The sequence below is a fragment of the Lathyrus oleraceus genome, chromosome 1, assembly GCF_024323335.1.
Source record: "Lathyrus oleraceus cultivar Zhongwan6 chromosome 1, CAAS_Psat_ZW6_1.0, whole genome shotgun sequence".
NCBI classification, from domain to species: domain Eukaryota; kingdom Viridiplantae; phylum Streptophyta; class Magnoliopsida; order Fabales; family Fabaceae; genus Lathyrus; species Lathyrus oleraceus.
In genome coordinates this window covers 391,430,018-391,502,106 of record NC_066579.1, presented here as the reverse complement: position 1 = coordinate 391,502,106, position 72,089 = coordinate 391,430,018, and the positions used below count along the sequence as shown (strand labels likewise).

The 72,089-nt window shown below is 36.8% G+C and overlaps 2 protein-coding genes and 1 non-coding gene across 3 annotated transcripts; 2 read left to right on the top strand and 1 right to left on the bottom strand.

The window, feature by feature from the left end:
* Positions 1 to 29,859: 29,859 nt before the first annotated feature.
* Positions 29,860 to 32,127, top strand: LOC127073849 (GTP-binding protein SAR1A). The gene is made up of 3 exons (XM_051015083.1): positions 29,860 to 30,191; positions 30,292 to 30,423; positions 31,566 to 32,127. Exons 1-3 carry the CDS (start codon positions 30,063 to 30,065, stop codon positions 31,884 to 31,886), a joined length of 582 nt encoding a protein of 193 aa, XP_050871040.1. The 5' UTR covers positions 29,860 to 30,062; the 3' UTR covers positions 31,887 to 32,127.
* Positions 31,321 to 31,442, top strand: LOC127116795 (small nucleolar RNA snoR83). The gene has a single exon (XR_007801582.1). It is a non-coding gene; the product is annotated as a small nucleolar RNA snoR83 (small nucleolar RNA).
* A 3,858-nt stretch (positions 32,128 to 35,985) lies between the features above and the next one.
* On the bottom strand, positions 35,986 to 42,145 carry LOC127073838 (calmodulin-binding transcription activator 5). Its single transcript, XM_051015072.1, has 14 exons — positions 41,977 to 42,145; positions 41,717 to 41,850; positions 40,829 to 40,954; positions 40,254 to 40,369; positions 39,971 to 40,059; positions 39,730 to 39,775; positions 39,169 to 39,340; positions 38,926 to 39,045; positions 38,773 to 38,831; positions 38,320 to 38,646; positions 37,535 to 38,232; positions 36,864 to 37,410; positions 36,472 to 36,780; positions 35,986 to 36,341 (listed from the first exon to the last, which is right to left on the bottom strand). The coding sequence occupies exons 2-14, from the start codon at positions 41,781 to 41,783 to the stop codon at positions 36,276 to 36,278; spliced, it is 2,742 nt and encodes a 913-aa protein (XP_050871029.1). The 5' UTR covers positions 41,784 to 41,850; positions 41,977 to 42,145; the 3' UTR covers positions 35,986 to 36,275.
* Positions 42,146 to 72,089: the final 29,944 nt, after the last annotated feature.

Here is a 72,089-nt window from a genome sequence, read left to right as displayed (position 1 = left end):
TAAGAGCCCATGGATAACCATGGATACAAAGGGTGCTAACACCTTCCCTTTGTATAATGTACCTCCCGAACCCAAAATCTATTAAGGTCTTTCCTGTTCTTTTCCACCTTTCCTTATTGGATAAAAGAAAAGTCGGTGGCGACTCTTGCTATCCGCGACATTGCGATTAAAAGCAAAACACCCCAAGTCAGTTCACCGTATGACAGTCTTCAAAAAGAAGACTGACATGGATGGTAAGGTACATACCTATAAGGCAAGACTGGTTGCAAAAGGATATAAACAAATTCATGAGGTTGACTATGATGAAACCTTTTCACCAGTTGCAATGCTTAAATCTGTTCGGATTTTACTTGCTATCGCTACATATCATGATTATGAAATATGGCAGATGGATGTCAAAACTGCTTTCCTTAATGGGAATCTTCTTGAGGATGTGTACATGACACAACCTGAAGGATTTGACATACCAGAAGAAGCCCAAAAGATATGCAAGTTACAGAGATCAATCTATGGATTGAAGCAAGCTTCCAGAAGCTGGAATCTTTGTTTTGATGAAATAGTAAAATAATATGGATTCATCAAGAACGAAAATGAGCTTTGTGTCTACAAGAAGGTTAGTGGGAGCATGATCATTTTCCTGGTATTATATGTAGATGACATATTACTCATTGGAAACGATGTCCCTACCCTGCAACAAGTAAAGTCTTGGTTGGGGAAATGCTTTTCTATGAAGGACCTAGGTGAAGCAGCCTATATATTAGAAATCAGAATCTATAGAGATAGATCACAAAAACTGCTTGGCCTAAGTCAGAGTACGTACATAGACAAAATGCTGAGACGCTTTAATATGCATGATTCCAAGAAAGGATTCATACCTATGCAACATGGCCTGTGTCCATCAAAAACACAATCCCCTTCAACAAAGGAAGAAAGGGATCGCATGAATAAGATTCCATATGCATCTTCAATAGGATCTATCATGTATGGTATGTTATATACTCGACCAGATGTCTCGTATGCTTTAAGTGCAACGAGTAGGTACCAATATGATCCTGGTGATGCTCATTGGGTAGCTGTCAAGAATATCCTTAAGTATTTGAGAAGGACTAAGGACTCATTCTTGATATATGGATGTCAGGAAGAGCTGGTTGTAATTGGATACACCGATGCTAGCTTCCAGACAGATAAGGATGACTTTAGATCGCAATTTGGTTGTGTGTTTTGCTTAAACGGTGGCGCTGTGAGTTGGAAAAGTTCAAAGCAAGATACAGTTGTTGATTCTACAACCGAGGCCGAGTATATTGCTGCCTCAAGTGCAACAAAGGAAGTTGTTTGATCAAAAAGTTCATTAGTGAACTTGGCATAGTTCCTAGCATTGTGGATCTCATTGGTCTCTATTGTGATAACAATGGTGCTATCGCACAAGCTAAGGAACCTAGATCTCACCAACGATCCAAACACATACTTAGGCGTTATCACCTCATTTGAGAGATAATAGATAGAGGAGATGTGAAAATATGCATGGTACCTACACTTGACAATATTGCTGACCCACTGACAAAGCCTCTTGCGCAGCAGAAGCATGATGGCCATACTAGATCTATGGGCATTAGGGGTATGCCTGATTGGCTCTAGTGCTAGTGGGAAATTGTTGGTGTAAGCCCTAGAGGCCAATACTTTTGGTACTTATATCGAATTATTTATTAATAATAAAAGACTTCTTCTTTATTATGTTTGTCTAATAAAGTCCCTAGAATAGATAGTCCATTTAATGTATCAAGTGTGACTTAATCATGAGATCACATTAAACATAAGGACATTATTCTTAAAGTATCCATAGTCGAGCATTATTGTGAAGTGGGATAACATTAAAGCATTAAGAATATTATGTATATAGACTGATGATCACATCTCATGGATCATGGATAAGGAGTTATCAAGTCTTAAACATAGGTATGAATATTAAGAGTAATATTTATACTGGATTGACCCGCTATGAGAATACTATATAGAATGTTATGCAAAGTGTCATAAGTTATTCTCATGGTGATAATGGTGTATACCACCCTTCGACCTGAAACCACTATGGACCCTAGATGTAGAGTCGAGTGCCTTATTACTGATCAAACATTGTCCGTAATTAGATGACCACAAAGACAGTTGATGGGTACTCCACGAAGCATGCTAAGGGACATGCGTGGCCTAGATGGAATTTGCCCATCTTACGTAACAGGATAAATGTCTATGGGCCCAATATTGAACTGGACAAGGATGACACGGTCTATGCCTTGTGTTCAATATAGACATAAGGGTAAAAGGGTAATTGTACACATAAGTATTATCACAAAAAGGATTTGTCAGATCACATGACATTTTCGTGTCTTGGGTAGCAGTGATGTGTTGCTAGATACCGCTTACTATTTATTATGTTAAATATGTGATTTAATATAATTGCCAATGCCGCGAAAACCTACAGGGTCACACACAAAAGAACGGATTGATGAGAGATAGAGTAACTAAGGAATACCGTAATGTACGGTGCCTTTAAGTGAATTGTAGAACATCGTAAGGTACGGTGTACGTAGAATATGAAATATGGTAAGGTACCACGTGCTTAAGTGATTTTGGCATATTATAAGATATGAGCCACATACAGTTGAGTGGGCTTTTTAGCTTGTAGCCCACACAAGTGGTTCTATAAATAGAACCCTTGTGTAGAAGCATTTGTGCAGTTGCAATTTATTTTCTCTCTCTCTCTCTCTCTCTCACACACACACACACACACACACTCTCTCTCTCTCTCTCTCTCTCTCTCTATCTCTATCTCTCTCTCTCACACACACACACACACACACTCAAAGCCTTCATTCGAAGCAGCTAGCACTGAGATTGAAGGAATCCGTTCGTGTGGACTAAGTAGAGGCGTTGTCATCGGTCAACTTTCGTGACCGCTCCGTAGATCTGCATCAAAGGTTACAATCGCCACAAGAGGTAACGATTCTATCACTGATCATGCCCATTCGTAAGGATCACTAAAGGAGAAATTTTAAATTCCGCTGCGTTTTGGATCGCTCTTCTCCTTCAGTTAAATATATGTTTGTTAGTCACGAACATTCTGGTTGCAATTGTATTAAGTTGTATATTACTCTTCAACCAAGTATACCATGTCAGCAATCTCAAATAGCTAATCAGGATAAATCTGATGAATTTGATTCACAATACTCAGATGACGTCGACCCAGAAGCAGAAACAGAAGTCAACGTCGTTGATGAAGAAAAAGAAGAGACTGAGACACAGGTCGATCATATGTTGAACAACAACATTGAAGATGATGATCAACCATCGCCATTACCTCCAAGTCATATATACAATCCGCCTCAACTTATGACAAACAGGGATCTGCATGACGATGAAACATCCAACAGTGTTTTATATAACCCGTATCCATGATCAGAAGGCGAGTTAAAGGTGGGGGACATGTTCCGCACTAAAGAAGAATGTGTGCGGGCTATCAAAAAATTTCACATGAATAACTTTGGTGATTTCACAGTGAAACGCACTGATTCGAGAAGGTATGCCATTGAATGTCGTAACATCCTTTATAAGTTTCGCTTGGTTGCGTCTCACAAAAAGAAAAGTGACTCTTGGGAGATAGCTTCAATAGACCCACCTCACAGTTGCATTGCAACTAACGTTGAACAAGATCACTGTAAATTAAGCGTTGCATTGATATGTCAAGACATTTTGCTGCTTGTTAACAAAGACCCATCAGTGAAGGTGAGTATAATAATATCTCATATCATAATAAGATATAATTATACTCCATCTTACAAGAAAGTGTGGATTGCAAGAACAAAGGCTGTTGAACAGGTATTCGGTAACTGGGAGGATTCATACAAAGAATTGCCACGGTTTTTATGGGCACTAAAAACATACGTACCAGGAACTATTGCAATTATGGATACATTGCCAGCATTTACGCCAGACGGAACTTGTGTTGCTGGAAATAGAATTTTTCACCGTCTCTTTTGGGCATTTGACTCGTGCATTAAAGGTTTTGCATTATGCAAACCTATTATTCAAATTGATGGAACATGGTTATATGACAAATACAAGGGTATTTTGCTTATGGAGGTTGCACAAGACGGCAACAACAATGTCTTTCCCATTGCCTTTGCTCTGGTTGAAGGTGAAAGTGTTGGTGGTTGAGGTTTCTTTCTTCGACATCTCAAAACACATGTGGCTCCACAAGCCAATCTCTGTTTGATTTTTGATAGACATGCTGCCACTGAGAGTGCTTACAATAACCATGACAACGGATGGCATGATCCTCCTTCTACCCATGTCTATTGCATTAGACATATCGCACAAAACTTCATGCGTGCAATCAAAGATAAGAACCTTCGCAAAAAAAGTGGTGAATGTTGGGTATGCTCTAACTCAGTCGTCATTTCAATATTATCGTGATGAAATTAGAGTATCTAATGAAGATGCGGGAAGATGGATGGATAACATACCAGTAGAGCAGTGGACAAGGGAATTTGATGGAGGCTGTCGATGGGGCCACATGACAACAAACCTTGTGGAATGCATGAACGACGTATTCAAAGGCATTAGAAATCTACCAATAACCGCCTTGGTCAGATCAACCTATTATAGGTTGGCTTCTACCTTCGCAACCAGAGGTGAAAGATAAAGTGTGGTGTTAATGTCTGGGCAAATATTCAGTGAGTGTTGTATGAAAGTGATGAAAGAGGAGAGCATCAAAGCTAGCACACACGCGGTAACAGTCTTTGACCGTCATAGGCAAAATTTCAGCCTACAGGAAATAATGGATCACAATAAGGGGAGACCAAATTTATCCTATGCTGTCAAACTAAACAGAAGTTGGTACGACTATGGAAAGTTCCAGGCCTTCCGCATTCCCTGCTCTTATGTCATTGCAGTATGCGAGCATACTCGCCAGGACGCTTACAGCCATCTATCTGATGTTTACAAGGCCATTACCGTCATGAATGTGTATAACAAAAGCTTCTCAGTGTTACTAATGGAGGAATACTGGCCTCCATATGAAGGTGACATAGTTTGGCACAACGACAAGATGCGAAGAAAGAAAAAAGGACGGCCAAACAGCACGCGTATTAGAACAGAAATGGATACGACTGATAAAATGATAAGACTATGTACTATATGTCGTCAACCAGGACACAATAAGAACAACTGTCCCAATCAAGAAGTAACATCTGCATCATAATCTTTTTGTAACCTTGGATTTTTGTAACCTTCGATTTTTATATATCATTCACTTTTTGTTACAACAAGGTTAACAATAAACATCACTACAACATAAGCAAACTTAAAACATAATATTTCTAACTAATTACAATAATCAAACTGATGTCATCTCGTCCAAACATAATTTCTCTAGCATCCTTATCAGTTTTGATTCGCACCTCTCAATACTTATAATTTTTTCCCTTCTGGAATTTTTCCATCTAACCAACGAACCAACTCCATCTACAGTTGATCGAAACTAGTGATGTTCCAGAAGAGCATCAACATTTGAGGTTTGTCTCTCGAATAAATCACCTTTCCATAGCGGCGACGAACACCAAACATGTTTGGAAAATGATGAAATGAGATGTGGAAAAATAATTCACACAACACCTCTATTTATAACCAAAAAAATTGCACTTTACACTGAGGCGCCAGACCAATTGGCGCCTCTTCTCAAAAGTAACACATGGGCGCCAATTGGATTGGCAGTACCGTGTGCCCTAGCCAATCCAATCCAATTGGCGCCTCCTCTATAACTTTAAGAGCTGACGCCAATTGGTTTGACGCCTCCTCTTAAAAATGGGGTAGTTTGAGATTTTTTTTGAAATCAGGGTTATTTTGGGATTTATTTTGAAAATTAGGGGTATTTGGGTAAATAATTCTTACTTTACCTGTGATTATAAAAAAAAATCAAACTCCTCAAACAAATCAATGGTTGTAATTAACTGACAGTGTAAAATATCTTTACACTATCAGTGCATTTCAATTAAATTCTTATTAACTTTTTTATTAATTTGAATATCGAGTACTCTCAAAATCGAATATATAACACAAACACATACCCAAGTATTATGATGGCAATTGTAAAATAAATAAAATAATAATAAATATTTTTAGGCTTAAATACACTTTTGTCTTCCTAATTCATGGGTTTTAAATAATTGATCCCCCTATTATAAAAAATCAGCTACTAACATTTTAATTGATCCCCCTGTTATAAATAATTCATCCCCCAACAAAATGGGCTTTAAGGCCTTGAATGCTTTCTAATATTTTTATTTATTTATTAAATAATAATTTAAATTATTAATTATATAAAAAGTAAAAAAAATTATTGACTTAAATGCAATTTTAATCCTTCTATTTAGTTATTTTTAAATTTTTACTTCCCTTTGAAAAAAAATTAACTTTTTGATCCTTCTGTAAAACTTTTCCTAATTTTCTTTTGATTCCCTCCACTTTTGTGGTATATGGCACCTCAAAATAATGACGTGGACGATATTAAATGTGCTTATATGAAAATATCTAAATTAAAAAAAATATTATTTTGTTTTGTAATTATTTCTTTATTCTTATATGTGTTTTGAAATTAAATTAAACTAGAATTAATCAATGTATTATTAATTTAATCAATTATTATAAGAGTTTAATTGAAATGCACTGACAGTGTAAAGAAATTTTACACTGTCAGTTAATCACAACCATTGATTTTTTAGAGAAGTTTGACTTTTTCTATAATCACATGTAAAGTAACCCAAACGAATGATTGTGATGTATTGATAGTGTAAATTTTTTTAGACTGACAGTGCATAACAATTAATCTCTTATTATAAAACCGTTAAAGCATAGGGGCGAACCCTGAACCTTGGATGTATTAAGCATTAATAAGCCTATGATACAACCAAACATAAATGAGATGTCGTTACTTATGCATGATGTGATACAACACAACACAACAAAACGGAAGCGTGATACATTAGAGAAAATGGGTGATGCACTTACACTGTCAATCAATGACGACCATGCATCCCGCCAAGTCAGACTGAAAATTTTAAAATATTTGTATGATATGGCGAAATGATATATTCTTATTGGATGGCAGTATAAAATTATTTTACAATGTCATAGCATCACCATTAAAGCCTTTAATTAATTTTGAAAATTTATAATAATTGATTAATTTAATAAGACATTAATTAATTCTGAATTTAATTTAATATAAAAATATATATTTAGAATTACAAGAAATAATTAAAAAACAAAATAATATTTTTTTAATTTATATATTTTCAGGTAAGCATATTTAATGATTTGGTGCCACGAAGGTAACATCAATATTTTGAGGTGCCACATACATAAAAGTGAAGGAAGATTAAAAAAACCTAAATAATATTTAATTGAGGGATAAAAAAATTGATTTTTGTCGATTCATCACCATTATCCGTTTGCATTATTTTATAGGTTTTTAAAATAAAAATCAAATTTGTTTCAATATCCAATGGTCATGATTAACTGACGGTGTAAAATTCTTTTACACTGTCAGTGTACTTCAATTAAATTCTTTTTTTAAAGAGGGATTAAAAATTTAAAAATAATTAAATAAATATATTAAAAATGTATTTAAACCTAAATTATTCTAGTTAGTGATTTAACATAATTAAAAATAATTTTTAAATCATAGTCGTCACTATCCATTTACACAAAAATGGAGGAGACCATAAAAATTCAAAGACCATCAAAATTAAGGAAACAAAATAGTTGATTTTATAATAGGGAGATCAATTATTTAAAATGCTCAAACTAGATAGATCTAAAGTGCATTTAAGTCATATTCTTATTAATATTAGAAAAATGATACCGTTGATTTGTAAAAAATTGACCTAATCTTTTTTCCACATTATAAAGAAATTAACATCTCCCTCTATCTTCAAAGAAATAATTAGCAAAGTAGTTACTAAAAAAACATAATAAAGTATATTAATGATAATAAGCATGATAATAATAATAATATATAATATAGACACATGCAAAATAGGAGTAGTAGAAAAAAATAAGTAAAATAAAAATCTGTTATACGTAATGTAAATTGAATTGCTCCAAAAATAAATACCGAATGAAATTTGAATTAAACTCTGAAATTCTGATGACAATAGGATTACGATGAAAATGACTCAAATATTGTTTGGAAAGTTGTAGAAACTTAAGCTAAGATGCAGTTATTTCTCAGTGTGAGAAGATAATTGCTTTACAAATACTGAATTTTTGCCTAAATTAAAATTCTAATAACTTGGATCATGAGAACTGAATTCTAAAGACCTATTTATAGGATAAATATTTATACTAGGGTGTCCTATAACATATAGAAAGTAGTGGAAAAATCTGGCCAAGTATGGAACGTGCTAAGAAAATATGAGCTGCAAAGTCCATGACGGACATTATGGTCATGACGTCCTTGGTAGTCACAAGTGGGAAGTCATGACAGGTGTCATGGCCATAACGACCATACCCATCATGGTGTTAAAACTTGACTTTTCTGGTTTTGTCCTCTAATGGTGACGACTCCCCCTTTGTCACGTCATGACGAGCGTCATGACAGTGCAGAACTTGGTTTTTGTTCCCATTTTCTCCGTTTCACACCATTTCTCTGCACGATCATTCTTGCAATCAGAACATTTGAAACAGATGACAAGTACAAACATAAAACTATAGAAAGGAGGAGAAAAAGACTCAAATTTGCATGCATATCGAGTCAGAAATGCGATACTTTTTCGAGTTATTAGAAATCATAAAAGACAAAGAAGAATATAGAAATAAATCTACCACAAAGTATATGCATCCCCAAAAGAGGTTCCCAAAGTTTCTATCTTTCTTCCTAATTGTTCATATCACTGCTTTGACTCCAAAAGGAAATCTTGATACGATTTCACCATGACTTACACTCGAAATAAATGATTGAGAGTTCTGACTTTGTGGATTTGACCCATTGGTACCGTATAAAGCCATTGATGGAGAAGAGAGAAGAAATGGTGAAGAAGCACTACGCCAAAAACTGGAATAGACAGCGCACCTTAGAGGGCGCTTTATTACAAAAGCGCCCTCTAAAGTGAAGCGAAAAATAAGGAGCAATAGACAACGCACTTTAGAGGGCGCTTTTGTAATAAAGCGCCCTCTAAGGTGAAGCGAAAAAATAAGGAGGAGATAGAGGGACAACAATACATGGCGCTTCTTAGAAAGCGCACTCTAAGGTTACCCTTAGAGGGCGCTTTTAATAAAGCGCTGTTATAAGTCCATGTGCATTTCCAGCTTATAAAGCGCTTCTGGAAAGCCTTAGAGAGCGCTTTCATAAGCGCCCTCTTAGGCCCCCTTTAGAGGGCGCTTTGTTTCCACAAGCGCCCTCTAAGGTGAAACGAAAAAATAAGGAGGAGATAGAGGGACAACAATACATGGCGCTTTTTAGAAAGCGCCCTCTAAGGTTACCCTTAGAGGGCGCTTTTAATAAAGCGCTGTTATAAGTCCACGTGCATTTCCAGCTTATAAAGCGCTTCTGGAAAGCCTTAGTGAGCGCTTTCATAAGCGCCCTCTTAGGCCCCCTTTAGAGGGCGCTTTTTTTCCACAAGCGCCCTCTAATGTCCCCTTTAGTAAACATTAAAATTATAACATACTGCGCGTTTTGTTATTTCACTATCGTTTATTAGCGTTCTTTTTCACGTTAGGGTTCTGAGGCGTTTTCCTTCCACCTCTGTTAGATCTACATGCGCGTTTCCTCCTTCTACCAATCAAAGGTACACGCTTTTCCCAATTTCTGTTTTATGTTATTGCTTTGTTTTAGCTTTGCCCAATTTCTGTTTTACCTTATTACTGCGCGTTTCCTCCTTCTACGTTTGTTTCGACCATGATAGCGGATGCAATAGGAAATTGACGGTTGGTTTTTAGTGACCATGATAGCGGATGCAATGGGTTATACGACCTATGAACATATGATTTTGTGTCAACACCAGTATCATTAGAAACCTAGGTCCGAATGTGTTTGAACTCTTCTGAAATTGTTTTTTGTTTATTCTAATTAGTAATGGATAATACATGGATGTCTTCCAATCGATTGTCGAGAGAGTACGAGAATGGGGTATCAGAATTCGTTAAGTTTGCCGTTGCGCACGCCGAAGACCCCAGTAGAATGATATGTCCTTGCTTGGGTTGTTGTTATGGGAAACGGGTTGACGCAGTTCAGTTGACATCGCATCTAATGAGGCATGGAATTGATCGAAGTTATACATGTTGGAATTTGCATGGTGAGAAAAGTAACGAGAATGTTGAACCGGGGGATAGTACGACCTATGCCTCAAACTATAGTGGCGCAGATACATACGATTGTGATCGAGTTGAAGAGATTGCAGAAGCACTTGAAGGAGATCTTAAGGATTGTCCCGAAATGTTTGAGAGGTTGGTAAGTGATGCAGAGAAACCTTTGTATGATGGTTGCACTAAATTCACAAGATTGTCTGCGGTATTAAAGTTGTACAACTTAAAGGCGGGCAATGGGTGGTCGGATAAAAGTTTCACAGAGTTATTAGCCCTTTTGAAAGATATGCTTCCTGAGGATAATGTTCTTCCCAATCGAACATATGAGACCAAAAAGATGTTGTGCTCTATTGGCATGAGCTATGATAAGATACATGCATGTCCAAACGATTGCGTTTTGTTTCGAAATGAGTATGCATCGTTAAATGAGTGTCCTAAATGCGGTGTCTCGCGATATAAGAACAAGTTGTCTCCAGCAAAGGTCTTGTGGTATTTTCCTGTTATTCCGAGATTTAGACGCATGTTTCGTAGTGAAACCGATTCAAGACACTTGACCTGGCATGCAGATGAAAGAATTATAGATGGAAAGTATCGACATCCGGCAGATTCACCACAGTGGTTGAAAATTGATAATGATTATCCTGAATTTGGAGAAGAATCAAGAAACCTTCGCTTGGCATTATCTACTGATGGAATGAACCCACACGGTATCCAGAGTATCTCACACAGTACATGGCCTGTGATTATTATGATTTATAACCTACCTCCATGGCTATGTATGAAGCGTAAGTACATGATGTTGTCTATGTTGATTTCTGGACCTAAACAACCAGGGAATGACATAGACGTGTACTTGAAGCCCTTAATCGAAGATTTAAAGATTTTGTGGGAGACCAGTGTGGAGGTTTATGATGGATATAGGAAAGAAAGTTTCAACTTGAGGGCGATGTTGTTTGGCACAATTAATGATTTTCCAGCATACGGAAATCTATCAGGGTATAGCATAAAAGGTCAATGTGCGTGTCCTATTTGTGAAGATAAAACAGATTGGAAGCGCTTGGAGTTTGGTCAGAAGAATGTCTTTCTCGGTCATCGGAGATTCTTAAATTCAAATCATCACTACCGTGGATGGAGAAAGGCGTTCAATGGAGAGACAGAACAAGGCAGAGCTCCACCTATATTGACGGGTGATCAAATTTTTGAAAAGGTGAAAGATTTGGATACTCAGTTTGGCAAGCCTTTTGCCGACACACTTGTCAAAAGTGGGTGGAAGAAGAGGTCAGTTTTTTTTGAATTGCCGTATTGGAAGTCCTTGTATGTGAGACATTTTCTTGATGTTATGCATATTGAAAAAAATGTATTTGAAAGTGTTATTGGCACGTTACTCAATATACAAGGAAAGTCTAAGGATGGCCTTAAGGCAAGAAAGGACTTGATAGCGATGGGAATAAGAACTGAATTAGGACCCTTGAAGAAAGGAAAACGAACATATCTACCGCCTGCTGCTTATACTCTATCTAGAAAGGAGAAAAAAACATTGTGTAAGTTTCTAAGTGAAGTTAAAGTTCCAGAAGGGTACTCTTCAGATATTAGAAGACTTGTGTCTATGAAAGACCTCAAGTTAAAGAGTTTAAAGACCCATGATTGCCATGTTATAATGGAACATTTTCTCCCAATAGGTATACGTTCTATTCTTCCAGAAAAAGTAAGAAGCTCTATAACTAAGTTGTGTTCTTTCTTCAAGTCAATTTGCAGTAAGGTGATCAATCCTACGATCTTACCAATGTTGCAAAAAGAAATCGTTATTACTTTGTGTGAGCTTGAAATGTTTTTTCCTCCATCATTTTTTGACATAATGGTACATCTAGTTGTTCATCTTGTGAAAGAGACACAATTGTGTGGACCAGCTTATATGAGATGGATGTACCCTGTTGAACGTTATATGAAAATATTAAAAGGGTACGTGAAGAACCGAAGTCGACCAGAAGGTTGTATGGTTGAAAGATACATTGTTGAAGAAGCGATTGAGTTTTGTACTGAATATTTGTCTAATGTTCAGTCAATCGGACTCCCCAAGTCTCAGCTTGTCAAAAAGAAAGAAGGAAAAAATCTAATTGGAAATAAAATCGTGGCAGTATCAAGGGTCGAACGGGATCAAGTGCATTTGTATGTTCTGCACAATGAGAATGAGGTTGAGCCGTATGTTGAAATTCACAAGGATGTTCTCCGAGGTTTAAATTCCAATAGAAATGAAAATTGGATAGTACGAGAGCACAATCGATGTTTTATACCTTGGTTTAAGGATCATATTTATTCAAAGTATTATTAAGATCCCGCTTCAATAACAGAAAGGTTGAGATGCTTAGCATATGGTCCAAGTTTCCATGTTTTTTCTTATAGCGCATACGCGATTAATGGATACACATTTTATACCAAAGAACAAGATGATAAAAGTACTATGCAGAATAGTGGTGTCACCGTGGTAGCTGAAGCAATGCACATATCAAGTGTGAAGGACTTAAACCCCAAATTTGCAAATCTGTCGTATTTTGGTGTTATCGAGCGCATTTGGGTGTTTGATTATGAGAAGTTTCAGATTCTTATATTTGGTTGCAAGTGGGTTGAAAATAATAACGGCATTCGAATGGATAAGTCAGGATTTTTGCAAGTGGATCTTAATAGGGTGGGATACAAAGATGAGTCTTTTATTCTAGCCTCTCAAGCTAGACAAGTGTTCTATGTCAATGATCCGAAAAGTACGAAATGGTCTATAGTTCTTTTTTCCAACAAAGTAATTGATGAAAACACTGGAGATCAAGGTGATATTGATGTTGAGATTGAATCGTTTACCAGAAATGATCAAGATGAGAATATTATATCAAATGATTCATATATTAGAAATGATCATAATGAGGGTATTTGGATCAATCCAACCGTCCGTGTTGTTAAGAGACATGTAGAATGTAACACCCTTCTAAAATACCCCAATAATTAATTAATTCAACAAATATAAATCAGAGTAGATATGCAATTTAAGGGTGTCACACTTGACACTTCACACCATTCACCATAATAACTTGTCATGCTCAATTATTAATCAAAATAAAACATTGCATAATTCGCAGCGGATAAAGATCTAATCAATCATGCAAACCATGTAACACATTACATGTAAAGTTGTTCAACAACCAAAATGAAACAAAGTAAAACATCCCGTCCCGATGTTACATCTACCAGAGCATGACCCACTAATGAACTACACTAGACTCCAAGCACTAGCTTCTACTCAATCACTGCTCGTTACCTGAAACATAGTTGTAAGGGTGAGTTCCTCAATCGATATAATAAGCATTATAAAATATCATGTAATGCTAAGTAAATTAACACATTTCATCACCCAAATCAGATCACACATTCAGCAACGGCAACATCAACTCAAAATCATAATCATACTCAACCCAACACAAAACACACGTATAATATTGGAATACATCCATTCATATTATACGCCATACATACATTATGCAATGAGACTCCATGCATGCGGTACCGACTATTCGTGAACACATAGTTCAACCTCACCGATCAAATCCAGATACGGCTACCAAGCTCACTAGTCCCACTCATTTGAGACCTAGTGACTCACTCACTAATTCCTCACCATGGGAATTAGCTACCACCCCAAGGGCTATGCTATGCACGCTAAATCACCTAGCATGCAAACATCAACAACAATCCACAATAACTCACTCACTAATTCCTCACCGTGGGAATTAGCTACCACCATAAAGGCCATACTATGCACGCTAAATCACCTAGCATGCAACCATCAACAACAATCCACAATGGACATATGCTCACACTCTAAGCCGTAAACAGTCCATCCACAATTGCATACATAATAGATATATTCACAGCATTATGCATACCATCATACATCAATCAGCATATTTATCACAAAAGCATATCATGTCATGCCAAATAATAAATCACAGTATTAGCACACTCTACTAATACCTATACTGCTCAAAACAACGGGAAATGATCCCTACTATATCCTACACCAATATAGGCCAATCATCAAATATGTCCACAATATTTAAATATCAATTTTTCACTTTTCCAACAGCGTTAACCCGTTAACGCCCTGGGTTAACCCGTTAACGCAAGACAAAATACAATTTTTCAGTTTTTCAACAGTGTTAACCGGTTAACGCCCTGGGTTAACCTGTTAACGCAAGACAGAATACAAATTTAACAATTTTTCAACAGTGTTAACCGGTTAACGCCCTGGGTTAACCTGTTAACGCAAGACAGAATGCAATTCTAACAGTATTTCAACAGCGTTAACCTGTTAACGCCCTGGGTTAACCCGTTAACGCAAGACAGAATGCAATTCTAACAGTATTTCAACAGCGTTAACCTGTTAACGCCCTGGGTTAACCCGTTAACGCAAGACAGAAATTAATTTTTTTAATTATCATAACAGTGTTAACCGGTTAACGCCCTGGGTTAACCGGTTAACGCAAGACAGAAAGCTGTTCCTGCGCTAACAACGAACAGAATGCAGAATTACCCGCATTTTTCACCGTTGGAGGACTTCCGGACCTCCGATTTCGATTCCGTAAAAAGCTACACGTCCAGAAAATTACGACTCATCCAAATATAGATTCATTCACAGTTTTAACGTAATTTATTCATCACAATTCAAAGGTATTCATCAAAACCTAATTAGAGTCGATTCAATGGCTTATTACTACCCATTACATGTTAATCCATAATACCCATTAAACGACGATAAACCCCCCTTACCTGAGTTAATCCGGCAAATCCTTCTTTGACCTTCCACAATCGTGAATTCTCCTCTGAGCCCTAGCCTCTTCTTCTCCCTTTCTCAGTTTCTTCTCTTTTCTCCCAAATGTTACGTGTTCTCTGTTTTCACGTACCGATAGAAAACTCTCTCTAGCCTTTCCACTTCCTTCTTATAATAACAAAATTCTTAAATTGGATTTCTCTCTTCTACCCTCGGTTATTCATAAAATTTCCAACTTTATTATTCCAATAATAATAATCCAATAATAATATTCCAATTATTTAATTAAATTAATAAATATACTATTAAACTTAAATTAAATAATTATCATATTTTTATCGGGGTGTTACAACTCTCCCCCACTAAAAGAGTTTTCGTCCTCGAAAACATACCTCAAGCGAATAACTCTGGATAAGACTCCTTCATCTGACTCTCAAGTTCCCAAGTCACATTGCCACCTGCTGGTCCTCCCCAAGCTACCTTTACCAAAGCAATCTCTTTACCCCGCAACTGCTTCAACTCTCGATCCTCGATCCTCATAGGTGATGTTTCAACAGTCAGGTTATCTCTCACCTGTACATCATCTACTTGGACCACATGCGACGGATCAGGAATGTACCTCCTCAACTGAGACACATGAAAACCTCATGCAAATTCGCAAGTGACGGCGGTAAAGCGATACGATAGGCTACCTCCCCTATCCTCTCCAAAATCTGACAAGGACCAATAAATCGAGGTGTCAACTTCTTCGACTACAAAGCTCGACCAACCCCAGTTATCGGAGTAACACGAAGAAACACATGATCTCCCTCTTGAAACTCAAGTGACTTCCTCCTCTTGTCGTGATAACTCTTCTGACGACTCTGAGCAATCCTCATCTTCTCCTGAATCATCTTAATCTTTTCCGTAGTTTGTTGAACAATCTCCGGTCCAACCACAGCACTCTCACCGGACTCATACCAACATAAAGGTGTCCGACATCTCCTACCATACAAAGCTTCAAACGGTGCCATACCAATGCTCGAATGAAAACTATTGTTGTAGGTAAACTCAATCAAAGGTAAATAACAATCCCAAGCACCTCCCTTTTCCAAAACACAAGCCCTCAAAAGATCCTCCAGTGACTGAATTGTCCTCTCAGTCTGACCATCAGTCTGCAGATGATATGCAGAACTCAATCTCAGCTTAGTTCCCAAAGCCCTCTGCAAACCTTCCCAGAACTTCGATGTAAATCTAGGATCTCTGTTCGAAACAATACTCGACGGAATACCATGCAAACTTACAATTTTCTCAATATACAACTCAGCTAATCTCTCTAACGGATAATCCATTTTGATCGGAATGAAATAAGCCGATTTTGTCAGTCTGTCAACAATCACCCAAATAGCTTCAAAATTCTTAATTGTCCTCGGTAAACCAGAAACAAAATCCATACTGATACTATCCCACTTCCACTCTGGAATAGCCAACGGTTGCATTAGCCCAGACGGCTTCTGATGCTCAATCTTTGACTTCTGACAAGTCAAACAAGAATAAACAAAACTCGCAATTTCTCTTTTCATTCCCGGCCACCAAAATAACTTTTTCAAATCATGATACATCTTCGTAGCCCCAGGATGAATACTCAGGCCACTACGATGTCCTTCCTCAAGAATACTCTTCTTAAGTTCGGTAACATCCGGAATACACACCCGATTACCAAATTTCAAAACACCATTCTCATCAACTCTGAATTCACCACCTTGATCTTGATTCACTAGAGTCACTTATCAACCAAAAGCACATCGGATTTCTGACCCTCTCTAATCTCATCCAGAATACCACTCGTTAACGGTAACGCCAACTTAGAAAATCCCTCAATGAATTTCCTATAATAACCTGCAAGTCCAAGAAAACTCCTTATCTCAGAAACTGACTTCGGAGCTTCCCACTTAGATACCGCTTCTATCTTAGAAGGATCAACAACAACACCACCTCTTGAAACCACATGACCAAGAAAACTAACCTCTTCTAACCAAAATTCACACTTAGACAGTTTAGTAAATAACTTCTTTTCTCGTAGAACTTCTAAAACCACTCTCAAATGTTCAGCATGCTCTTCTTCAGATTTCGAATACACCAAAATATCGTCAATAAACACCACAACAAACTTGTCTAGGTACGGATGGAAAATCCTATTCATATACTCCATAAATACCCCAGGCGCATTAGTCGCACCAAAAGGCATTACAGAATACTCGTAATGTCCATACCTTGTTCTGAAAGCAGTCTTCTGAATATCCTCCGTTTTCACACGTATCTGATGATACCCCGATCTCAAATCTATTTTGCTGAACACACTCGCACCAACCAACTGATCCATCAAATCATCAATCCTCGGCAAAGGATACCGATTCTTGATCGTCACTTTATTCAGTTGCCTGTAGTCCACACACAACTTCATAGTACCTTCTTTCTTCTTAACCAATAACACTGGTGCGCCCCACGGTGACACACTCAGACGAATAAATTTCTTATCCAACAGATCTTCCAGCTGACTCTTCAATTCAGTTAACTCAACAGCAGACATACGGTACGGAGCCATCGATATCGGCCTAGTACCAGGTACCAAATCAATCGAGAACTCAACTTCACGCTCTGGCGGTACTTCATTCACTTCTTCAGGAAACACATCAGGAAAATCACACACCACGGCCAGATCGCAAATCACCAGTTTATCTTTAGCCTCTAAAGTCGCTAACAGCATAAACAGCTCTGCCCCGTCTGCTACTACCTCATCATAGGGAGTGTAATACTTCGACAGCTTTGTGAACTTAGCAGCATACTCAGTAACAGATCGGTTGCCCTGCTTCAATTCTAAGAACTCTATCTCTTTCTTTCCTCTGACATCCTCTGGAAAGTACTTCCTCAGGAATCTCTCTCTGAACACCGCCCAAGTGATCTCAACACTCCCAGCAGCTTCCAACTCAGTGCGGGCAGCAACCCACCAATCATCTGCTTCCTCTGACAGCATGTGCGTACCGAACCTGACCTTCTGGTTATCGGCACACTCAGTCACTCGGAAGATCCTCTCGATCTCCTTCAACCACTTCTGAGCACCATCTGGATCGTATGCTCCCTTGAACATTGGAGGATTGTTCTTCTGGAACTCACTCAGTTGACGAGCAGCTCCCAGTCCCACAACATTCGGATTCCCTCCAAGTACTCCAGCTAGCATACCCAGAGCCTCAGCAATCGCAGCATCGTCTCTACCTCTTCCAGCCATCTCTATTCTGAGAACCCAACAAGCTAAAACAATAAGTACTGATAGGGTTACACAACACCTATCACGTACAGGGAAACAGAATAATTACGACTCGACTCGACCGACTATGCTCTGATACCACTAATGTAACACCCTTCTAAAATACCCCAATAATTAATTAATTCAACAAATATAAATCAGAGTAGATATGCAATTTAAGGGTGTCACACTTGACACTTCACACCATTCACCATAATAACTTGTCATGCTCAATTATTAATCAAAATAAAACATTGCATAATTCGCAGCGGATAGAGATCTAATCAATCATGCAAACCATGTAACACATTACATGTAAAGTTGTTCAACAACCAAAATGAAACAAAGTAAAACATCCCGTCCCGATGTTACATCTACCAGAGCATGACCCACTAATGAACTACACTAGACTCCAAGCACTAGCTTCTACTCAATCACTGCTCGTTACCTGAAACATAGTTGTAAGGGTGAGTTCCTCAATCGATATAATAAGCATTATAAAATATCATGTAATGCTAAGTAAATTAACACATTTCATCACCCAAATCAGATCACACATTCAGCAACGGCAACATCAACTCAAAATCATAATCATACTCAACCCAACACAAAACACACGTATAATATTGGAATACATCCATTCATATTATACGCCATACATACATTATGCAATGAGACTCCATGCATGCGGTACCGACTATTCGTGAACACATAGTTCAACCTCACCGATCAAATCCAGATACGGCTACCAAGCTCACTAGTCCCACTCATTTGAGACCTAGTGACTCACTCACTAATTCCTCACCATGGGAATTAGCTACCACCCCAAGGGCTATGCTATGCACGCTAAATCACCTAGCATGCAAACATCAACAACAATCCACAATAACTCACTCACTAATTCCTCACCGTGGGAATTAGCTACCACCATAAAGGCCATACTATGCACGCTAAATCACCTAGCATGCAACCATCAACAACAATCCACAATGGACATATGCTCACACTCTAAGCCGTAAACAGTCCATCCACAATTGCATACATAATAGATATATTCACAGCATTATGCATACCATCATACATCAATCAGCATATTTATCACAAAAGCATATCATGTCATGCCAAATAATAAATCACAGTATTAGCACACTCTACTAATACCTATACTGCTCAAAACAACGGGAAATGATCCCTACTATATCCTACACCAATATAGGCCAATCATCAAATATGTCCACAATATTTAAATATCAATTTTTCACTTTTCCAACAGCGTTAACCCGTTAACGCCCTGGGTTAACCCGTTAACGCAAGACAAAATACAATTTTTCAGTTTTTCAACAGTGTTAACCGGTTAACGCCCTGGGTTAACCTGTTAACGCAAGACAGAATACAAATTTAACAATTTTTCAACAGTGTTAACCGGTTAACGCCCTGGGTTAACCTGTTAACGCAAGACAGAATGCAATTCTAACAGTATTTCAACAGCGTTAACCTGTTAACGCCCTGGGTTAACCCGTTAACGCAAGACAGAATGCAATTCTAACAGTATTTCAACAGCGTTAACCTGTTAACGCCCTGGGTTAACCCGTTAACGCAAGACAGAAATTAATTTTTTTAATTATCATAACAGTGTTAACCGGTTAACGCCCTGGGTTAACCGGTTAACGCAAGACAGAAAGCTGTTCCTGCGCTAACAACGAACAGAATGCAGAATTACCCGCATTTTTCACCGTTGGAGGACTTCCGGACCTCCGATTTCGATTCCGTAAAAAGCTACACGTCCAGAAAATTACGACTCATCCAAATATAGATTCATTCACAGTTTTAACGTAATTTATTCATCACAATTCAAAGGTATTCATCAAAACCTAATTAGAGTCGATTCAATGGCTTATTACTACCCATTACATGTTAATCCATAATACCCATTAAACGACGATAAACCCCCCTTACCTGAGTTAATCCGGCAAATCCTTCTTTGACCTTCCACAATCGTGAATTCTCCTCTGAGCCCTAGCCTCTTCTTCTCCCTTTCTCAGTTTCTTCTCTTTTCTCCCAAATGTTACGTGTTCTCTGTTTTCACGTACCGATAGAAAACTCTCTCTAGCCTTTCCACTTCCTTCTTATAATAACAAAATTCTTAAATTGGATTTCTCTCTTCTACCCTCGGTTATTCATAAAATTTCCAACTTTATTATTCCAATAATAATAATCCAATAATAATATTCCAATTATTTAATTAAATTAATAAATATACTATTAAACTTAAATTAAATAATTATCATATTTTTATCGGGGTGTTACATAGAACATATTCCAACCAAGAAAAGAAAGAGAACTTAGTGAAAAAGGTACAGGTCAAATGATTTTAATTGTTTTCTTTATTACAGGTAAAATGACTTTTATGATTTTAATTGTTTTTACATTTGTCATCTGATTTTAATTGTTTTCTTTTTTACAGGTAAAATGATGATGCTGGATATTTGTTTAGATGGAGATGCTCTATTGTCGTCAAGCCTCATTCGCGTAGATGATGATGCTGGATATTTGAAAGTATCCCTCTACGACAATGGAACATGTCCATCTAAACATATATCAATTCTATCTTCAAAAGATAAGGGTTCAATGTTGGCAAGTTACATTGGTTTCCTTGTTCGACAACATATTCCGATTACATGTGATAATTGGAGAAGTCCGGACTTGAAGGTTGGCAAAGAAAAAATATGGTCGGAGATACAGGTACTTACCATATATTGTTATATGTTTTTTGTTGCATCAACTTTGCAGCTCTGTATTGTAGGCAGAATTTAGGACTTCTCAAAGTTGATTTCTTGTTACTTTGTCGTTCATAAAATACACCACTAAATTCTCTGCGTTTAATTTTTAATTTTTTTTCATCAGGCTTGTGTCTCAATAGAGGATGGGTATCTACCTAAAGTTACTTTTGTAGTGGTCCAAAAGAGACATCACACCCGTCTCTTTCCTGTCAACCCCAAAGAGACCGATAGAAGTGGAAATATTATGCCAGGTTTTTTCAATATATTTCTCAATGCAGCTGGTATATATTATCATTTGAATTTATCACTTTTTGCTGATTTTGTTGTTCTAAATTGTCAAAGGAACCGTGGTAGACACCAGCATTTGTCACCCTAGGGAATTTGATTTTTACCTTAACAGCCATGCAGGAATTCAGGTAATATTAGCTATGTCATTTAACTTTATGCCATTGTTTACTATTTGTTGCCCAATCGCCTTTTGACAGTTCTGTGTTATTTGCATTTGGACGTGTTCTTTTTGCAGGGGACTACTTATGCTGCCATCTGTTGTTTTGGTTGAGCCTTATTTTGTATGGATGTGCGATAGAACTACTAGACAGCTTTTGGATATACAGAACATGTTTGCCACCATGGGTGGATGGGCGTTTTTGTTTAGTATTGGTTAGAACTACTAGACAACTTTTGGATACAGTGGTCACTGGGTGTTGGTTGCTATGTTTTATTCTCTTAATTGTAGTACTTTGAGAATATGTTGTTGTATATTGTTGATCAAAGAATCATATATTAATGTTGTATATATGGAGGATTAATGTTGTATATAAATGGATTCATGTTGTATATATCAATGGATTAATGGTGTATAACATTGGATTAAAGGATGAAATCAATATGAATTCTACACTTTTGCAGCATGCGAACAGGTTACCAATTAAATATATATCCACTGTTTTTCAAACAAATTTTTTTAAAATAACTAACACTTTAGAGGGCGCTTTGTCCAGAAAGCGCCCTCTAAACACTTTACATTGACAACTTTAGAGGGCGCTTTTTCCTGAAAGCGCCCTCTAAACACTTTACATTGACAACTTTAGAGGGCGCTTTTTCCTGAAAGCGCCCTCTAAACACTTTACATTGACAATTTTAGAGGGCGCTTTTTCCTGAAAGCGCCCTCTAAACACTTTACATTGACAACTTTAGAGGGCGCTTTTTCCAGAAAGCGCCCTCTAAGGTGTCCCTTTATGGACCACTCCAGAGGGCGCTTTTGTCTTAAAGCGCACTATAATGTGACCACTTTAGACAACGCTTTCTCCAGGAAAACAAAGCGCTGTCTTTACCTATGCCAGCGCCAGATTAGAGGGCGCTTAAAAGCGCTGTTATAGGCCAAAATAAGCGCCCTCTTTTCCCTTATTTGGCGTAGTGAAGGGATTTGATATGAATTTTTCATTAAACGGATAAGAAAGATGTTTTTTAGTGATTAGTTAAACATAAAAAAAAAATATAAAATTCCAAGCCATCATCGTTACTCACACCTCACTCACGTTAATGCCACATATTCATTTTTGGAACATAATTTTTATAAAAAGGTTAACGGTACATACATTTGATAACTTAAAGGACCATCTTGTAACAAAAAAAAACTTAAAAGACCAATTTATTACAATAAAATAACTTAAATGATCACTCGTGTAATTTTGCATATTTATTTTTATAAATTGATTTCTTTTTATATGCTCAAATAATATGTAAATAAAAAATTAATCTTATGAGTATATTTGAAATCTTATTATTTTTAGAGTTTTATTTTTATAGTTATGCAATAATTCTTAATTTATATAATCATAATCTCACTTATCGTGGATATAATATATATATATATATATATATATATATATATATATATATATATATATATATATATATATTTTTTTTTTTTATTTTGAATAAAATATAATTTTTATTAATTTGCATAATTGTATAAATTTTGTTTAGTAAAACAATTAAATTTATTTTAATTATAGTAAATTTTATATTGATAATAGTTATAGCCTATCGGTACACTATTATTAATATAATATATTCATATTCAATGTACTTGTGATTAAGAATATGTAGATTATGGTTGTTAGATTTTTTTTAATGTTTTGTGACATAATATTTGTATATAGTTATATTTTTTATTTAATTTTGTTGAAACTATTATTTGAGAAATAAGAAATTATTTTAAAAATATGTAATACTTTATAATATCCAATAATTTATTTTCAATAATTTTTATTAAATTGAAATCCAATTCTCTTTGTATTATGTAAGTGATGGACATACCCTAACGGACATTGTTTGACATGATCATTGTGTGATATATAAAATAATTGAATATTTGTTTAACTATTTTTCAAAACTTTTAATCTTAGTTCAACTATTATTCTCTATTAAGTGGGAGAATTTACATGTCAATTTTATAAAATGAGAATCAAATGTTATTTAGTTAATATAATATTATTTCATGGAGACTTGTATGGAGGATATTATAGTCTTATATTATTGATGAAAATTTACGACTACTTGTGTTATATACATAATATTAGTTAAATTAAAGTCTCGTATTTTTTCACTGCATATAATATAATATTTTTCTCAAATGTGTGTAATTTAAAAGTGCAAGAAACACGAGAAAAGCAAGTTTGAATTGGATTTCTGGATTTAAAAACTTTTGCAACCCAATGTCACACACAACAAAGATAATGATAAAAATAAGAACACAAATATTTTTATTCTAGTTCGCTGTTAATGAAGTTACGTCCAGTCCACCCACCTGAGTGATTTTGTCTTCTTAATAAGGACTTAATCCAATAATTAAACTGATTATTACAACTCATAGATCAATTGTCTAAGACTTCTTGAGAATTCTGACTATACCTCAGTCTCTCAAGCAATTACAACTCAAAGACTAATTATTAATGACTTCTTAAGAATTTTGACTAAAGTCAGTCTCTCAAGGAAATAAACAGCTGTTAATAAAATTGATTGTGTTTACAATAGTGCTTCGTAACAAATGGATTACACACAATGTAACTCAGTTTATACACTAGAGAATAGTTGAAATAATACTCAGTGTTTCTTCAAATGATTTTATTTCTTGATGATGATCACCCTTAAGGACTTCTTCGTATTTATTCTTGTTCTTCTGCCACGACTCATCGGGGAGTTTCCTCGTCCATGATTAAGGTTTATTGTCCATGACCTCTCATCTTGCTCCAGGGTGATATGGGTTTCGCGTAGGGATTAATATATGTCTCAACTTTTAAGGTGAGGATTCCTAAATAAGGATCCATCACGTTCAAAATCCTTGAAGGTGACAAAGATTCCCACATAAGAATCCAACATGTTTAATAGCCTTAAAAGGCGACAAAGACTCCCAAATAGGTATCCAACATGTTTAATAGTCTTAAGAGCCACCAAGGGCTCCCGCACAGGGATCCAACATTTTCAATAGCCTTAAGATGCGATAAGGACGCCCGCATAGGGATCCATCATGTTCAATAGCCTTAAGAGGTGACAAGGACTCCCGTATAGGGATTCATCATGTTTAATAGCTTTAAAAGGCGTCAAGGATTTCCATATATGAATCTAACATGTTTAAGAGCCTTAAAAGGCAACAAGGGCTCACACATATGGATTTAACATGTTTAATAGCCTCAAAAGGTGGATAGGACTCCCACACATGGATCTAACATGTTTAATAACCTTAAGAGGCAATCTCGACCGTATTCCTTTGCTCCTTGATATTTTGCAAGTAAACTAGTGACAATTTATAACTTATATAAATAATGTGAGGAACTCATTAAAAATCAAGTGCTAGTTTAACAACACGTGAAAACAATGCCCCCACACAGACACGTCATTATCCATATAAACATGGCCAAGAATATAACTCGCCTAAACAAAATAAACATTAAACAAACTAAAATAATAAGTCCTCTCGCCCTAACAGTCATCTCTCCCCATCTGCAGACTTCATGTTCTCTTCGTTTGGATTGGTTATGCCTTCCTTAGTGGAAACATTCTCGGGTGGCTTTATCACTACTTTCATATTCACGGTGTTCACGCCTACTGCTCTGACCCTTTTTAACTTCAAGCTTTCCACATAGCATTTTTTGGCGATCTCCTGGTTCCCTTGGATAACACTGACCCTCCCATTTGAGAGAGGGTACTTCATGCATAGATCTAAGGTATATAGAGCATCCCATAACTGGTTAAATACAGACCATCATATGATCAATGACTAGATATCTTACTTTGACCTGCCTGACGTTTTCCCATGCTCCAAAGGTAGTCGTCAATGTTATGTAGTCCTTCGCCTTTACCGACTCACCCGAGAAATCCACTAAAGATCCCTATAAGGTTTTTAGGTCATCCACATTCAGGCGGATCCTCTCAAATGCATCTCAAAAGAGGATGTCCACATAGCTCCCCTAGTCAATCAATACTATTTTGATATCCCAATCGTCACATCGAACGACGATAACCATGGGTTCATCGTTGTGAATGTCAGTGGCATCCTTCTTAGAAAAGGTAATATTGGCCTATAGAGCTTTTGGCTCGCCTGCCTCTAAATCAATGGGCGAGCCATCAATGATTAGGACCTGTAAAGCTTGTTCCTTGCAGGCGGGACCGAAAATCCTACACTCAATAAATCCTCTCGCGATGGTGTTAAGGGCATGGAAAATGAATTTGTTCTTACCTCCTTTAGTTGGTTCATTACCCTTCCTGGATCCTGGAATGTTTGATGAGTCTCGCTTCTTAGATATGGGTTCGCACTGGCCTCTAGCGGTGTTGTCCTTGATATATTTCTTCATATGACCTTCTTGGATAAGGCGCTTTATCTCATTTTTAAGTTGGTAACAATTTTTCGTTTGATATCTTTTAACCTTATGGAACTTGCACTAACTGTGAGGATCAGGTCCCTTGACATCCGTCTTAGGAGATAACAGTTGGGGGATATTATGGATATGTAAGACCTATCGCCATACATGCTCTCGATAGGCATTTAGAGGAGTGAAAATTTTGGCGGACTTTCCACTTTGTTTGAACGCCGCTTTGTCTCTCATGGGCGACATGTACTAGTTCCTTCGTGAGTTGTCTGTGTTGGGAGTGCACTTTTTTGTGTCATGAGCCTTCTTATCAGGATTACTCTCCTTGACCTTGATATAACATTTTGCTCATGTCAGTACTTCAATTAAAGACAATGTTGGTCTTTAGGTGAGGGATTCATTGAAGTGTCCCGCCTTGAGCCGCTTCTGAATTGCTCATTCAAAAAATTTCCTAGTTTGGGTGAACTACATTGATTCGTTGAAGTGTCCTTCTCTGAGGTTGATATGTGTGATGAATAGAATGGTAGCAGTCAACTTTCGGTGTCTACTTGAAATGAATTAATGGACTAACTTCCTTACTAGGTCTTGAAAGCTTGTGATAGAGAGCCTATAGAGGCCCATACACCATCTCAGGGTTGCGTCCCTAAACGTTCTGGTCAAGTGCTTGCACTTTAAGTATTTGTGTGCCCCAATGATGACCATCTGAGTGTTGATGGAGTACACATACTCATACGGGTCGCTGCGTCCATCAAACTTAGCATACGATGTCAGTTTAAAGTTCTCTAAGACGGGCGCCTCCCATATCTTGTCTGATAAGGGTTGGGGATCTAATACCTCAAGTTCATCCACCATATATGATTCTTAATGGCATTATTGGATATGAAGAGCGTTATCCTCCAAGATTTGGTTATGGTGATGAAGGTCGTCCATGGCAACACACATCTCGGCTCTGACACTTTCCTCACCGTCAGATTCCTAACTTGTCATCGTGTTGTCTTTTTGTTCACCATGATGAAGCATGATCGCAAAGACAATACTCCGGTTGAATGTTGTGATGATGGCCCTGGTCAGTTTTACCGGAGCCCCACGGTAGGTGCCAATAGTACTCACTAAAAGTACACACGTGTAACAACCCCTAATGGATAAGGGCCATCAGAGGTTTTAGGGTTGTTGTGGTATTGAGAGTTAGCTCACGCGAGGTGAAAAACTATTGTATATGCGTATTTTCTTTTGTTGTTAGTTAGGTAAATTTGTAATGATATCGAGGTATTTATAATCCCCTGGGCATGTATCTCAGTCTCTTTAGGATATCGTAACCACTTCGAAAATGGGTGGTTGATTCCCTGAAACTTAGAGAGCATAGTTAAATCCCATGATCCATAATGTCATATTCGTTGACCTGATACACTTTCTATGCACGATTGTGCGTTATGGACGGGGACTCCCGGGTCACGGGCGACATATATGGGAAAAGGTGTTCAATCTGAAATGGGGGCATTTAACCAATGAAATTGTGACTTTGGGAAAGACGATGGACTAAGCGTAAGCATTCACCATGCTCCCAAGATCTTTTCTGATTATACCACTACACCATTTAGCAATGTAGGTCAGAGGCTCCTATAGAGAGCCCCTAATTTGTCGGACCATCATAATAGTCACACATATTAGACTGATTAGGCTCTTCTGCATGCTTCTCTAACTCAACATAATCAATCACATAAGCCATTGCTTCCTTATCGCCATCTTTAGAGCGACCAACTCTACCTCATCTACGTCAGAGAGTACATGGTCGGAAAAAGTCTTTGATCCTCCTACAGTGAGAACGTGTGGGAGTTACTCTAATAATCCTAGTGCGCAAATGACGGTACCCATAATCTCTGACGTCTTTATTAGAGCTCTCTGCAACATCCCTAACAGGTTTGTCGTTCAATCTCGATATGATGCTACCGTCTCTTCCTCTTATCGTCACTAAAAAACAAAAAAACTAAGCAATTAAAAAAACAACATATCAATGTCATCCCTAACCAAATTTACCGAATTTTCTAAATATTCAGTTGTATATGAGTTTTCATTAGGTTAAAAAAATGGTATAATACATATGAATTTTACCAAAATTTTGAAAAAGATCCGAATAACCTATGAATTTACACGAAATGTTTTTAAATATATAGTAAAACAAAAAAATGTGATATCGATGTTTTTAAAATCCAATATAAATACATGCAGATATACCAGATTTTTCATGAGTATTATAATAATTTAATAAAACAAAAAAAAAAGACATAGTTACTTGTGAATATCCCATAAATTTCTAAATAATTCAAAATCTTACTATGTATTTTGAAAATTTTTAAATAATCAGTAGTCCTTCTATTGAATATTTGTAGTTGTTTTTTGTCCCCTTCAGATTTGTAGATGTGGCAGTGATGTGGAAATGCTACTTGACGACGTCACACATTTTTGCCAGGTCACATTAAAAAATTAATTAATTTAAAAATATAATTACTATGTGGCACATGTCAATATATAATTGGACAATAATATTAAACAACCAAATTTTTTTTGAAACCAATGAATTTATGACTCATATACTTATAGTGCGTTTTCTATTTGAATGTCCGTAAATGCATTTGCTTTATAAACATTAAATTTGTTTCTATACAAAACGATGTGAGACTAATCCATTAAAAAATACTCAAAGGAACATGTAAATGTCTGGCTTTTTTGGGGTATCTCACTAACATACCCTAAGATTTAAATTACTTAGTCAAATTAATTTGACAATCTGTGTTTAATAATTGATGCAAGTCACTGTATGACAGACTGTAGGTCACTTGTGATACATTAGAGTTCCCCATATTTGATGCACACACTCAATAATCAAGTCCAAGTTTTGTTTAAGTCTCTCACTCTCCCTCTGTTGTTGGTAAGCTAAATTGCAAATTTTATGCATGTGCAAATTTTACACAGTTTTAATTCTTTCTCTATGTATTATCAGATTTTTGAACTGCGAAAGCTCTTCCATCATATTTGACATATGACTTCAATATACATGTAAGCCCAAATCTCTAATGTACTAAAAGTCCAAACTTTGTGCAAGTCTTTCTAATCTTCCTATTATCATAGTTTTCGTCTATTGTGGCTAAATTTAACTAATGCACCCATCTCTGCATATAATGGATTTTCAACCTTGACTTCAATATAATGTTAAGGTAAACAGTTCAAGTGGGTGATGTTATTTGGATGGCATCATTCGTTCCATAATGATTAGCTACATAAAACTACATTGTTCACTCCTCCTCTAGTCTCCTTTAATCCGAGCATAAAAACACACTCCTAACTATATAACATTACATGTTACTTCCAAATCATCTTTGCAACATATGAACTCATACAATATAATGACAACATCGTGTAACATACATAAGTAAATACAACTTGTGGCTGAATGGTGGCAGGAAATAAAATGATCCGACACACATTGAATCATACCAAACTTTTTATATTTACAACATTTCAGTTTTGAACATTTTTTAATGGATTAGTCTTACATTGTTTTGTATAGAACCAAATTTAATGTTTATAAAATAAAGTATTTATGGACTTTCAAATAGAAAAGATATTACAAGGCCATTGGTTTCAAAAATTTTAAGGCTAAAAGATTAAAAAAATAAATTTAGGAGAATCAAAATACATTTAAGTATTTTTTATTTAAAAATTATTTTAGTCAAACCATCCCAAGTGGTGGCATGTTTAATTTTGGGGGTGTGAGGTTAAATTCACATGAGTTTTGCAAAGCTGAAGTAGCCAAGAGAACAGACAGAGCCTGAGACACGTGATCTCTCTGTGGGATCTGTTGCGGTTTCTTCCTCTTCATTCCTTCGATCCCCCATCTCAGATTTCAAACTAACCCATTCCTTCTCAAGTTTTGGGTTTAGATCTCTCTCTAATTACCAATTATGTTCTTCTTCGATTGGTTTTATGGCATTCTTGCTTCCCTTGGTCTCTGGCAAAAAGAAGCCAAGATCCTCTTCCTTGGTCTTGATAATGCCGGCAAAACTACCCTTCTTCACATGCTCAAAGATGAGGTTAATTAATCCTTTCCATCTTTAACCCTTCATCATCAAAATTCGATTTTTGAATAAAAATCTGATTTTTTTTTATAACGTTTTTCGATTTTTGTTGCAGAGATTAGTTCAACATCAGCCGACCCAACATCCCACTTCGGAGGAATTGAGTATCGGAAAGATCAAGTTTAAAGCTTTTGATTTGGGTGGTCATCAAATTGCTCGTAGAGTTTGGAAAGACTATTATGCTAAGGTCTGTTTGATTTGGGTTTAGATCTTTCTTTCGGTTGATTATCAATTTCTTGTTTTTTTAAATTGCAAATCATGGTGTGATTTTGAGTTTATGGAAGTGGGATTTGTTTGTGGTGATGGTTTGTGGGAGGTGTTTTTGTTAGTGCCTTCTGTGCTGATTGGAAAATAGCTTCCAATAGCTGTTGATAGCTTCTGTGCTGTTTTATTTTTGAAGCTCTATTGCTTGTCAAGGTTATGATCTATGTTGTGCCAACACTATGGATGAAAGTGTGTCTAAGGTCTGACATGTGTCAGTTTCGACTACGGCGGCACATTCAACACTTAATTTTCTTAAATTAGTATAGGTGTCAATGTTGTATCTAGTGCTTGGGAATTTCTAGTAATGATGCAATGCAACTAAGATGTTCAAAAACTCAATTACTTTGTAGCTTCTTTAGGAGCTTAATTGATTGTTTTTCCATTCAAATAGCATTTCTTAAAAAAAATGTATTGTTTTGTTTTGTTATTTATGACTTTCTGCCCGTGCTGGCTTGTTAATTAGTGTCACTCTCTGTAGCACCGACACATATTTGTGTCATACACTAACATGATATCAACACATGTGATTACATTCAAATCATTAATTTTCTCAAATTAGTTGACTTGTTAGTGTCGTGTCTGGTGTCATGTATGTTAGTGTTGTGTCTGTATTAGTGTTTCCTAGGTGTTACTTCTTGTTGTATATGTGTCGATCTTTTGTTGCCGTTGCTATAAATATTTGAAATTTTCAGCATCTACGTTTTAGATTCTGGATTTGTGCAATTTTTTATGATTCATTCTTGCTAATAATTTATTGTAGCATAATTATTGACTGAATTTTACACAAGTGTTCACTGATTCAGAAGTTTAAGCCTTCATAATCCCAGATAAAGCTCTTTGTATTTATCTGATTCATGGGAGGCATAGAGTAACAGGAAGTTTCGCTGATAGCACCTCTTTAAACCCTTCAGGAGGTGTTTACTAGTTGCCTTCCACACATGTACTTTTTAATGAATTTAATCATCTCTTTTAAGCACTCGAAGACGAAGTTTTGAATTGACTTGTTTAAACTTATCTATTTGCATAAGCACTTGTGAGACTGTTTTGACCCGACTGATTGTCCAGGTGGATGCGGTAGTTTACCTAGTCGATGCCTACGACAAAGAGAGGTTTGCAGAATCTAAGAAGGAGCTTGATGCCTTGCTCTCAGACGAATCCTTGGCAAATGTTCCATTTCTTATTCTAGGAAACAAGATTGACATCCCGTATGCGTCTTCAGAAGACGAGCTACGATTTCATCTGGGCTTAACCAATTTCACCACCGGTAAAGGAAAGGTGAATCTTATAGACTCCAACGTTCGACCTCTTGAAGTATTCATGTGCAGCATTGTCCGCAAGATGGGATATGGCGATGGGTTCCAGTGGCTTTCACAATATATCAAGTAGAGTCCAATCTGTTTGCTGGTCAAACTAGGCACTGTTGTGCAGTTAAATCACAAGTTATTTACCTTTTGTTTTTGCTTTTGATTGGATTATTTGATACAAGTTGCAGTAATATTACATGGCAATAACATTTGTATCTGTAGAGGTTTTTTTTGAAGTACTTATGTTGTAGGATGGAATGGCTTGGCAGAAACTTAAATAATTTTGAAGAATCTTAATACAGTTTTTTCCTCTTACATGTTAATGGAAGCAGTGTTTTATCTTATCTACCTTATGATATGACTAGGATTTTATGACAATGTTAGTTTCAATACTTTGTTAATGCTAAAAAGCTTTATGCAAACATAGTTACACTTCAACTTTGTATGAGGAGGAGGCCAAATTTTGGAGACTTATTTTGTTTGTTTGATTTATGAGTTGAATGTTGAAGTTCTTATATTACACCAACTCATATATACATTCATAATTTGAATATCAAATTGATATCCTAAACAAATGGAGGTACTTATTGGTCTCATCTAAACCCCAAACTCTTAAAATTTATGGGATCTGATTCATTCATACAAAATCAGTTTGTAAATTAAGCATTGCCCATATTTGTAAATATAATAAAGAAAATGTTGTTTTCACTCTTAAGATGCGTTTTACACTTCTGGAAATTAAAAAATGATCTTCCTATGTTCGATCTCCGAACGCACCTTAAATCACAACAACTTTTGTAATTCAAACATACACACCATTTTTTTCTTCTAAAATATGGTCTGGAGATACATCTTGGTAAATTTTATGGGGGTGTATCCGAAGACACATCTCTGAAAGATCCTCTGAAATCATTTAAAATGTATTGTAAGCGTGTTAAATACAGATAGTGGATATTTTGGATATACATCTCCGGAAATCCCACTTAATGATTTCAAGGCAACAACATTATTCTAACATTATAATTTTTTGAGGATAAGTTATATTAAAGTAAAATCAAAATAAAATAAAATTATATTAAAATAAAATGAAAGTAAAAAGTTACATATTAATTAAAGTAAAATCAAAATTTACCAATCATACATAACTTGTTTCAAAAATACAAAAAATAATACAATCAAACATAACCTACTGAGTATATCTAACCCCCGACTTCTCCCCCTGTTTTGCAAGACACTCTGTGCCTCCGCAATAATGCCTTCTACGAGGACCAACTGGGGGTTGCTTCCATAAAAAGTCATGCATCTATGTCTGATCTCGTCATTTCTACAATATACCGACAAACGTTGTTCATGTCATGTGTGTGGTCATTCCTAGCCTCCAGTATCTCATGATTAGAAGGTCTAAGTGGTATTCCATGAGTCTATGGTGTCATGATAGGGTGTGAGACCTACAGAACAATGTCATGTAACCGTCAACATAAGCCCATTGTACAAAAGTTAGCAACCTGCGATACTCTTCTAGTACCAAGTAACTCTCGAAATTCTCAAGTATCACATCAAGATCTCTGCGACGGATAGTGGGAGGAGCGGACACCGAGGGGTGTCTTGGAATAATCTGCAGATACTCAAACTAGCGCATCACTTGCTCGGGTAGATACGTATTCATCAGACATGACCCACATGCTAGCCATCAGGAGTATAACGAAATGAGGTCAACCTGACGCGTCTGGTGATGATCGCCGTATGGGCAGAAAGCAATGTCATCTGCTACATGACAGTTAAAATACACCAGAAATGGCTCAATCTCATTATTCTTACTATAAGATACAAAGGCGACATCATATGGCCAATCCTCAGTGTATGTATGCACAAGTTCTCATCTAGTGATGCAGGAAAAGTGGGAGATGATCCATCTCTGAAAATGATTCAGATAAAATATCAATAATAAGTGGAACAAAATATTTATGAAAATATTAGTAATAGTAAATTACCGTAAACAATGTGAAACTTCTTGTCATCTGTTTTGTCTTCCAAAGATAATCCTCACACAACTTCGAGTGCAGGTAGACCAAACATGCGACCCCCAATTTGTACTCATGAATCTTCGTCAATTCGATGGAGTATTTAAGATATACCACATCGACATAGATTTCACTTTTGTCCACAAAAATGGACGTGCCAACCAGAAATAAGAGGTAACACATCAATGCACATTGTCGATGGTACTAAACCTGCATATCATCATCGTTGACATCTACAAGTGGTCTTTATACAATTCTTCCAAGAATTTAAATCTAGAATGAGCACCTCCGGTGTCAGTTAACTCATTTACGGTCTCTGTTGGGTCAGCCTCCAAATATGTAACTAGCATCTCGCTAGCTTCCTCTCGACCGAGCCTTCCATGGTCCGGTAATTTTCCCCTGATGGGAAGATGCATGAGACATGAGACGTCATCCAAGTTGATGGTCATCTCGCTAAAAGGAAGGTGGAAAAATGGCGTCTCTGAATTACATCTCTCTACAAATGTCGCTCGCATGCCATGGTTTATGGTCATGTACAAAACATCACATAAACTGGCAAGACCAGAATACAAGATATCATTCCTGAACCAATCAACGTCGGATTGTTTCCAAATCCAATATCTTCCTGTCGTGGTTTACTGATTTTAAACACAAACGCTCATGTAAAAAATATATCTTGTGATTTTATTACTTTAAAACATATGTAATGCAAAAGTAAGTAAATATACCTCTCTGTTCCATATATGCCTAGTAGCACGGTCTCCATAGGGATGAAGTAAAGATGTGTCAAATAGGCCTCCTGGATAACTCTCAACAAGGACATCAACAACGACTTTAGGTTCTTCATCCTTTGGGACACATGGTCCCGTGAAGTAAGGCCTAAGACAGACGACTACGAGAAGTATAATCAGATGGTTGCAAACCTTGACGTTGTGAACCATCAAACAAGTTATCATCGACTCGTGGCCGCGACCCTCTCACGTCGTACATACGCAGTATGAGACACACGTCTAAGCCTAATTCTACCAAGATTGTTTTAAAATATTGCACTCGCGTTAAAACCAGAAAGTCACATAAAAAATTCAACCAGAATTCAGCCAGATATAAATCCGAAGATACATTTTCGAAAATAGTCCAGACATACATCTTCGGATGAAGTCGCGATTTTCAATCATGGCAGAAACACCATTGCTGCCCTAACCTCCAATCAAATGCCAATGCATGTCCCTATAAACTACTTATTTCGACTGCACTAATATGTAATGTAGCTTAAACAACTTATGTTACCTAAAACATCAATCAAAACACAACAAAAGAATGAAAAGAGAAACTTATCAAATAAAAGTTGCGGACGAGACGCTTGGATGAAGTGAGTCCCTTTGCGCAAATGAAGTAGAATGAAGTGAACTTAATGAAACTTCCTCAAATAGGGGTTGAAAATGATTTGCAGCAAAAGAGCTCAAATGGTATTTTTTGAGTGAGTGACTTTTTAGAAAATGAAGAAGGAAGAGGGAATGGTATGGTGCATGTATATGAAACAAAAGCGTTCGGAGATGTGTCTCCGGACAACTCTCTAAATGTAAACGAATTTTAAATTAAGGGTTTTTACGGAGTTACATCTCCAGATAAACCTTATATTCATACGGAGATGCATCTCCGAACTAAATTTTGGCAAAATAAAGGTGTCTCTCCAAAATAAAGGTGTCTGTTAAAAAGTTATCGCTATACAACAAATGCTATATCTCTAAACAATGTTAGATTAAATCCATCCCTACAAACTCAACACAATGAAGATGTTGAAGGCTGCAACGAAGGCAAACCAATGTGTTGGATGAAACTAAATCCACCTCTTCAAACGTAACACAAAGACGTTGGATGTTGCAATGAAGACAAGTCAAATGCCGCAATTTAAGCGACTAGGAGGTGCAGGCGAAAATTCTAAAACTAACTAAAGCTTAGTTGGATAATTAATTTAGTGAATTTGGAGAACTGTTTGGTATTGTAGATTATGATTGTAAGAAAAGGGAAAATAGCATGCCTAGAAAAGTGGCGAATTTTGTTTCTCCAATTAGAACAAGGTGGAATGGATTATGGAACCATAATGTAATCAATTATGCCAGCGTTCCATTCCACATGTATATGTGGAGAGACATTAATCACTCACTATAAAGTTGAAGCTTTATCAAAACATAAAAGTGCTGACAACAATTATGTCTAATCACATTAAAGAAGGCCTCATAAGCATCCACCAAACACCTAATTAAGTTGAAAGCTTCAAAGATGACCCCATTTCAAGATATTAAAGCATTTTGAAAGGGTCATCATACGTTGAAATTACACACTATGAAATTTACAGGATCTACATGCTATACAGAAAAAAAAGCACCAAATTATTACACAAGTCTAAAGGAGTTGACTGCATCTCAGAAACATAAACCTTTCATAGGAACCTATGCTGTCTTTGTTGTTAACACGTCCACATCAGAATTGAGAAGGTCTTCCAATTCAAGTTCCAGCTGCACAAAACAATTCTAACAAGTAAATAAAAAATATTTGAACGTAATTAACCAAATATTTGAACGCGTTAAGCATCCAAACTGTTGTCGATTTTTGTTGTCAAAATATGAATAATCTTATTTTAATCACCTTTGCTTGACTATGGGCCATCTTCATCCTGCTATACTCTTGTTGTGCTTTCTTCGATCGGAACATTGCTTGTACACGTACCACGGACCTCTCAACACGTTCTTCTGCTTGTTTCCTACCCGTCTTAAAGAAGTCTTCTTCTACATCGCTTTCATGCTTCTCATTTATCATGTCTTCGACAGGATTTACCTCAAGCCCGCGGAAACCTTTTCTCTTTAAACGCCAACGCAGAATTGCTTTCTCAAGAATTCCAACAGACCATAAAATCTTACGATATTGCCTACGCACTTGAAAGCCCCTGAATGCAGCCTGCGTTGAAAATAAAAGCAATCAAGCTTTTCAGGATTATGTATATTATTTAGTAAAAAAGATATGGAAAGAGCAACTCTTACTTGAATTTTTATAGCCTGACGTCGCATGTGGAGAAACTCTCTACGCAACTTCCACGTACGAAATCTATGCTGAATATGAACAGCGGCTGCCATCGTTTTCCTTGTCTCAAAGTTGCGAAAGGCATGTTGAATCTTCATTGCTGCTACTATTTGGCGAGCTTCCTCCTCCGGGCTGCTAAATTGAACTGACTTATAACGCAATTTCAGTGAGTGTTCTCTAAACGCAGCTTGTATGCGCGCTGCTGCTTCAGCTGTTGTTCGGTAAGCTGCCAATGTATCCTTTAGGTACAATTGGTCCTCGGTAAGGTTCTCTGGATTTACTGGATCAGTCGTGGTGGTTTCGAGTGAACCACTGATATTTCCAGCTAAGCTCATGTCATTGAACTGCTCAACCAAACACTTTTCCGAAAGATAAGCGGCTAAACCATCATATCCATTCATGTAAGCAAGGTCAGCAGCAGTACAGCCACCGGGAATTTGTGGAGTCGGATCTGTCACCAAGTTAGGCCTTGCCCCACAAGACAACAGAGTTGCAACCATTTTCTCCCTGAAGATAAATTTCGAATCAAACGAACAGACAACAATATGTTCGTTCAGGCTTATTACTAGATTAGAAGGATAAAATGCATATAAAGAAAGTATTAATAATAAAATCACATTGATCATCATACATTCCATTGTATGCTGCCCAATGAAGAGCTGTCCATCCAAATTTGTCACGGAAATCGAGCGACAAGCCTGACCATGAAAATAATGTAATAGCCCAAGTATATCCCAAAAGTGTACACAGATGAATCACACCTTGCCCTTGTGCATCATACTCCGCAGTCTTACATCCTAGTACAATTCGTTCCAAAAGCCATTCCCTTAATTTGTTCTTCAAAGCAATTTCAAAAAAGGTATTTTTTGCTTGCGGAAATGGAGTTGTGTTTGCCTCGGACGACTTCATAAAGTGTTGCAAACTTTTGGAAATAAATATTGTTTTGGAGGCAAATTTTTTTGTCTCTTTGAGTGCAGTAGGTGATACTTTACTAGAGAAAAAGTCAAGGGTCTTTTGCGTTGTAAAAAGCAAATTAGAAAGCCTCATCTGAAGTCGAAACTCAATCCAGTTGTATGTTTCTTCCATCGAAGAAGTAGGGTCGTGCAAAATAGGAGTACGATACTCAAAATTAACAACTTGGCTAATAGGCTTATGGCCATCAAAGCTCAAATAGAGATTTACGAATCCTGGAGAATGCGGCATTACCCAGCATCGGTAAACTCCAACCTGAACAATTTCTGCAGGAACACTTGTTTCGCCACAGACGCACACTAGATTGGACTTCGCAAAGTGTTGATAATCATTGTGAAAATATCCAGTTACCAGGACCTGCAAGAAGTAAAGCTACATGAATGTTCAGTTATAATTACAAAAGAATGGTAGCAAACACACATATGAGAAAAAGCAAAAGGAAACCTTTGTTTTTTCAGTGGAAGAAGCCCATGCAGGGGCCACTTCAGTGAGATGAAACACTTGTTCCGAAAGTGAAGGTTGCTGATTATTGTCCATCGGCAGGGATGAAAATGAATCATGACCAGATGAAGCAATTGATGATTCAAGAGCTGATGCGTCTGCAGAACATGGTATATCAGATATGGCATTATTCATCCATACTCCAAAGCTGTTCTGACTTTGCAAGCCTTCATTGACTAAAGTGTCCTCCACGGAATCACCACAGCCCAAAGTGATTGCATGATTCTTCTGAGGGTTAACACATTCTTCTGCAGAAGGACCACCAGCAACCTGGTCATAAAAACTCTGTATCGGTTAGTGGCACCATAACACCATCCACAAAACATAAATGAAATGAGATAGCTCAACATAGAGCAGAATAGATAACAACACAAATGAAAGGAAAAATTATCTTACATTGATAACACTTCCATTCATTAAGATTTGATTTTGTTGATAGAAATGTGGTTCGTTTCCTGCCAAATTTTAAATTAAAGTATTAAATTGTAAGTAAGGTTCTTTCTCAACAAGCCACTGGTTCTGATAAAGCACATTTGCACAAACAATTACCTCCTCCATTAGGTATAGTAGTGGTATTAACATGAGAAGCCACCAGGTCATCCCAATCAAGTGTATTGATCTCATGGAGCTTCTGTTCAAGACTTCTACCTGTTGGATTTCTATCCAGTCCTGTTTTTCTCCAAAACAGTAAATGGAATGAAAATATGTACGCATAGTCATGGAAAGAAAACAACAGTACCTATGACAACAATAACAAAATAAAACAACAATTATCTAGATATCATTTCTCACCATTAGTAAAAGCACTATTGGTTCCAGAATCTAAGTCTTCTAATGGAATCCACGACGTAGTTGGATCAGAAATAGAGCTCGAATTTGAATTTACTGGTGTAACAGGAGAGCCTTGAGACTGTGTCAATCCACAACCTAATGAACTTGCCGGTGTAATAGGAGAGCCTTGAGACTGTATCAATCCACAACCTAATGAACGTTAGCAAGCCAAATTTTATTCAATAAATAGATCACATGGTAAAGCATCAATCACAAATATCCATCAATCATCATAGGACTTGGAAGACAAGGCTCCTCTAAAGTGAGCATGAACGGTTATTTTTGTTCAAATTTCAGTGGTTTCAACCTATGAAAATACAAACATGGATATACTTGCTATAAATCCATTTTCATCGAAGTTTGTAAACACATTCATTGGTAAACAAGGCTATAAAAATGCATCACAAGACCCAAAGAAACACATAGGTTTTTGTATCAGGCAAAGCAACACAAACATCATTATTTTTCAGGCCGAGTTAAATTTTTAAAACAAAAAGGAAGAAAGAAAATGATTAACACGACCTCCTGTGTTTCACGGTAATGAACAAGGACTATGTGCTCCAGACTCCTGAAAGAAAACAACAACAATCGTAAGTCGTCTGACTATTTGCCGACTTTGTTTTATTTTGTTTAACAGAAGAAGACAAATAAAGCAAGAAATATAAAACACCACCACTAATTCCTAGATCACAAATACGAACATGCATACATGATATATAGGAATTGAGACCTTAAGGGTTAAGATAAACATTGATATACATACTTATCAAGCAGCCAATAACATCTTCGAACAAAGCTCGGGCAATCTTGGCCATGTGCATAATATACGTGGATCCTCTCTTCATTACCAACCTGATTGATAGGGGGAAATAAGAATGAACAGAAAATATGTCAACAATCAGATACATTAATCTATAATAACTCAAACTAACATTAGAATCAAGTATAACAAAAAATTTAGGAAGAAAAAGATTACAGTAGAAAATAAAAAGTGTAATCTTTTGACAAAACATTAAATAAACAGCCAAGAAAATTAAAATCCTGACTTTTAAGTGCTCATGAGCTTCTTTAACAGTTTTCCCATCGTTTTTCTTTTTCCAGTTGTGCCCATCTTTTCGAAAGTTCCTAAGCATCTTGCGGTCAAATAGTACAACAGTACCACCTGTTTTAAACACAATTATGTTAAAATTAGCATTGGCAACTCAAATCCTGTTTGACATCGTATAATCCATAATAACGCGAACACATGTCATTTATATGCAAAGTAACCGCTTAATCAAAATTCTATTTAAGAGTTCTACAAAAGAATAATGCCAGAAATCAATCGGAGACTTTATATTCCTTACATCAGCTGAATAAAGCATAAATATGCATATGCACTTATTCTATTTTACTTTTTATTTACTATTTGTAGAGAAAAGGTTCAACCAAAATTGAAGAGTCTAGAAGTATGTAAACTAAATTCTTTGGAGTAGGACGCAAGAAAATCAAAATGTTCGATGCAAATTAAGAAATAGGAGTTGAAACAGACACAATAAAACATGATTGACCATATTTTATAGTATATATGGAAATGCGAATCTAATCAAGAAACGTCAAGTTACTTCAGATAGCAATATACTTTTGGGCAAATTCAATGGCTTGACATGGATAGTAAAATATTTGTAATTGCTGAGAATGGCATGGATCTCATTAGGACGAAGCCATCTGCTTTTTGCTTCCTCCAAGGTATCCCCAACATCAAGATCTGAGCCATATACGGAAAAAAAAAACAAACTTCAGAACAACAAATTAACATAGATGATCAATATTACCACTCCTAATTGTAGCAATAAGAAAAGTCTTTAAAATTTCAAGTTTCTCTACCATTTAAGCCAAAAAAGTAAAGCTACAAAATCACATCCATAGTATTTAATCTTTTAATTCCTTCCTTTGTCTACCATATGCGTATGCTAGTTTTTACTTCTAGCTTTATGTCAAAACACTATTGTTTAAACACCCTATTAAAGCTCACAAAATTAATATCCTCCGCAGCCATTAGTTGTATGAGATGCTAACCAGTAACAATTACTAAATCTGCAGCCATTTGTTTCTACTTCAACTCACAGTTCTTAACATAAGTTGAAATTAGTTTATGTTTTTTCTAGCTTCTTCAGAAACATCTATAGAAAATGGAAAAGGCTTTTTTTTTTGTAATATAAAAGTCAATCCAATTAAAACCAAGTTCATCAATGAACAAGGAAAAAGTGGCTACACAAAACATAGAAGAGTTGTCATGAATCATGATACACTTTTTTTATTCCTAAGTTGCATTTGAAAATCACACACTTGCATCTTTATGAGCTAAAACAACCTAACTAGTTTCAATTAAATAAACAAAATCAAACCAAGGTAACCTAGACAAGAACATAAAAAGGAAAATTTCATAATAAGAACTTAATTATGAGCATAATCCAAAGAAGAACCAACAAACAGAAAGAGATGAATGCATATAAATTTTTCTTTGTACCACTCAAAGTGTGGAAGCCATGTATCTCTGAACCAACAAGCTGCCCCGTTAAGTTTTGTGCCATCATCACAACAAAAGGCTATGACAAAACCTTCTCCTCTCACCACAAACACACCCACTTCAGAACCTCCCAGCTACACCATTAAAGTCATCAAGTACAAAAAAACAGTTAATATTGAGTCAATAATTGTGAACAGAAAAAGGGGGCAAAAAATTAAAAGAGGATGAGAGAGAAAAAGAAGAAAAGATGAGAACTTTACCGAATTATGGAGATGGGTATGACGGAGAAGAATGAGAGAGGAAAAAAAAGTAGTCGCCGGAACTGAATTTAATGACACTCTGTTCTTGGTCTTCTTCTGTTACTTTTTTCGTTTTCTATTTTCTATTTTCGTTTCTTTCCCGGTTTCATTTTTCTATCATTATTACACTTTTTTGAGACATAATTATTAGTACATTTTTTTATTATTATTATTTTTTACTGTACCACTTAATCAATTAATTCAATTCAGAAATCGGTTCTAATAATAAATATTTTTAATCCCTCTCGACCGTAGTTGTGAGAATTGAACTGTAGTCCTACTAAATTCAATGGTAATCTATTCCACAAATTAACAGTCATATTTTATTATTTTGTTAAAAATAAAGTTATTTCAATTTTTAAAATTTTTTAAAATTATTTTAAATTAGATAACTTTATTTCTTTTTATATAATAGAAAATATAAATGTATAAAAATCTATATTATAAATAAATTAGATAATAATAAGAAAATCTATAGGATATTAGTTGAATAATTTGCATGATGTAGAGGGAAAATAATTTTTGCGATAAAATGTGGGACCAAGATTGCGTGCCCTACGTACTTCATTAATCCATGCAGCTTTATATGAATGGACATAGTACTACAACGACTCAACCAAATGGAAACTATATTTTCCGACTATTCACGTGCAAATAACCTATTTTAATTCGTTGGTTTTTTTTATTTATATTTTTAATAATTTAAATAAATTGTTTATATTTTTTAAATATTCATATAATTTGTTAAAAACTCTAAAATAGTGATATTAGACACTTCAATATACCTAAACTTATTTATAAAAAATTTCTATTTCAATATCATTCATTTGGAACAGAACGATTGCAAAACTAAATAACTTTATAAATATCTTGTTGTCGAGTTGAGAAAAATACACGAGTGTATCGCACGCTTGAAATACAATAGAGTTGTCATTGAATTTAATTTATTCTAAGAGAAAAAAAATATCAATAAAACCTAAAGGGAAGAGAAAAAGGGTAAGAAAACCAATTATGCAAGAGGAAAATATTAGCACCCCTCACATCCATTGTATTTAACGAGAATCATTTTGATTGTTCTTTTCTCAACGGGAACCATTTAATTGTTCTTTGTGCAAATGAGTGTTATTATCTAAATGTTACTTGCAATTAGTTTTAATTAAGGGAAAAATAAGTTTTTAATTAATGTGTTCGCCAAGATTTTGAAATAATGTGCATACGCATTTCCATAGTGCAACGAGAAAATTAGAGCTTCGTAGTTCGTGGGTAGAAAATGAGTATTTGTTTGTTGATTTTAAAGAACGATGTTATAATCGTATCCTATAAGTGTTTTGATGCTAACTGTTTGATCTTGGTTCAGATGCTCTAAGTTGTTAGTATGACTGCTAAGAAATGGTTTATAATATTTCTTTTATGAAAAGAAATTATTGTGATGTCTGAAAGAATTGTAAGGGTGGTGTCTAAACCAATGATAAAGAATGGTAAATGTGGTGTCTAAACCAAGGGCAAAAATTGTAAGAAAACGTTGTCTTAACTAAAAACAGAAATTGTAAAAGTGATGTTGAAGCTACGCAAAAAATACACGAGCGCACCGCACGCTCGAAGATACAACAAAGTCGCCATCAGACTTTATTTATTCCCCAAGAAAAGGAAAAACATCGATAAAATCCGGAGGAAGAGAAAAGGGCAAGGAAATCAGTTATGCAAAGCATCCCTCACACTCGTTGTACTCAACAGAAACCATTTTGATTGTTCTTTGCTCGAATGAGTGTTACTATATAAGGATTACTTGTGAAATGATCTTAATAAGAAGGAGAAACAAAATTTAATAATTAATGTGCTCGTTGAGGATTGGGGCCCTCATGCCTATGTATTATTATGATGCAATAAGGAATTCAAAGCTCCATAGTTCGTGGAACTAATGGTGGGAGATGAAAGAAGAAAGTGACTGAGGTATGGTTTGAACCAAAGGATAATATTGTTTGAACCCATATGAAAGATATATCTAAACCAATGAGAAAAGGTGGCATGAACCAATACATGGTATGACCGAAAAGAAAAATGTGGCATGAACCAATACATGGTATGACCTAAAGCGGCATGAACCAATACATGGTATGACCGAAAAGATATAAAAAAATTCTTGGTTCAGAGGTAGGTATTTAACCATATGGTAATTAACCCAAAGATATCTATGGAATCCAAAGAAAGATTGTATTTGGTAGAAAGAGAAAGTATATCATTGATGATGAGAGTTGAAGGTATTGAATGATGAATGATGAAAGGTGAATAACTGGAGAAAGAAGAATTAATAATTAATATGCTCGCCAAGGATTCAAATCCTTGTGTCTACGTATTCTCATAGTGCAATGAGAAATTCAGAGCTCCGTAGTTCTGGGAACTAAGACGGAAAATGAAATGGGTGTTTACCTAAACAACTAGGACTAATAAGGCAAACAAGAATGAAACGGTATGATTGAAGTGATGAAAGGTATAGTTTGAACTGGGATTGATATTGTTTGAACCCATAGGGCAAATATATTTGAACCTAAGAGTAAAGATGACATGAACCAATATATGGTATGGCTAGAAAAAAAATGGCATGAACCAATATATGGTATGGCCTAAAGGAAAAAAGGATGACATGAACCAATACATGGTATGGCCTAAAGTGGCATGAACCAATACATGGTATGGCCTAAAGATAAAAAAAAGGATCTTGGTTCAGAGGTAGGTATTTAACCATATTGGTAATTAACCCAAATATATGTATGGGATCCAAAGAAAGATTATATTCTGTCCAAAGAGAAAGTATATCACTGAGGTAAATGATGATGATGTTGAAGATATTAAATGATGGATGATGAAAGATCTGGATGGTGCATTAAGGCAAAAGAATATATTTGATTGATTATTATAATTATGAAATTGTTTGACGAGTTTAATCGTTGGTACTTAGAGGGAGACAAGCATCTAACCACCAACTAAGTACGACCGACAATCAGAATACTCGAGAGTTGAGAGGATAGTTGCATCCTAACCATTTTTTTTCACTCTTAGATCCCCAGATTAGACTCATTTTATTGTTAAATGTTTTTTAATGGATGTTAAGTATCGGGCCACAAGTTGGATATGGCCGACAATCCAAGTACTTGAGAATGTTGTGCACATGTACGTACACCTCATCTTTTGTTAGACGATAGTACCGATCTAGAAGGGGGGTTGAATAGATCAGTTTTGAAATTAAGCGCTTTTTAAAAATGTTTTCAACGGTTGCGAAAGCACCCTAGATTGAAATCGTCTAAACGATCCCGTTAATGAAAAGATCGGATATACGTGAACCGAATGGAATTACATAAGATAGATAAAACCAACCCCTATCTAAAACAATCAATTAACTACTATGATCCTTGATATCGTTACCTCTAATGATGCTCAACACAATAAGAGATCAAGGAAAATATTACTAAGTTTGTGCGAAATTAATTTTGTTGAACACTTGGCGTGCACTTCACACCAAGTATCAATTTCACTTAAGTTGAATGTTTCAGAATTTTACTCAAACAATTTATCGAACAGTTGATATGCACACCAATCAAGTGATATTGATTTTACGATCAATTTCACACACAAAGTGATTAATGCAGAATTTAAAGAGTTAAGGGATAGAGAGAACAAGACCGGATTTTTTGAGGCAGTTCCCCTATCGTCCTCGCTTAGGGTACGTATGCCCTCAATTCTAAATATAGAATTGAGATTTTTTTATTAACACGTTACAAAGTCAACAAGAGAACAAATGATCACTGGCGATCAATGTAACACCCTTCTAAATTACCCCAAATATTTAATTAAAACAACATATATAAATCAGAGTAATTATGCCGTTAAGGGTGTCACACAAACACATCACACCATTCACCAATATAACTGTCATGCTCTTTTATTAATTCAAAACATAAGCATTTGCATAATACGCAGCGGATAGAAGTCTCATCAATCATGTAACACATTACATGTAAAATGGTTCACAACCAACAATAAAACATGTAAAACATCCCATCCCGATGTTACATCTATCAGAGCACGACCCACTAAGGAGACTACACTAGACTCCAAGCAATAGCTTCTACTCAATCACTGCTCGTTACCTGAAAAATAGTTGTAAGGGTGAGTTCCTCAATCGATATAATAAGCATTATAAAATATCATGTCATGTTAAGTAATTTAACACATTAATTACCCTAATCACATCACACATTCAGTAACGGCACATCAATTCAAATATCATACTCAACATCAATACAACTCATACTCATACTCAATATCAACACAAACACACGTATAATATTGGAATACATCCATTCATATTATACGCCATACACATATTATGCAATGAGACTCCATGCATGCGGTACCGACTATTTGTGAACATATAGTTCACCTCACCGTCCAAATCCAGGCACGGCTACCAAGCCCACTAGTCCCACTCATTTGAGACCTAGTGACTCACTCACTAATTCCTCACCATGGGAATTAGCTACCACCCCAAGGGCCATGCTATGCACGCTAATTCACCTAGCATGCAAACATCAATAACAGTCCATAATGACTAACTCACTAATTCCTCACCATGGGAATTAGCTACCACCATAAAGGCCACCATATGCATGCTAAATCACCTAGCAATGCAACATCATCAACAATAATTCACAATGGACACATGCTCACACTCTAAGCCATAAAACAGTCCATGCCACATAATACATACATTCACAGCATTATGCATACAACCATACATCATCAGCATATTATCACAAAATCATATCATGTCATGCCAAATAATAATCACAGTATTAGCACACTCTACTAATACCTACACTGCTCAAAACAACGAGAAATAATCCCTAATACATCATACATCAGCCAGATTACATTACTCAGCTGAAACGACCAAAACTGCACAACAACAGCTCAGAAAAATCACAAATCTGCCCATACGCGTATTGCCTAGTCCCATACGCGTATGGCCCATCTCCTGACCAAATCCCATACGCGTAACACCACCTCATACGCGTATGCTACGCGTATCACTTCCCCATACGCGTACCAACAGAGACCAAAACCACGTTCAAAACATCATCTTTCTCATCCATACGCGTATGGCCTCACCCCATACGCGTACCACTCACATGCTACGCGTATCACACGCGTATGACGCGTATCAGCGCCAGTTTTCTCCCCTCCAGGCCATCCCATACGCGTATTGCCTAGTGCCATACGCGTACCAGCCATCTCATACGCGTATTGCCTAGTGCCATACGCGTATGACCAGAAACCAGAATTTCCAGATCTGCAATGGCTTTCTCTGCTACGAGATCTATCCAATTCAACCCTCCACAGTCCAAATTTGACACAGAAATCGTTCGTATCATCTAACACAAATCATACCCTATTCGATCTCACAAATTCTAACACTATTGCATCTAATTCCTACGAATTTCCTTCGATTTTAATCCAATTTTCGTTCGTCCATTATTTCACAATTTTCAGCATACAACATTCTAATCAGAGGTAAATCAACGGTTTATCACTACCCATTACATGTTATCCCATAATACCCATTAAACGATGATAAATCCCCTTACCTGAGTTAATCCGGCAATCCTCTAGCTTCAAGCTCTTCCTTCTTCAACCTTCTTCTCTTGCTCTTCCTCTTTGCCCTTTTCTCACTTTCCACTTTTCAGAGCCGCTTCTCTGTTTCACGTAAAACTCTTTTTACCAAAATGGGATTCTTTTTCCTTATTTCACACTTATATATATATTCCAATAATTATTATTCCAAAATAATAATAATAATCCAATAATTCCAATTATTTAATTAAATTAATAAATATAATATTAATTTAAATCAAATAATTATCTTATTTTTAAATCGGGGTGTTACAATCAACTTCTAGAGTTGTTGCAGATCCTATTCTATTCTCTCCCCTTGATTCAAGTTGAACCAAGTTCTTCAAGCACTTCGAACAAACCTCTGTTTACCGCTACCTTATTGGACGAACGCCTCGTTCTCCAAAACTTCAGCTCGGCTGATTTCGAACGCAAGTTGCTTGAACCTTAAGCTTTCTTCACAATCCTCCGTTTACCGCTACTTGTTTGACCGAACCTTCTGTTCTTCAAACTTTTCACTCGGCTGAAACTGCGAAGCAAAGGTTAGTGCAAAACCCCCTAATTCTTGGAGGACAAAACCTCAAGGGTTTTATTTAAGAAAAACCCACACAAAGTCTCAATCCAAACTAAGATAATCCAATCTTATTTGGACGTTATCACAGCTGCAATGCACAATGCTCAATAAAGATTGTTATGTGTGATTATTGAGAAATGCAATGAAGAATGAAGATGATGAGCACTTTGGTGTATACCTTTCACTTTTCTTGTTGTTTTTGTTGAAGAAGCGACAATTGAATATTTATATGATGCATGGACAAACTAACTAACATAACAGAAAAATTTCACAAAGGTACACAACAAAAAATTTAGTGAAACACGCGATGAGTCGACTCAAACAGGGGATGAGTCGACTCAAACAGAGTTTATTACATGGTAGAGTCGACCTATGAGTCGACCTATTCAGACCTGTGGCAATATGATTGGGAAATGAGTCGACCTAAATAGTTCATGAGTCGACTCATTCAGGTTTTCCAGGAATGAGTCGACCTGTTCGGACCCGAAAGTTTTGCTTCGAGTCATGAGTCGACTCACAGAGGTTTAACTTCCAAAAATGAGTTTTCCAACATATTATGACCAATTTAGCTTATCTCTTATGAACCTAGGATGTTTACTATGATTAAGTGCATGATTCACATATAAGATATGCTCCTATATGCTTGAACACACGGAACCTATATTTTGAACATGCTAAAGGATGAATGCTTTCTATGCTATGATGATATTATTCAAGGACACGATATGGGTGAATAAAGAGGTTTGACATTATTAAAATAAGGACTAGACATGTTTGCCCTCATATCTTTTTCATCCAATTTGTTATGAAAATGATTTGATGATTTTGGAATGGATCAAGGTATGGGAATAGAATGGGAGATAGAATTGGAATAGATAGAAGTGAAATAGAAATAGAAAGGATGAGATACTTGACGTTGGATCAAGCACTTGCATTGTTTTTAATTTAATTTTATTTTGAAAAGCACTTGACTTTGGATCAAGTGTGCTTTATTCTTTTGAAAAAGTTCTTTTTATCGTTTCGATTTTATCTTATTTACTAACATGTAAAGTAAAGCAATAAAGAAATAAAGTCCTAAGTTATTACATGTTCATGGGAATGAGGGACATATTACTCACAATGGATGGATGAGTCATAAATCATATAAGGAATTGGAATAAAGGATCCATACAAACATATAATGGTACCATGCCCTAAAATCAATCAAGTGGCAATGGTACCCTAATAAGTCCAAAATTATGATCATGTACCATGCATCAAAATATAATCAAATGGATACAAATGAAATTCTAATTCTAAAGACTTCAAATTGAAGACTAAAGTATAAACTTAAGCATGCATCAAAGTGACCAAAAATCTCTAAAAAGAAAGTATTAAGATCATGGGTTTTAATCAACAAAAAATGGCTAAAAATAATTATGAATCACATTGAATTATTAATCAAAACTTAACTAAAAATTACCATACAATGGGTGGTTAAAATAATGATGAATCACTATCTTTAAAAATGGATTAATGATCTAAAATCAATTAGTATCTAATCATGTTCTAAACCAATTATTTTCAAGGTTTTTTCAAAGTGGCAAAAGACAATTCAAATCAAACACTAATCAATATTTTTACTAATGAACATTCTTTTTAATTCTAATTTATTGCAAAAATGCATTAAAATAAAGGTAACCATAATAAAAATACAAAGAAAATGTAAAAAAAAAAATAGGAAGAAAATTACAATGGGTAGGGGGTAAGAAATTTAAAATAGAGTGCAAAAACAAAGAGGGCGCAGGCCCATTGCAAAGCAAGCCCATTTCTGGATGGGGGTGTGAAGGAGAATAGGGTGCAAATGGAAAATTGAATGGACCAATAGGCTTAGGCCCATTTCAGAACACAAAGGGGGAAAGGCAATGGAATTCACGTTCAAACACTCACAGTTCAACATTCAAAACTTCCCTCCAACCATTCTGGTTATGAACCACTCACCTTCGTCGCGCTGGTCTCTTAGGACCAAAATTTGTTTCTATGTTGTTATTTAAGCCCATTTTACTGAGTCGACATGAAGATTTTAACCTTCGCCTCCTCAGTTAGAATGTCCTTAAATAGGGGCAGCTGTAACACCCCAATTTTGATCCTAAGATCCCTCATGCAATTTCATCATATGCATTAGCATTGGGATCATACCTTGTCATCCTCCTTACCCTTCTTTCATTGGGTTTATTTTGGGAGATATCACCAAGCAATATGTGATTGTATCATACTTGTATATCATCATTTTACTAACCAAAATACCAAAAATATATCTTTGCATTTACCTAACTCTTTTGTAGGTGGGGAGTGATCTCCATTGATCTATCAAGTTCATATCTAGGGTTTGAGACCCTCATGACAAAGATCACAACCATGAATTGATCTAAGAATGGTTATGAGCATCATATATGAGTTCCATTGACCTCTACATGTCATATTGATCAAGTTTTCTTCAAGAGTTTGAGGGTGATTTGCCTTGAAAACCCTAGTTTGACTGGGTATCTTGAGTAAATTCTCCAACGAGCTATCTCACCAATTGATCAAATTTCTCAAGGGACACTTAAAAATTCATTATCTTATGCATTTATGATCTACCATGAGCTTAAAAAGTCAAGAGAATTTAAGGTTAGCAAGTTGGTTGATGGTGGTTGGCCAGATGAATTCATCTGATCAAAACTAGGTCTCCCTAGACCCTATCTCCTACAATTTTCACCATATGAAAATTATTCCAAGAGCAAAGTTACTCTAAATTACATCTCAAACAACTTTCATGTTGAAACCTAGAGCTATGTTTGCTTGGAAAATCATTTTCTATGTTGGAACATTATAGGTCATTTTGTATAAACCCTAATTTGAAAGTCAACTTCCCAAGGCCATAACTTGCTCAATTTTTATGAGATGAAAGATTTACTTGCACAATAAAATTCAAGATGCATAACTTTTATGTTTGGAGTGTGAGATAGTTCAACTTTTATGAGCATGTGATATGAGGATACATTATAGGTCAGTTTTGACCTATACCATTGAACAAGTGATTTTTCCAAACTTCAAAAATGCATAACTCTATCATTCTAAATCCAAATGACATGAAATTTGTGACCATTTTGAATTTATTTTAAAGAGCTACAACTTTGATGAAGACACTTTTCTCATTTGAAGCTCACATAAAAAGTTAAGTAAGGTGGAATATTGAGGTATATGGCTTAACACTTAGAAAATTTTTCAACATGTTGAAATTTCCAAAATTCCACCTCAAAATTCTCAATGTTCCAAGCTCCAAATGAAAAAGTGTTGAACATCAAACTTGTTCCCCTTGATCCAAGATTTCCAAATAACCTAAGTTCATGCATTTTGGATAAAGATTGCTAGGTCTACGCATGGCTTAACAGGGCTGCATCATTAGAAAGAATCAATTGCACAAACTTCAGTTCACATTGCCTTGCCATTCAAGCTTCATTCAGACTTCAATTGGAATCATTTTGGACCTTAATGCATTGCATCATGAGCCTGTACATTCCCATGCACTCGTGCCATCCACATTGCCAATTTTGGACAGATTTTGAAGTGTGCAAATATCATTCCCTTTGGCTATAAATAGAAGGCCCCTGAGCTCATTTGAATAACACTTTGACGTCAGCTTTGCCCCCATTGAAACCCTCTCATTCTAAAGGAAAACCTGAGAAATTTCAATTTGAAATTTGAGTTTGAATCTCAACTGTTGGAGATTCAAGAACTCCAGGATCCAAAGCCTTACAACATCTCTAATCACTTCCTGCTAGCTTCTCAAATGTGATCAAATTGTGTTTGGAACAAGTAACATCAAGAACTGCATAGCATTGAAGGTAACTTTCAGAAAACTTCATCTCTTCGATTCTCACTCAATTCTACTCAATTCTCTTGGATCTTTGGTTGTCTGAAATCCTACCAATGTAGGCAAGAAGATTGAGTTGCTTAGAGGTCAAATCGAAGCAACTCAGTTGATGCACCTCAAAATTCAACTCCTCATATCTTTCTATATATGTGGAGTTAGTCAAAATTGAGGTGATATTCGTGATCTACACTATTTTATCTTTCAGATCATGTCCTCTTTTGTAATTTTTGATGTGGTGATGATCAAACCAGTCCGGCCAGGGTCATCGGAGAAGATGACCGGCCTTTGGACTCCGGCGATGAGCTGGAAGTGTTCAGAGCCATTGATTTGTTTTAAAACGTTTTAATTTGGAGCGCTCATTGTGAATACCAGGCATGTAGATGAGTTGACTAGCGTGTACCATGGAACGCGTGTTTTCCACCACTTGATCTGCCACCTCAATTAATGAGGCAGATCAAGTGGTCCACGTTTTTTTGTTATTTTCTGATTTTATTTTATTCCTTTTATTGTCATTATTTCATATTAATTTTAATATTGATCCAAAAAAATATGAGAGTTTCACCAAATAATTTCCTCTTCCATATTTTGAATTAAAATTATTTTTTGGATCATTATTAATATTTTTCATGATTTAATTGATTAAGTGAATATTTTTAATTGTTTAAAAATACTTTTAAGTCTTTAAAAATTCTGAAATTTTTTCTCCAAGGTCCTTTGACCTTGTTTGACCTATGATAAATCTCATGGCCATTTCTTTGGTGTTTTGATGAGGTTTTAGGAATTTGACAAACGATATTTAATTTAAATGTATTATTTTAGTCCTTTTTTAATTTGAATAAATGCCAATTATTTGTGTTGACCAATTGTGATGACTTTTTTGAGTTTGACTCTTGTTGTTGGGCCTTGGTCAAGGTTGACTTGACTTTGTCAAGTTAATATCATTGGATTTAGGGGATGGATGGAATGTACATTCCATCTCCCAAAATGAATGGATGCTATTAATTTGGTAAAAGTCCTCCTTTGACCAATTTGAGTTTTGATACATTTCCCTCCCTCTTCATCTTATTCCCATTCTTTATGCATTCATCTCATTTGGTCTATGATATCTCAAAGTCCTAAGGCTAGTTGATTGAAGAATCAACATAAGTATGGATGAGATTAGGCCACCTCTTTTGCATATTCTTTTTGTGTGTGGTATGTTTTATGAGCATAGTCCATTATATTATGTCTCTAACATGCATTAACACCAAAATTATATTGCCCGACCTCAAATAGTTGTGACTTCTACATAAGTTCAATTACGATTGCTTAACATAGCGCTAAATTTGTGACACAAAAGGCATAGCATTCTAGTTAGTGAGATTGTAAGTCTCCCCTCTTTCATGGTATTGTATGGAAACTTGGCCTTTTTTCCTTCCTTTAGAAGATGTCTTGGCTCAAGGATCCATGCTTGTGATAAGTGGGTTGAGTATTCTCCAAAGAATGACTTAAAAATGAAAAGCAAAAACAAAACAATACTAACTTCTAACTCATTAACAACTAACTTTTAATTTCAAGCCATTTACTTTAATGTCATTTAATTTTAGTCTTTATTCATTTGCCATTATTCATACCATTCTAATTGTTTATGTTAATGCAATTTTTATTTTGTCCATTTGGACCATATTGTGTGATATATCTTGTTTGTGTATACTTTGCTTGTTTGTGCGGTCTTTGACCATTAATGTACATAATAACAACAAAAACCTAAAAAAAAATTGTGTGGACTGTTGGCTTGATCTTGGACAAATGAACTTAGAATTTAGGCAACATTCATATGCTAAAGGACTTGGCCAATGCCAATTTTTTGTGAAACCAAGTGCTTGTAATTTGAAACTTCATCTGATACATCATTCAAGATCCTACTGAGTTCATCTGCAACATGATCATTGTGAAGCTGTTATTTTAAACCTGTGACTTATGGAATTCATCTGTTACATGGGCTAATTTGAAGAAGATCATGGAGTGGCTAAGCTTGGATGTGGCTATCTTTATTTGATGCCTTTGCTCTTCAAGATTGATATAATTGTGCATTTGTGTGTTGCTTGATTCTAAATGTCCAAGGGAATTTGGGGTTTCTATATGGCATTCTTGCCTATTGGATTGCTATCCATCGGTCAGATCTTTTCAACTCTTAACTTTTAATTTTGTGCATAGGATTAGTCTCTTCATCTTCTCCCCATTTCTTTAATTTCAAAAATCTCTCCCTCCTTTTAAAACTTTCTTTGTTTGAACTTATTTTGTTCTAAACTTTGACCACTTTGCAAAGATAGAAACTTTGGCCTTATGCCATTGCATTTTCAAACTTCTTTTCTTAAATCAAATTCGTAAATAAACTTAACTATACTTGACCTAAACTTTCAAAAAGCCAAAAAGAACAAACTCATTCAAATCATTTTTAGGTCTTTGTGCCTTTCAAACTTAATTTTTGTTAAAAGCAATGCATCCACTTTGAAATTTGTATCACGAACTACGAGGTTTTGATCCCTCATTTTTATGGTGGTACATAGGCATAAGTCCGAAGATCTTGTCAAACAAAAAAATATAATTAATGAATTCTCTTCTCATCCCCCCATTTTATTTGTTTGTAAACATCATTTTGTACAAAATACATATGCACACAAAAAGGGCTCCCTATGAGTACCTAGGACACTTTGGGTGCTAACACATTCCCTCTGTGTAACCAACCCCCTTACCTATAATCTCTGACATTTTATTAGTTTTGATTTGAAAACTTCTTACTTTTGGGTTTTGTTCGTACTTTTTCCCTTTTCCCTTGGAAACAATAAAAGCGCAATGACGACTCTGGTTTTATTGATCTCTAGCTTATCCATAGCTTGATGATCATGAATTTACCGCTACAGTCATGAGTGCATGATGCAACAAATCACAAACAAGGTCACACAAAGCACACAAACAAGGTCCAAAGGTTCAGAGTCACGGGCATGGAGCCAAGGGTAAGAAGCAAACCACAATGTATGTACTAAGGGTATAATCACCTGTAGAACAAGGTTCTAAAAAGTTCCCAGAGTCGTAATTCCATCTTTTGGATATTATCGATTTATACAACTACTCGTCAACCAATAATATTCTCAAGAGAAACTCGTCCGAGTGTAGTATTGTGTAACAACTAATTCAAGTCTACACCTGAATAGCCATCGCACTACGTCCTAAAAGGCCAATATGGGTTAAGGGTTCTAAGGTTTTCAGCTTCTTGGGCTCCCAGGTCAGAAAAAGTAATGCCAACTATGACTACTCGCGTGACATCAGTAATCCCAAAGGGGCCTCAACTGAGTGGAGGATCTCAAGTCATCTTATTAAGGATTAACTTTATGTAAGCCAAACATGACTATACCACCCTCCTATCATACGAGCTCTCAAGTCCGGGTATATGACCTATCTCACCATACAGAGATCACCAAGCACCAAACAAAACAAGCAATAAACAACAGAAAACATAATATCTACAAAAACAAAGATGGGCTTAACCCACTAGGGACTACTCTCTAGCAGAGTCACCACTTTTTGGTAGCGGTAAAAAGTTTGAGATTAAGATATCGATTAACTTAACTCGCAAAGCAAGAGTCTCCACCGCGCTTCTATTTTTTTCAAAGGAAAGGGGGAAAAGTACGAACAAAACCCAAAGAAGTTTTAAAATAAAACTAGTAAAAAGAGAACAAAGGTCCAAGGGTTAGTTATGCAAAAGGAAGGTATTAGCACCCTAAACATCCATGGTACTCCATGGGAACCTCTTTGAAAATATATACATTTTGGTCTACAAAAGGTGTTGTTTGTTAAATATTTTAGAGATGAGAAAAGAAACATTTTTATTACGATTTGGTGTTTTCCAAGACTTTTAAAGTCTCATGCCTACGTACCAACAAAGTGCAATGGAGGATCAAAACCTCGTTGTTTGTGGTAAAAATAACAAAAGGAGTTTGTTTTGATTCATTTTTATGGAAATAACATTTTTTCATTTTAAGGAGAATACTCAACTAGTCACCCACAAGTATGAGAACTTTGCGTCATCATGGGAAAGGCTCCAAATTGGATAAAGATCAACAAGTATGCCACTATCTCCCACAGATGGAAAAGAATTATCATCAATACTATGGAGATAGGAGAATTATAACTCAACTATGGAAATGACTCATGTCTAATGCTTTGAGAAAAGTTTTTGAAAGGAAAAATACGCAAGGGCACAAAATGATTTGGATGAGTTAAACACTTTTTAGTCTTTTGAAATTGGTCTAAACATGCTTAATATGGATTGACATTTATTAGGAAAAAGGTTTTAAAAAATCACTTGACAAAAGTCAAGATTTACTGAGAAAGTGGTTCAAGTTAAAACAAGAAGATTTTGAAAAAAGAGAGTTGATTTTGAAAATTGAAGAAGGGAGAGGAGAAGAAGAGACTATCCTAAATCAGTAAAGTAACAACTAAAGAAGAAAGATCTAACCAAGAGATGACAAGCTTTGTGACATAAGTCAATCAAGAATTCCCTCCTTTGAATTAAGCCTTAAGTGAGAAAAATAAGCAAATAGTAACCTATGTGTCAGATGAAACCAGAGTAACCAATCCAAGTCTTCAAGAGGAAATCCCAAGTCAAAGGCATCATATGAATTTCAAGGTCTCATGTCACAAGTCCCAAAGAAAAGGCCAAAATCCTAATTCTAAGTCCATAACTCCACAAAGATGCCAAGAATGGTAACCACAAGTCCATGAATTAAGAGAAACGAGTTTCCTTTTTGGGTTTTTCCTTATTAGTGTTTTTCTTAACAATGATAGAAAAGAAAGGTCCAAATGGACAAAGAATAAAATGACATTATCACTAGCAAATATGATATGAAATGCTAAATATAAAACATAAAGTAAATGACATAAGATAAAAGCATAAAGTAAATGACTTTAAAATAAAAGTTAATACAAGTAAAGTGTTAGTAAATGATGTTAGTAATCAAAATGAAAGATGTTTTTGGTCATTTTTTGGAGAACACTCAACTATCCACTCACAAGCATGAAAATATGAACCTTATACATCATTTATAAGAAGGGCTCCAACTTGGATAAAATCTACAAGTATTCCACTGGCTCTCACAAATGGAAAAAGGAACAAAATTTTCACACAATACCATGAGGAATAGGAGACTTACAATCTCGTTTATAAAAATGTCATTGCCTTTGGGACAAATTTAGCGCTATGTTAAGCAATCGTAATTTGACTTATGTAGAAGTCACAACTATCTGAGGTCGATCAATTATAATGTTTGTGTTAATACATGCTAGAGAAATGATATGTAAATCACTCTCCTAAAGCTATGCCACACAAGAAAAGAAAATGAAAGGGGGTGATCAAGCACAAAGGCTATGAGGATGGTCCATTACTTCAATCCATATTTCATGACACTTAGGACAAACTTATGCATCAATCTAAAGTACCTTAAATGATTCATGATCACTTATAAGGTAGATTTGAAATGATGAAAGTTCATCAAGCACCAATCCGCACATCATGAATAAAATAGACACAAATCCATCCAATTGATCAAAACAAAAGAAAGGGATGAATATGAAAGGGGACAAAAGATATCACACCCAAATTGAATAACAAGTTTGATCAAGTCATCATCAAAACCAATCATCCACTTTGGTGGATTAGGGTTTTCACCACATCAACACCCAAGATCCATTGAGTTTGATGAGACTTGAAGTCAAAATCATCATGATCCAAGGTCAATAGAAATCCACAAGGTCAAACAAATCAAAAATGATATTAAATGAAATAAAAATGCATTAAAGGTATTTTTAAATGATTTTTTAAAATGGAAATAAAATGGAAAATCCACAAAGTCCTTCAAAATACCAAATAAATGACCAAGAAAATTATGGAAGGTTCGAAATAAAATAAGAAACATATAATAAAATTTTCAGAATTAAAAAATGCAGAAAAGTATTTTTAAATCAATTAAAACAAAGGAGAAAGATAAAATTCATGAAAAATAGAAAATCAATTAAATAAAATATGAAAAAATAAGAATCATATGAAGAAAAATAAAAGAGAAATTTAGAAATGATTTTGGATAAAAAATGAAATTACTACGAATTTTTAAAGAAAAAGAAATTTAAAATAATAAAAGAAAAAGAATTAAAATCAGAAAAAACCAGGAACGATGGATCACGCCTCATTAACTGACGTGGCAGATCCAACACTCCAAATGATGAGAAACACGATGGAACGCGTTGCCAGCCAAACACAAGATCCGGTTTGAATTCAACCAATCAAAATATTTCAAAATGCCAACGTGTTTGGTCCAAACTCATACCACCTGAGAAATACTCCAGTCATCTTCTCCGATGAGCTCCCACCGGAGTTTCATCGTTTGGTAACTTCAGGACACGAGACAACCACCATTGTGACCCTCTTCTTATCCTGAATTCAACCTTATGCTTCAAATTCATTTATGTGAACTGAGCAAAGGGAATTTCAAAGAAGTTTTAGAAACAAGCAAGCCACGAAAAATAAAATCAAATGATGAACACGATTGTGATACGGTGAACTGACTTTGTGTTTTTGCTTTAAAAAGCAATGTTGCGGATAGCAAGAGTCGCCACCGACTTTTCTTTTATCCAATAAGGAAAGGCGGAAAAGAACAAGAAAAACCTTGATTAGATTTTGAGTTCGGGAGGTACATTATACAAAGGGAAGGTGTTAGCACCCTTCGTATCCATGGTTATCCATGGGCTCTTAATTGCTTAACTCACTTATGTTTTCCTTGTTTGAGAAAGTGTTTGAGAAATGTGGTATGTTTAGAAAATATTTTGAAAGGAGAGTTTAACTTTGTAATGATTCTTGTACGAATGTATACAAAGTGTTTATCTCGTTTGATTTTGAAAGATGTTTAGAAAAATATAACTCGGCGATGATTTTGGTGCGAATGTATACCAAGTGGTGATTTTCTAAAAGATGTTTTGAAAAGTGTGAGGTGTGAAAAGTATTTTAAGCTGTGAGCAAGCATTTAAGAGTTATACCTAACCAAGGTCTTTATAGGTATTTCCTATCCTTAGGAGGGTAAAACTGTCCTTACTATTGAGAAGTAAGTAGTCTTATCCTTTGGATGTAAAGGGACATCGTGGGGTCGTCGATTGGTCATTGAAGGCAACATTTGTAAGGATACCTTAGCATTCGAAGAGACGATCATCATTTAATCGTAGGCTACAACGAAGGGTCATCGAGGGACAAAGTCATATATTCGAAGGCAACGTTCGAGGGGCAAGGTCATATATTCGAAGGCAACGTTCGAGGGACTATGATTTATCTTGTAGGGACATTGACCTTTTGATCGAAGGGACTATGACTTATCTGTTTAGGGATGATGATGATTTAATCGAAAGGGTCTTTGCTAAGGGTATCCCCACATTCGCGGGACATGACCGTAATATCGTAAGGCAACAAAGAGAGGGATAAGATCACGTATTCAAAGGCAATGTAATTAGCCAAGTAATCGGAATAAATCTCCACTATGATATCCCACAAATAAAGTGGAATGCTGTCATACCCCAAAATTTGCCCATTAATATTACAAGGCATTTCTTAGGCACTCCAACTTATTTTTCAAGGCATTGATCCCAAAAGAACAAAGGCCCAGCTCATAAATGGCCCAATCCAGAAAATGGCCCAAACTGGCATGCTCGCTAGGCGAGCAATTCCTTCGCCTAGCGAACCCTTCGCTACAATACTCGCCTAGCGAAGCTTACGATATATCAGAATTCTCGGGCTTCATTCTGAGCCCATTAGGTCACCACAATCACTATAAATACCGACACTTCAGTCACGAAAAGGGACAGACGAAGACGGACAGAAACCCTGGCATAGAAACCCTGGAGACTAACCCAGAAGATTCCGAGTGAAGAAACCCTGAAGGCCGCTCATCCGCACCAAAGTTACCTCCGCCCAATTCCATCCGATACCAAGAGTGGTCAGTCCCTTCAACCTCGCAGCTCAGTTGCAACAGGTTTGCGCATCACTACTGTTTTATGCTTTTAATCGGTAATCTCTACATACATAAGGCATCATGATTAAATTTCCGGATATGTAATTTTATTTCACATGTGAATTTAAGTATGCCTGAATATCCTGAATGTGTGTCCATGCTATTCCTGTAATTAAATGCCATAAAGTTCAGGTTCCGGAGATCATGCTGCTATCAAACTCAAAATCCGTAGCCGCTCGCTAGCACATCGCTAAGCGAGCCTGTAGCGAGCACTCGCTAAGCCTTCGCTAGGCGAAGCAGGAGCGAACGGGACAGAGGCTGTTTTGTTTCTTTTCTGTTCTGCCTTATGTTTATCTAATCAAGATCTATTATAATTCTGCATTATTTGGCCTGACCTTATGACTGTTGTGGTGCAATTTTCAATTGTACTTTATCCCGATGTTCTAACCCGTATGCTGAATTGTGTAAAGGCTTACATATTCCTGAAGAAACGGCCGGCTAGGTATTCCACTTTATTTGTGGGGTACTCTTATGAAGATGGATTCTGAATTACTTAATTTTAATGTGGAGATTCATCCTAATTGCCTAATTAATTTTAATGTGGAGATTCATCCTAATTGCCTAATTAATTTTAATGTGGAGATTCATCCTAATTGCCTAATTAATTTTAATGTGGAGATTCATCCTAATTGCCTAATTAATTTTAATGTGGAGATTCCTCCTAATTACCTAATTGATTGTAAAATACGGCCTTTGAATATGTGATCTTGGACCTCTCTTTGTTGCTTTACGGTATTACGGTATTATGGTCATGTCCCGCGAATGTGGGGATACACTTAGCAAAGACCCTTCGATTAGATCATCATGTCCCTATAAAATAAATCATAGTCCCTCGGATGTTGCCTTCGAATATATGATTTTGTCCCTCGATGACCCTTCGGTGTAGCTTACGGTTAAATGATGGTCGTCCCTCCGAATGCTAAGGTATCCTTACAAATGTTGCCTTCAATGACCAATTGATGACCCTGCGATGACCCTTTTACATCCAAAGGATGAAACTACTTACTTCTCAATAGTAAGGACAATTTTACCCTCATAAGGATAGGAAATGCCCATAAAGACCTTGGGTCGGTATAACTCTTAATTGCTGGCTCACAACCTAAAACATTTTTCATATATCACACTTTGCAAAACATCTTCTAGAAAACCACCACTTGGTATACATTCATACTAGAATCATTGCCAAGTTATATTTTTTCTAAACCGCTTTCAAAATTAAACGAGATAAATACTTTGTATACATTCGCACGAGAATCATTACAAAGTTAAACTCTCTTTTCAAAACATTTTTAAGCAATTCACAAACACTTTTTTTTCAAACATAAGTGATCAAGCAATTAAGAGCCCATGGATAACCATGGATACAAAGGGTGCTAACACCTTCCCTTTGTATAATGTACCTCCCGAACCCAAAATCTAATTAAGGTCTTTCCTGTTCTTTTCCACCTTTCCTTATTGGATAAAAGAAAAGTCGGTGGCGACTCTTGCTATCCGCGACATTGCGATTAAAAGCAAAACACACCAAGTCAGTTCACCGTATGACAGAACTGGCGACTCTGCTGGGGAGCCTTAAAAAGAGAGGTTACCTTAAAAACAATATCACTTATTCAAATTGTATAATTTAATTTTAAGGGATTGCTTGGGTATTTTTGAGTGAAAGATCCTACACCCGGATCTAGTGTACCTTAGGTAAGTAGCAATAGATCATCGCGACTATCCGGCGTATACTGGAATGGTTAAAATGATAGCTACGGTTAATGTGACACTTTGGATGTCCTGATGTTCCTCATGTTTACTTGAGGAAAAATTTGGCTCCCGCGTGGTGTCATCAAAGCATTAACCAGACCTTTAGAACCCTAATTGACTCATCCTAGCCATTAGAAAGTAGTGAGATAACTGACTTCGGTTCCGACTGGGGTTGGTTGAGACTCGATACTACACTCTTTGAGATTGGACTTTAGGGAAGCTTTGGTCAACCACTTGGTGTTGCACTGAAGTGGACTTAAAGAAAGGTCGATGATTTGAGATCCTTCTAGAACCCGGTTACTATTCTAGGACAGGTTGAACCAACCAAACTTCAGTGGGGAGGGTACTTACCTATGGAATTCATGCAAGCCTTAAAACCTAGGAATGATTGTTGTGTGACTTGCTTGTGCTTGTTATTTACTTAACATCATAACATCATAACATCATAACATCATAACATATGGCATTGTACTAACCATTTCAAGGACTTAGGGATTTAACTTTGCTCTGTTTTGTAAGGCTATGGCTCCCAGGAAGACTATCCGGATTAATCTTGTAGCAATCTCTCCTCAACTCAAGAATTTAGTGTCAGAACTTCCCGATCATGCTCAGTTCATCGAGAAACATGGTTCTCTCCTCAATTTGGTCACCACCGGTTTCAAAGAAGATATGATGAGAGTTCTATTCCAGTTCTTCGATCCTAAACATCATTGCTTCACATTCCCAGATTATCAGTTGGTACCCACATTAGAAGAATTTTCCAGACTACTTGGGATACCTATACTTGATCAAACACCTTTCAGTGGTTTGGAAAAGATTCCGAAGTCTGAAGAGGTTGCCGCAGCTCTACACATGACAAAGTCCGATATTGAAACCAACTGGGTAACAAGAAGTGGAGTTAAGGGTTTACTTGCCAAATTCCTGATAAATAAGGCCCGAGAATTCTTAAAAGTTATGGATGTCCAGGCTTTCGAAGATATCCTAGCATTACTAATCTATGGTTTGGTGTTATTCCCTAACCCAGACCAATTCATAGACATGAATGCTATTAAGATATTTCTCACTCATAACCCTGTGCCTACCTTGCTTGGAGACATTTTGCATTCCCTCCACACCCGTACTATGAAGAGACAAGGGACCCTCATGCGCTGCGTACCTTTATTGTCTAGGTGGTTTATTTCGCACCTTCCTCAATCAGTCTTGAAGAACGAGCAGAATTTGAAATGGTCACAAAGGATAATGTCGCTCTCCCATTCAGACATCCGTTGGTGTCCTCATCTCAAAGAAGATGTTATCCTCATCGACCGCTGTGGAGAATTCTCTAATGTACCACTCTTGGGGATAAGAGGAGGTATTACTTATAACCCAGCTTTAGCCCTACGTCAGTTTGGTTATGCTCGAAGAGATGGTCCACATGAGATAATTATCCAAGGCACTGTGTTTGACTATGACAACGATTCCCAAGGTCTCCGCCAAAGGTTTGTACGAGCTTGGGGCATGGTGAAAAGAAGTACTTTAGGACAGAAAAACTCTATTCCTATGGAGCCTTATCTCAGATGGGTACGCGCCAGAGCTCGTGAACTTGTCATGCCATATCTTGCAATCGGACCTCAGATTGTCGAACCAGAAACTGAAGGAGGTACTCCTCAGATCATTCCTTATCCAGATATGCCTACCAATGTTGAAGAATTGAAGAGATCCTGGATCCAGTTGAGAGAGGAAAGGGATACTTTTGAAGCCCAGTTCTGTGCTGAAAAGAAGAAAGTGTTAGAACTTACCAGTCAGCTCAATGAGGAACGAAGACTCAATGCATATCTTCGCCCAAAAAGAAGCCGCCCCTGGGAGACTTGAGCTTTCATTGTATTCTTATTACTATTCTTCTTGTAATGAACATTGATTAAAGAAATTATTAATAAAAGTTTCTCTCTTTTTGGTGGTTTGCGCAAAGTTAAACTCCAAAAGTCCTTGAAAACATTTCATACATTGCATAGCATAACATAACATTGCATAACAGGTATCATAAAAGATCAATATTCTTACGGCCTTCCTTCTAGACAGAAAAATGGACCTCGAACAAACTGTCAAAGATCTCCAGACTCAAAATGCTCAATTCCAGGAGATGATCCTGAGCTTATCCAAGGGGCAGGAGGAACTGAAAGCTCTTTTGCTCGAGAAGAAGAAAGACAAGAAAGCTGTGAGTTACATTAACACGGGAAGAAGGCTTAAAAGACAGGCCGCAGGAGTCAAGTTTGGAATTCCGAATGGTCCAGAAGAGGAGACGGAGAATGATTCGGAGGAGGAGAACGTTGATTTCTCCAACCCCGAGGATGACGATGAAGATTATGAAAATGAACAGTACTCTCCAAGAGATGATAAGTACAAGTTGCTGGAAGAACGTATGCTAGCTATGGAGGGTCAGAAGGCGCCCGGTCTGGATTTCGAAAGTTTGGGTCTGGTCTCCGACGTGACCATTCCTCGCAAATTCAAGATCCCCACTTTCACTAAGTACGATGGTGCGTCTTGTCCTCAGATGCATCTGAGAGCTTATGTGAGAAAGATTCAGCCGCATACCACTGATAGGAAGTTATGGATCCATTTCTTCCAAGAGAGTCTGTCTGGCACACAGTTGGAATGGTATTATCAGCTTGAGAGCTCTGACATCCGCACCTGGACTGATTTAGCAACAGCTTTCTATAAACAGTACCAGTATAACTCTGAACTAGCGCCTACTCGGCTACAGTTGCAGAATATGACTATGGGATCCAAAGAAAGCTTCAAAGAATATGCTCAGAAATGGAGAGATTTGGCTGGCAGAGTCAAACCCCCTATGACTGACCGGGAATTAGTGGACATGTTCATGGGCACACTGACTGGCCCATTCTACAGCCATCTACTGGGAAGTTCTTCATCAGGTTTCACTGAACTTATATTGACAGGTGAACGCGTTGAAAGCGGCATCCGAAGTGGAAAGATACAGGCGGCTACCTCTGCAAGCACCAAAAGGTCCTATCAGGGGAGGAATGAATCAAATGCTGTGTACGGTCAAAAGGGTCGTAACAAGAAAAATCGTGACCATACCATTGGAGCGGTTATGATTGCAGCACCGCCATCTCAAAACTTCCAGCCCAAACAAGACAAGCCAAGAAGGCAGTTTACCAGGATCAATATGACCTTGGCACAGGCACTGCAGGGAATGTTAAAGGCAAATTTGATCACCCTCAGAGATCCTCCTACGAAACCCAACACTACTTCTTCTCGTTATAATCCCAATGCCAGGTGTGCATATCACTCCGATAGCCCCGGGCATGATACAAACGATTGCTGGTCATTGAAGAATAAGGTTTAGGATATGATCGAAGCTGGAGAAATTGAGTTTGAGCCTCCGGAGACTCCTAACGTCATCACTGCGCCTATGCCTAATCATGACAAAACTGTTAATGCTGTGGATGACTATTCTCACATTTCTAATGTAGCTGACTTAGCATCTCCTCTCCTGATCATCAAGAAGAATTTAGTGCAAGCTGGTTTATTTCCAGGTTGTGCTGATAATTGCGATCTCTGCATACTCCGACCCAATGATTGCTTGAGGTTGAAAAATGGTATTCAACGGCTGATGGATGATCGTACAATTCTCTTTGAAAAGGTTCCTAAGGCGGAGAACCCTATTGAAGAAGTTTTTGTGATTGCTAGGTCCAAAGGTCCAGTGAAGATTACCGCTACTAGGGCACCTGTGAAGATTACCGCGGAACCCAAGGTAGCTCCCTTAATCATTACTGCACCTGGCCCAGTACCGTATTGTCATACGGTGAACTGGACTTTTTGTGGTTTTAATCGCAATGTCGCGGTTAGCAAGAGTCGCCACCGACTTTTCTTTTATCCAATAAGGAAAGGTGGAAAAGAACAGGAAAGACCTTAATTTAGATTTTGGGTTCGGGAGGTACATTATACAAAGGGAAGGTGTTAGCACCCTTTGTATCCATGGTTATCCATGGGCTCTTAATTGCTCGATCACTTATATTATTTTTGTCTAAAAAAGTGTTTGTGAATTGTTTGGAAAATTGTTTTGAAAAGAGAATTTAACTTTGTAATGATTCTTGTATGAATGTATACAAAGTGGTTATCCCGTTTTAGTTTTGAAAATTGTTTAGAAAAATATAACTCGGTAATGATTCTAGTATGAATGTATACCAAGTGGTGATTTTCTGAAGGTATTTTGAAAGGTGTGAGGTATGAAAAAATGTTTTAGGTTGTGAGCCAGCAATTAAGAGTTATACCGACCCAAGGTCTTTATGAGTATTTCCTATCCTTATGAGGGTAAAACTGTCCTTATTATTGAGAAATAAGTAGTTTTATCCTTTGGATGTAAAAGGGTCATCGTAGGGTCATCGATTGGTCATTGAAGGCAACAGTTACGAGGATACCTTAGCATTCGAAGGGACTATCATCTTTTAACCGTAGGCAACATCGGAGGGTCATCGAGGGACAAAGTTGTATATTCGAAGGCAACATCCGAGGGACTATAATTTATTTTATGATGATTTAACCGAAGGGTCTTTGCTAAGGGTATCCCCACGTTCGCGGGACATGACCGTAATATCGTAATCGTAAGGCAACAAAGAGAGGTCCAAGATCACTTATTCAAAGGCAAAGTTTTACAATTAATTATATAATTAGGATGAAACTCCACATTAAAATTATTAAAAATAATATATTAAAAAATTAATACATTAGGAATTAATACATTAAAAATTAATTTAGGGTGAAACTCCACAAGGGTATCCCACAAATAAAGTGGAATACCTAGCCAATAACCTTTTCCTGGGATATGTGAACCTTTACGAAACTCAAAAAAAAAAAGAAACATGTCAGAACACCAAATCAGGGTGCAATCGAAGATTACACCGGAGAAATATCACAACAATAAATAGGATAGGATGAATAATGCATGGCTATGATAAAACATAAAAAAAACAGAATAGGCCACGGATTTTGAATTTGAAAACAGCCCCACGTTAGGAACTTTGAATTTTATGGCATTTTATCACAGGAATAACATGATCAAACATTCAGGGTATTCAGGCATATTTAAATTCCCATACGAAAGCAAATTATATATCAACATTTAATCATGATGCATTATATATGTAGATATGGCCAATTGAAAGTATAAACAATAGAGATACGCAAACCTGTTTGCCAATTCAAGGTTGAAGGGATTGACCCCTTGTAGTATCGGAATAAGTTAGGCAGCGGGAATTGGACGGCGATGGCTTCGGTGCAGATGGGCTGCCTTCAGGGTTTCTTTACTCTGAATTCTCCGGGTAGGCAGGGTTCCTATGCCAAAGTTTCTATCCGTCCTTCTCTGTTCTCTCTCTTTCTTTTTCCTCAAGGTTTTGTTCCAAGGAAACCTCAGAGTGTTTTGCTTCTCTTCCTTCTTTCTCCAGTGAATCTCCCAGTGTAAACTCCCAGTGTAAACTCCCAGTCCCACTCCCCTACTGAAACTTCAGTATTTATAGACTAATTTCGTGGGTAATGGGCTTGAAATGAGGGAGACCCAAGTCCAAAATAATTTGTTATATTTTATTTATATATTTATTTTAATTATTTAATTAATTAATTAATTAATTAATTAATTAATAAATTTTTTTTTTTTTTTTTTTTTTTTTTTTTTTAGGAAAAATGATGGGTAATTTTTGGGGTATGACAGCTGCCCCTGTTCAATATTCTTGAACCGAGAGAGTTAGGATGGCGTGTATGCCATTCGTGGTCTGGAGGTGGAAGATTATTGAACACTAGAATGCCCCAAAAATTTGCACTTGAGAATCGACAGTTAGTCTTGATGGAGATGGGCTTAAAGATGCCATCCGGGAGGTTTGATGACGAAAGCTTCCGATCGAGCCGTACATTAGGCCAATTTGAAGACATGGGTGCCACACTGGGTCGTACATTAGACCGAATAATGAGTCATCCATTAGGCTGCCGACTTCGCTGGGGAGTCGGAGTGTGTCATATGTTGTTGGGGATAAAGGATCAGAATGGACCATACGCTAGATCGTATCTGAGTTGCAGAATGAGCCGTACGTTAGGCTGAATCTGATGACGAAAGGGGTAGTCGTACGTTAGACTACACTTCAGAAATGTACCGTATGTTAGGTAGCATTTGAGGGGATGGACATCCGAACGGGTCGTACGTTAGACCGTCGCAGAATGAGTCATTTGTTAGACCGCATCTGATGATGAAAGCGGTAGTCGTACGCCAGACTACACTTCAGAAATGTACCGTACATTAGGTAGCATCTGAGGGTTGTAAGATCCAAACGGGTCGTACGTTAGACCGCATTGGAGTTGCTGGAGTTCAGAATGGATCGTACGCTAGATCGTATCTGAGTTGCAGAATGAGCCGTACGTTAGGCTGTATCCGAAGAAGAAAGTAGTCGTACGCTAGACTACACCCCTGAATGTACCGTACGCTAGGCAGCATCTGAGGATTTGAAGGTCCAAATGGGTCGTACGTTAGACCGCATTGGAGTTGCTGAAGAAGTCATATGTTGGGCTGAATCAGAATGAACCGTATGTTAGGCTGTATCTGATAACCTGTATATGTTGTACTTGCAATAAATGTCTGGGATGGGCTTAAAGATGCCATCGTTAGGAGGATATCAAAGTGTTGTCAGAATGAATGTTCCCATGAACTGTATTTGAAATATGTGTCTGAATCTTGAATGTGATTGATAAAGGTGTCTGTCTGAATGAACCTTTTATTTTGACTATATCAGGAGGATAAATAACCTGCAAAGAAAAGTTAGCTTCATGCTATGTCATGATGTATGAGATGTTTCGTGTTATGCTAAAATAAATGCGAATGTTGTATGCATGCGTATGCTGTGAAATGATGTAATGAATGAGTTATGCGTATGAGAAGTTCTGCTTGGGGACTCTACTGGGGAAAATAAATCCCCATCTACTGATTGGAGATATTTGTAACGATGACCCTTTCTCGGCAGGGGGTTCTTGATTCTGTCTGATGGTAGAAATATTCCACAGATCTTGGCTGAGGATGGATGAGATGATCAATCTGTCTGATGATGCCGACCTCTGTTGGGGAGTAACTGGCTATGCCGGGGAATACTGCTAATTTCTTCTGAGGAATAACAGACTTGCTGGGGGAATAGAATTGGTAGCGGATTCATTGGAAGCATGGTTAGACCTTCTCCTCGATCCTGAAGTCGGGTAGTAATTGCTATTGCTATTCTACGCATATATTTTGGTAAACATTTATCATATTCAAATGCACATATTAATTCAAATTAAATCAATGGACATTTACGCAACCAAAACAGAAAAGTAAAAACAAAAGCATCTTTTTTTTGAAAGAGGGTTGTATTGATTTTGAAAGGAGGCCTATAAACAGGCAATTTGTGTACAAGGAGACAGAAATCCTAGTAAGAGGAAATTGTCGAAAACAAAGAGAAAGCTATGTGGAAGAAGTCCTATTGATTTTAAGCCTACTACTGTCATTATGTCTTCGAGCATCTCATCCCTTGCTGTCGGATAGAAGTGATTGGCTTGGTCAGTCCCTCGAACTTGGATGAAAGTTGACTGAGAACGGGACATAGTCATACGCTTTAATCCCTAATTTTTGCCTGGACCACCTTTTCAGGTTTTCAGTCCACCAGGATACCCTTTTTTGCCCAAGCCGCCTTTTCAGGTTTTCGACTTGCCGGGTGTACATTTTTTATATATCCCTAATTTTTGCCCGAACCTTTTTGGTTCGCCGGGATGCCCTTACTTTTGCCTAGATACGTCGATCTAGCGGGTCTCTTTCATGCGTAGTATTTTTTAACTATGTCCGCGTTCACGGGATGCGGGAAATCTTCGCCATCCATTGTAGCAAGTATCATGGCTCCACCAGAGAATACCTTCTTAACTACAAATGGCCCTTCGTATGTGGGAGTCCATTTGCCTCTGGGATCAGTTTGTGGTAGGATGATACGCTTTATCACCAAGTCGCCCATTTGATACGCTTGTCTCTTGACCCTTTTGTTGAATGCCCTGGTCATGCGCTTCTGATATATCTGCCCGTGACATACAGCCGCAAGTCTCTTCTCATCAATCAAATGTATCTGATCGAGTCGAGTCTGAATCCATTCGTCCTCGTCTAAGCCCGCCTCTTTCATGATCCTTAGAGAGGGAATCTGAACCTCTACTGGTAAAACGGCTTCCATTCCGTAGACTAAAGAGAAAGGAGTTGCCCCTGTCGAAGTTCGTACCGAAGTACGATAACCATGAAGAGCAAATGGTAACATCTCATGCCAGTCTTTGTATGTTACCGTCATCTTTTGTATAATCTTCTTAATATTCTTATTAGCCGCTTCTACAGCGCCGTTCATCTTTGGCCGGTACGGAGAAGAGTTATGGTGTTTTATTTTGAACTGCGTGCAGAGTTCAGTAATCATCTTGTTGTTCAAATTAGTGCCATTGTCAGTGATAATTCTCTCAGGGACGCCGTATCGGCAGATGAGGCTGTTCTTGATGAATCGTGCCACCACATTCTTAGTAACAGAAGCAAATGAGGCTGCCTCCACCCACTTTGTGAAGTAATCAATAGCAACAAGGATGAAACGATGTCCATTAGAGGCGGTAGGTTTAATCTCGCCAATCATATCAATGCCCCACATTGCAAAGGGCCAAGGCGCTGTCAACATGTTTAATGGAGCAGGAGGCACATGTACTTTATCCGCATAGATCTGGCACTTATGACAAGTTCTGGAGTGATGGTGGCAATCGGTTTCCATGGTAGACCAATAATACCCTGATCTCAGAATCTTCTTGGCCATCGTATGTCCACTAGAATGAGTCCCAAAGATACCGTCGTGCACGTCTTCCATAATCTTCTCTGATTCCTTTCTATCCACACAGCGAAGCAAAGTCGAATCATGGTTACGTTTGTACAATATTCCATTACTCAAAAAGAATTTAGCGGAGAACTTCCTCAGAAATTTCCTGTCATTGATGGATGTCCCTTCAGGGTATTCTTGAGCTTCTAAATATCTTTTTATCTCGTGGTACCAAGGCTTCTCTTCTACTTCATCAGCGTTAAGTTCATAACAATATGCTGGTTCGTCTAGTCGTTCAATGGTAATCCGGGGAGCTTCATTGTCCCATCTGACTCTGAACATAGATGACATGGTAGCTAATGCGTCTGCCAACTGGTTCTCCTCTCGTGGAATATGTTCGAATGTGATCTCTTCAAAGTATGGGATTAATGTCAACACCCGTTCTCGATAAGGGATGAGATTCGGATGTTTAGTGTCCCATTCTCCTTTGACCTGACTGATTACCAAGGCTGAGTCTCCGTACACCTTCAAGAACTTGATTCTTAGGTCTATAGCAGCTCTGAGTCCCAAAATACACGCTTCATACTCAGCCATATTGTTGGTACACTCAAAACATAGTCTAGCGGTGAAAGGCGTATGGCCACCCTTGGGGGAAATGATCACGACGCCAATACCGTTGCCCAATGCGTTAGACGATCCATCAAAAACCATAGTCCATCGGGATCCCACTTCAGGTCCTTCCTCTGGTCCAGGTTCTTCATAATCAGTAACAAGCATGACATCCTCATCTGGGAACTCAAAATTCATAGACTGATAATCATTCACGGCCTGATGAGCCAAATGATCAGCTAGCACGCTTCCTTTGATTGCTTTTTGGGTGGTATACTGGATATCATACTCTGTTAAAATCATCTGCCATCTTGCTATTCTTCCGGAGAGGGCGGGTTTCTCAAATATGTATTTGATAGGATCCATCTTAGAAATCAACAAAGTGGTGTGATTCAACATATACTGTCTTAGTCGGCGAGCAGCCCAGGCCAAAGCACAGCAAGTTTTCTCGAGCAGTGAGTATCTCGTTTCACAGTCGGTAAATTTTTTGCTAAGGTAGTATATGGCATACTCTTTTCGACCGGACTCGTCATGTTGTCCCAACACGCACCCCATTGAGTTTTCTAAAACGGTTAAATACATGATTAGAGGTCTTCCCTCAACTGGTGGTACCAGAATCGGAGGTTCTTGGAGGTACTTCTTGATTTTGTCAAAAG

Bases quoted from the DNA above. Each gene is read 5' to 3' on its own strand.
- LOC127073849 (XM_051015083.1), top strand. From the start codon at position 30,063: ATGTTCTTCTTCGATTGGTTTTATGGCATTCTTGCTTCCCTTGGTCTC. The intron at 30,192-30,291 runs GTTAATTAATCC...TTTTTGTTGCAG, and splicing joins TTCACATGCTCAAAGATGAG to AGATTAGTTCAACATCAGCC. The intron at 30,424-31,565 runs GTCTGTTTGATT...CTGATTGTCCAG, and splicing joins GGAAAGACTATTATGCTAAG to GTGGATGCGGTAGTTTACCT.
- LOC127073838 (XM_051015072.1), bottom strand. From the start codon at position 41,783: ATGATGGCACAAAACTTAACGGGGCAGCTTGTTGGTTCAGAGATACAT. The intron at 39,776-39,970 runs GTATGTATATCA...GTTTTCTTTCAG, and splicing joins TGTTATTGGCTGCTTGATAA to GAGTCTGGAGCACATAGTCC. The intron at 38,233-38,319 runs GTTTCCTTTTGC...TACTTCTTGCAG, and splicing joins CTTCCACTGAAAAAACAAAG to GTCCTGGTAACTGGATATTT.